Source organism: Glycine soja, chromosome 19 (genome assembly GCF_004193775.1).
Source record: "Glycine soja cultivar W05 chromosome 19, ASM419377v2, whole genome shotgun sequence".
Lineage (NCBI taxonomy): Eukaryota > Viridiplantae > Streptophyta > Magnoliopsida > Fabales > Fabaceae > Glycine > Glycine soja.
Genome location: NC_041020.1, coordinates 42866541 through 42938629, shown reverse-complemented (window position 1 = coordinate 42938629; position 72089 = coordinate 42866541). Strand labels below are relative to the sequence as shown.

The 72089-nt window shown below is 33.5% G+C and overlaps 4 protein-coding genes, 1 non-coding gene and 3 pseudogenes across 6 annotated transcripts in view; 6 read left to right on the top strand and 2 right to left on the bottom strand.

Moving 5' to 3' along the window:
• Positions 1-1811, bottom strand: part of LOC114400551 (WD repeat-containing protein 70) — a 3769-nt gene extending 1958 nt beyond the window's left edge. The window contains exons 1-3 of the mRNA XM_028363043.1: positions 1319-1811; positions 454-666; positions 161-361 (exon numbers count right to left, since the gene is read on the bottom strand). Coding sequence (XP_028218844.1) covers positions 161-361; positions 454-666; positions 1319-1810 — 906 coding nt within the window. The 5' untranslated portion in view covers position 1811. The remainder of the gene's footprint in view (positions 1-160; positions 362-453; positions 667-1318) is intronic.
• Positions 1812-5114: 3303 nt separating this feature from the next.
• On the top strand, positions 5115-13073 carry LOC114400550 (pleiotropic drug resistance protein 1-like). Its single transcript, XM_028363042.1, has 23 exons — positions 5115-5611; positions 5835-5955; positions 6046-6134; positions 6241-6325; positions 6424-6583; positions 6672-6748; positions 7113-7166; positions 7254-7344; positions 7451-7752; positions 7880-8161; positions 8264-8580; positions 8703-8863; positions 8947-9050; positions 9139-9295; positions 9386-9570; positions 9660-9992; positions 10444-10734; positions 10818-10901; positions 11003-11136; positions 11268-11495; positions 11594-11765; positions 11868-12122; positions 12651-13073. Exons 1-23 carry the CDS (start codon positions 5268-5270, stop codon positions 12915-12917), a joined length of 4293 nt encoding a protein of 1430 aa, XP_028218843.1. The 5' UTR covers positions 5115-5267; the 3' UTR covers positions 12918-13073.
• Positions 13074-15978: 2905 nt separating this feature from the next.
• Positions 15979-18450, top strand: LOC114400552 (annotated as a pseudogene).
• Positions 18451-26276: 7826 nt separating this feature from the next.
• Positions 26277-38823, top strand: LOC114400553 (annotated as a pseudogene).
• Positions 38824-39869: 1046 nt separating this feature from the next.
• On the top strand, positions 39870-46197 carry LOC114398851 (annotated as a pseudogene).
• Positions 46198-48350: 2153 nt separating this feature from the next.
• On the bottom strand, positions 48351-48422 carry TRNAQ-CUG. The gene has a single exon. It is a non-coding gene; the product is annotated as a tRNA-Gln (tRNA).
• A 6920-nt stretch (positions 48423-55342) lies between these two features.
• Positions 55343-64049, top strand: LOC114400564 (ABC transporter C family member 5-like). Its single transcript, XM_028363061.1, has 12 exons — positions 55343-55708; positions 55951-58224; positions 58341-58661; positions 58743-58829; positions 59776-60468; positions 60565-60729; positions 60963-61257; positions 61448-61662; positions 61886-62191; positions 62917-62980; positions 63101-63340; positions 63468-64049. The coding sequence occupies exons 2-12, from the start codon at positions 56110-56112 to the stop codon at positions 63578-63580; spliced, it is 4614 nt and encodes a 1537-aa protein (XP_028218862.1). The 5' UTR covers positions 55343-55708; positions 55951-56109; the 3' UTR covers positions 63581-64049.
• A 3928-nt stretch (positions 64050-67977) lies between these two features.
• Positions 67978-71135, top strand: LOC114400162 (xyloglucan galactosyltransferase MUR3). 2 transcript variants are annotated; one of them, XM_028362473.1, is made up of 2 exons: positions 67978-69912; positions 70999-71135. In XM_028362473.1, exon 1 carries the CDS (start codon positions 68213-68215, stop codon positions 69896-69898), a length of 1686 nt encoding a protein of 561 aa, XP_028218274.1. In that variant the 5' UTR covers positions 67978-68212; the 3' UTR covers positions 69899-69912; positions 70999-71135. The 2 variants fall into 2 exon arrangements, with proteins under 2 accessions (XP_028218274.1, XP_028218275.1); XM_028362474.1 differs by lacking the exon at positions 70999-71135 and adding an exon at positions 70243-70692.
• The last annotated feature ends 954 nt before the right edge of the window (positions 71136-72089 follow it).

Sequence of the window (72089 nt, the reverse complement as noted above, 5' to 3'; positions counted from 1 at the left end):
TAAAGTTTTATTTTAAGAAAATCCAAGTACCCCCAAATATCTGTTTGAAAGGCTCTTTATTTTCATATAAAGATTATAAATAAAAACAAAATCACAATGCATGGAACTAATCAAAAGAAAATATTTACCATGGAAGAAGACTAAGGTAAATTTTCCAAACCTGCTTCTGACTTTTGAAGTCATTGACATCCCATATGCGCAGTGAGCCATCCTCTGATGATGTTAAAATGGTCTCTTTAGTTTTTGGATGCCACTCTCCACATGTCAATCCAGATATGTGGCCCTTGGTATTCTTTAGATCACGAATATACATGTCTCCTTTCACAAACTCTCCCAAAGTAAGCCCATCACGATCATAAATCTGTGGGAATAGGACGAATGTTACAGTTAATGGAAAATCACTGGAGCACACACACAAAAAAAAAACTAGCAGATAATGATGCCACACACTACCTTTGCTTGAGCTGATCCAGTCACACACAAAAAGCGATCTGCAGTTGGACTCCAGCTTAAATTGCGAACTTGATGACCTTCAAATGGCTCCAGCTGTCGAAACGATTCCAAACGAGCATTCATTCCTTGAAAATCATACATTCGTACCATATAGTCATAGCTTCCAGAAAGCACTCTTGATCCCGTGTGGTCCACAGCAAGAGCTGACACAACCTGTTAATTGACCAAATGTTAATTGTTGATAAATTACTTCCTACCACGACTGATTTCCTTTCCCATCACATTCAGATTTTGAATACCTGCAGCAGCTGCTCATTAACATAGTCGGGGTCTGTCTTCTAGGGTTCTAGTCAAGGTTTTAAAATAACAATCCATGACAACAATTTTGGTCACATTGTCAAGGTTTTCGGAATCTCTGTGACCGCAATTGGGACCAATGAACCATATTGGCCACATATGTCCGCAATTTCCAGCAATATTGACGAATGCGACTAAACGCAACCACAAACTGCAATTTAAAACCTTGGCTCTAGTTTCTGTACTTACTCATTTGCAGCAACCCCAATCATTAAAAAAATAATTAATCGCAGCCCACAACTTATAGCAAAGTTAAAGTTATTCATGTTATCATAGTATGACATAAAAATAGTGTAAACCCTAGTATTCTCCCCTTTCTCATTTCAATATCATATTACTTAATTATTGACAAATCTCAGATAGCACTTCTACCTTATCTGAAAGCTTGGGAATTGGAAATGAAAATAGCTCTATTAGTTGTTCCCATGCCCTAGCAGGCACTGTTTATTGTTCTTTTTGTTCAATTCTGCAATTAAGAGAGAGAGAGAGAGAGGATGGAAGGGAATACCTTGGTGTGGCCCTTGAGTACAATCTCGTTGCTGAGGGGAATCCGGAAGCGGGTTCCTACCTCATCTTGATCCGAATCGTCTTCGGACTCCGACGCGATCGGCGGAGGCGGGGGCGGGCCAATCATCTCGGCGTCGTCGTCGTCTTCTTCTTCGTCGGCAGCTGTGGGCGGAGGCGGCGGCGGTCCCACCATTGGGCCGTCGTCGTGATCTGGCGGCGGCAGCGGAGGAGGAGGAGTAGGGGTTTTGGGAGGGCGGAGGGAATTGAGCCAATCCCTGGAAGAGGAGGAGACAGAAGGAAGGTCGTTGGCTGTTTTGGGATTGGAATTGGAACGACGTGTCGCATTGTGGATGGCTTCAAGAGGGGTTTGAGGCTTCGATTGCTTCCCGAATGAGAGAGGGAACTGAGCTCGAACACCGTCGTATATGTCACCTTCCTCCTCCATTCTTCTTTCTTTACACAAACTTCTACTACCTCTACCGCTACATTTCATTTTCATTATTATAGTCATGTGCACTGCCCATTCCTTCTGTTTTATTCGGACCTGGCCTTTTTTTTTTTGTTCTATTCAGTCCATTACCCCTGTCACTGTTCTTCGGGAATTGATATTGGTCCATCCAAATTTACTATTAGCCCCTACCAGAACTTCAAAAGATTAAAATACCCTTTCTCCTTTCTCCAATTATTGACACCCTTCCTTTCCCACCACCCTTTCTTCCTTCCTTCCTTCCTTCCTTCCTTTCTTTACTCTCCCCCCTTCCCTCCTTGCCACACAAAGCCTTCCTTACTCATGGTATTTTCTTTTTTGTGTTTGTCAACATAACAAAATTATGATGTCATTGTATGGTAGAATTTGTCTCATAATGAAATCACAATTTTATTTTGCTGCAAATTTGTCTCTCAATGAAATCATGATTTCATTGTGATGTAATTTCTATAAAAAAAATACACAATGGAATCACACTTCCATTTCACATTTTTTTTTGCACCTCCACTTCCATTGTTTAATGTGTTTTGCAACCACTTTGTATAGGGGAAACACACTTTCACTGCACTAGTGTGGATGCGCAAAAATCTACAATAAAAATATGATTTTAAAGTATGATTCCGTTGTGCATTGTGTAATGGAATTACATTTCTATTATAGAATGTTTTTCACACCCTTACTAATGCAGCAGAAGTGGGTTTTCACTATACAAAGTTAGAAATGTCATCTTTCAAAATTTGGAATGTTGGTAGGAGCCAATAGCTACGTTATTGGGGCTACTAATAATTCTTCAACTCGTATTTGAGAATCAAACCTACCATCCACAACATTTTGTATTATAAAAACAATTTAGTTTTTTGATGAATTGTTAGCTACTTTTATACTGTTAATTACATTAAATTTACCTTCAAAGTGTTTTTTTAAAATAATTGTTAAAAAGTAATTAATTAATAAGGAATTTTTGCCCTCTTCTGTTTTGTATAAGCAGATAGTTAGTATATTGCCATCCTGTTGGTACCAACATCTTAGCATTGTGGTGCTGTCTACGTCAAGAACTTCAACATTTAAAAAATATTTATTAATTTTACTGATGGTTAATATTTATTAAAAATCGGAACTTTAATGGCACTAATGATATTTATCAATTTTGCTGAGGTTTTTACTATCTAAAGGACTTGAGCAATTTTTGCTTAAGAGATTCAAGTCTGTTTCACTGGTACTAATGATATGTTGATAAGTGATTAATCTTTTAGGTATCTTTCTTAATTTACTAAATTAATTTGTTAGTATTATTTTGAAACCAAACCCAAAGTTAGGAACGACATCACCATCTTCTCTTTTGTTTATTTTTCTTCTCCTTTTGGTCCGGAAAATTAATGACAAAAGACACTAGCTATCGAATTTCAAGCAACTTCACAACACCAATAAGAAAGTTATAATGTTTTATTCTTCACATTTCCATATAATATTTCACACACAAATGGTAATTTGATGGGAGGGCGTATCTGTGTTTTAATTTTTTATTTTGAGAGTAAGGGAAGACGTAATCAATGAAATCACCAATCCCATTTGTTTAACGGAGAATTGATGGCAGCCACTGATAATTGATGGCAGCCACAGATAATTGAGGCTGTAAGCAGTAGGGACACCTTCGGCTAGTAGAGTGACGGGAACAAAATCATATGTGGTGATGTTTGCTTATTATTAATTTAGCAAGACTGAAAGAGAGAAAAACCTCATCATAATGTATAAGACCACATGCATGTATACGATGCACTATAAATTCTTTTGAATTACAAGTATTTACTATCTTGATTGTTTCTACCAAATCTTGTAAATACTAAATAATATGAATACAGTTATGTATTAGTATTTTTTTAATTATATTTTATAGACTTAAATATGTTTTCAAAAAGAAATTTCATTAGTTTTTCCCCTCGTAAACTTTAAAATGTTTAAAAATGCTGTTTTTGTCGATATTTAATGTGGTAATATAGGGTCCATTTGTTTAAGTTTATTTTATTAAAAGAATACTTTTTTGATAAAAAATAATTTTATATTTTTTTTTGTTGTGTTTGTCTAAATTAATTTAACAAAAAAGAAAATCAATTTTCTATTTTTTAAGAAGCAATTCCTAATTCTTTCTTAAAAATCACTTTTTTAAAAATATTTTTTTTTAAGAATAAACAAAGCTGACCTATAATTAAGTTACATCTAACCATGTCATGTTAGTTACCATTCCGTTGTAACAACTAACATGTGACTTGACATGTTTAAATACATGTTATCAGTTATGGATAACTAATGAAGTACTCTATCTAAAGTGCTCAAAGAAATAAAGTTCTTCCAAAGATTGGACACATACCCCACATAACATTCATTACGTATCATATTTTGATTATTTTCTTTCTTTCTGTCTTTTAGTTATACAATTTATTGTTCAGATAATATTTGTTATTTAAAAACATTGTCAAAAGAGACTCGTAAGCGATGATATCATCCTTGCTCATTTGTTTAAAGTTGTTTATCCCTCCAATGAATTATGAAGTAGTAAAGTGGAAATGAAGTGCCTATTTACAGGAATCATATAGTTGAGCACTTGAAAATGAAAATCCTCTCTGCCCACAATGAGTGGTAATTGTGGTTATCAAATCCCCGAATTAACTTTAACTCTTATGAGTTTATGAGTTCATCTGTTTTTTTTAGTTAATTCTTGAGTAAATTCTTTTTTTAATAGATTCTAGGCAAACTCTATAAACTCTACATAAATTTGGTAGACTCTCCAGATTATCACCGAGTCAACAAGTTAATAGTTAAAAAAATTAGACCAAAGTATAAGTCATTTTTTATTTGTTTTCTCTCAGTATAACATTCAATATATTTTTATTTAGTGTGCTATTCTCAAATACAAAATTCTCATTTTTAATAATATTATCAAACCTTTGCTCTAATAACATCAAACCTTGAAGAGAATGATCTACCACTACTATAACATCTGCAAGTTATTATCTAATAGTGATGTATTATTATTAGACTTGGTTAATTAAATATTTTAAACTTTATGATTTACTATTTTGCTTTATTATATTGTTGAAATATTTAATTAGTATGTTATTTATATATATTTTGTTATTATTTTTATATGAAGGAGATTTTTACGAGTTTACGAGTTAAGTCAGCAGTCGAATCTATAGAATTCTCACGAGTCTGTGTAAACTCTCGAATTTGATAACCTTGGTACCAACTTTGCTTGCTAAGCCGTCCATGTTGTCGGACACCATCTCTATGTATATGTATAAATATATCACATCATCATCTCTTGTATTACATTCAACTAAACACAGACTAAGGACCTTGTCCAGTTGCCATAAACTAAACTTTGAGATTTGCATTTCCTTTTTCTTTATTACTACTCTTTGATTCTTGAAGGCTAAAACATTTGAGTCTTGATTAATCCTTGGAAATGGAGGACGGGGGTAGTGTCAAAGCAGGTAGTACTACTAATACTATGAGTAGTTTCAGGATTGGGAGTAGATCAGTTTGGAGCAACAGTGGTGTGGAAATCTTTGCCAACTCTTTCCACCAGGAAGATGATGAAGAGGCTCTTAAATGGGCTGCCATTCAGAAACTTCCTACTTTCGCACGTTTGAGGACGGGATTGATGACTTCACCTGAAGGGGTTGCCAATGAGGTCAATGTTCATCAACTTGGGTTGCAAGAAAGGAGAGGTTTGCTTGAGAGGCTGGTCAGAGTTGCCGAAGAGGACAATGAGAAGTTCATGCTCAAGCTCAGGGACCGCATTGATAGGTGAGTGTGTGTCTCAGTGTCATTTTTCTTGATTTTAACTGAGCTGCATGCAACCGACTAGGGTCGGCCTAATGCTAGGAGTTTAGATAGTTTGCATCAAGTTTGAAGTTCAAATCTCATTGTCGCTATTATACATAGACAAAAAGAAAGGAAAAAAAAAGTAAGTTGAATGCCTTTAGAATGTACTATTGATGACTTGTTTTTTTGGATTGGATGGTGTCAGAGTTGGAATCACCATTCCTACAATAGAGGTCCGATTTGAGAACATGAACATTGGAGCAGAAGTTCATGTAGGTAGTAGAGCTTTGCCCACTTTCACTAACTACATGGTTAATAAAGTGGAGGTAAGTGTGCCAATACCAACCTTTCAAAGTGAATAGTATTAACCTCTTTGAAGGAGATTTTAGTATGTTTTTTTTTGTTGGTTTTTAAAGGGGCTATTGAACTTCCTTCATGTACTCCCAAGTAGAAAACAACGTATAAACATTCTCCAGAATGTTAGTGGAATCATAAGGCCTGCCAGGTAACAATTAACGCTGAAAATTTTCTATTAATTGATTGTTATATTTCATTTGGAAGACAACAAACAATCTTCAAAACAAACATGCCACTGTTTGCTTTTTCTCCAGAATGACATTGCTTTTGGGTCCTCCAAGTTCTGGGAAGACCACACTCCTGTTGGCTCTGGCTGGAAGACTTGATTCAAAATTAAAGGTTAAGACATATATTTAATTGTTAAATGATGTTATCATGCTTGGCTCGTAGTTTCCAGTTTTGGATTTGCAGCTAATAAGGTTTGACTTATTGATCAGTTCACTGGAAAGGTGACTTATAATGGTCATGGGATGAATGAGTTTGTACCCCAACGAACTGCTGCTTATGTCAGTCAAAATGATCTTCATATTGGAGAAATGACAGTTAGAGAAACCTTGGCCTTCTCCGCACGGGTCCAAGGAGTTGGAGCTCGTTATGGTTAGCCCACAGCATTGCAATTTGTATACCGTGCAAAAATTTCATATGCAAAATCAAGTTTTAACCAAAATTATTTTACATTCTGCAGATTTGCTAGCAGAGGTGTCCAGAAGAGAGAAAGAAGCAAATATTAAACCTGACCCAGATATAGATGTCTATATGAAGGTAAGACACAGATAATTGTCTACTAGGGATATGTTTGACCTATTTGGACTGCATCCCATAAAGTTACTTTCAATATGGATATGTTTGTCTCCTAGAATGATAAGCTTTCAAACTAACGAAAGAAAAATGATTGCTTTTCAATTGTAACAGCATATTTGTTGAAATTTGGGAATTCTATTTCTACCCATAAGCAATGGAATTTCCTTTTGGGAAGATGTATGCTATGAACAAATCTATTACATCTGCTTCACTTTATATTTTTATTATATTGAAGTTGAAGGCACCATCTATTTATCCTTATTTCTTAAAATTAAATGGAATGATTGATAATTAACGGGTTGAACTTGTGATTTGTAATGCTCAGGCTGTAGCAACTGAAGGCCAGAAAGCAAATTTTATCACAGATTATATTCTAAGGGTAAAAATTCCAGCACTCAAATGTTCTCTGATAATCTTAAAAGTTATTTTGTGTTAAATTCCAATTTGATTTGCTTTATATTTGCAGATTTTGGGATTGGAGGTTTGTGCTGATACTATTGTGGGAAATGCAATGTTAAGAGGTATATCTGGTGGACAAAGAAAACGTGTTACAACAGGTAAAACAAGCTTGATTTCAAATTTTGAAGTATATATATCATGTTTAATTAACTCAAGCAATCCATTGTGCAAAAATTCTTAGCAAATATATATCTATAAATACAGGGGAGATGCTGGTTGGACCAGCTAAAGCTGTATTCATGGATGAAATATCCACTGGTTTGGATAGTTCAACAACTTTTCAAGTTGTGAATTCACTCAAGCACTTTATCCACTCTCTCAAAGGAACTGCTGTCGTCTCACTCCTACAACCAGCACCAGAGACCTACAATCTTTTTGATGACATTATTCTACTCTCTGATGGCCAAATTGTGTATCAGGGTCCCCGCGAACATGTTCTTGAATTCTTTGCTTCTGTGGGTTTCAAATGTCCCGAGAGGAAAGGTGTTGCAGACTTTCTGCAAGAAGTAAGTGTGGATTTAACTTCTTTGTATCTGTTTACGTGGGAAAACTGAAAATAGACGTTAAATATTATAGGCTAATAGCAATTTATTTTTTTCTTACATGTACAAATTTATTATTATGTTAATAAAGGTGACGTCAAGGAAAGATCAGGAACAATATTGGGTACACAGAGATCAGCCTTACAGATTTGTCACAACCGAAGAGTTTGTAGAGGCATTTCAATCATTTCATGTTGGGAGAAGCCTTGCTGATGAACTTGCTACTCAATTTGACAAGTCTAAAAGCCACCCTGCAGCTTTGGCAACCAAAATGTATGGATTAGGAAAATGGGAACTGTTGAAGGCTTGCTTGTCAAGAGAATATTTACTCATGAAGCGTAATTCATTTGTCCACATCTTCCAACTTTGCCAAGTAGGTTTGAACTTTGTAACTTTTGATGTTAATGTGTCATGTATCATGGACATTATTTATGTAATCATATCCATTACTAATGCCTCTTACAACACCTTTTAGCTTGCTATAGTGGCCTTTATAGCCATGACCGTTTTCTTCCGGACTGAGATGCACCCAGATTCTGTGACCAGTGGTGGTATATATGCGGGTGCATTGTTCTATGGCCTTCTTGTAATTTTGTTGGATGGATTTGCTGACCTTACCATGACAGTTTCGAAGCTTCCTGTTTTTTACAAGCAAAGGGACTTTCTCTTCTTCCCTTCATGGGTATATGCTCTTCCTGCATGGATCCTAAAAATCCCCATGACTTTTGCGCAAGTGGGAATCTGGGTGTTCCTCACCTACTATGTTATTGGTTTTGATCCATATGTTGGAAGGTAAAAGAACTGTATTTTAAATAAATGCTCAATAAAGCTGTGTACTGATTTTTTCCCATCCCCTCATGTTGAAATACTAGTGACTAAAAAATGACATGTATGTATATCTCTACTTAACGCAGATTCTTCAGGCAATTCCTTCTTCTGTTATTTGTTAACCAGATGGCTTCTGCCTTATTCCGGTTTATTGGAGCACTTGGTAGGGAACTGACGGTTGCTTTCACAATTGGGTCATTTGTATTGGCCATCCTTATTGCCATGAGTGGTTTCATCCTGTCAAAAGGTACCATAATATTAATACAAAAGAAAAAAATCTTTCTTTCATTAAAATAACACTACTCTTTTGCCTTTGCTTTATGCTGATAGGCAATATGAAAAAATGGTGGTTATGGGGCTTTTGGTCATCACCTATGATGTATGGACTGAATGCCATGATAAACAATGAATTCCAAGGGAAGAGATGGAGACATGTAAGTTTTTTCATACTAATCTTTATTTTTATTTTTATGCTTGCCTTATATAAATAATCAAATGTATGGATATATTTTCTTATTAAAGGTTCTACCCAACTCAACTACACCGCTAGGAGTTCAAGTTCTAAAATCTCGTGGGTTCTTCACCCAGTCAAAGTGGTATTGGATAGGTGTTGGGGCACTGATTGGATATACGATAGTGTTCAATATTGCTTACATCCTTGCTCTCACTTATTTGAACCGTGAGTTTCTTCACCTTAAAAAAAAAATGTTTTGTAACCAAATGAGGGAGGCTAATATGTGTACTAATATTATTACAAATCGATTAGCAGCAATTGTGCAGCATCAAGCTGTTAAATCAGAGAAATCTCAAAGCAATGAGCAGGATGGTGGAAGCACTTCTGCTAGGTCTTCATCCAGAAGGAAAGAAGCTGACAGAAGAAGAGGAATGGCTCTTCCCTTTGAACCACATTCCATCACCTTCGATGATGTAACATATTCTGTTGACATGCCACAGGTAATGTAGATAAATAAAAATGAAAAAAGCCCTTGTATTAAACTTTCAGAGCATTATTAAGATTACTGAATCCTTGACTAAATTTTCAGGAAATGAAGAATCAGGGAGTTCTCGAGGATAGGTTGAACCTTTTGAAGGGTGTCAGTGGCACTTTTAGGCCTGGTGTTCTCACAGCTCTAATGGGTTCCACTGGTGCTGGCAAAACAACTCTGATGGATGTACTAGCTGGAAGAAAGACTGGGGGATATATTGGTGGGAACATCACAATTTCTGGCTATCCAAAGAAGCAAGAAACCTTTGCAAGAATTTCTGGATACTGTGAACAGAATGATATCCACTCTCCTTATGTTACAGTATATGAATCCTTGCTCTATTCAGCATGGCTTCGATTATCAGCAGAAATCAATTCTGAGACCAGGAAGGTCGGTATTGGAATCCCATGTTGAGTATAAATATCTTAGTTAAATTACTTATTACATTGATATACAATTTTCTTATACAGAATTAATGATTTGACTCCTCTAAAGTGATAAGTATACTTTAATAAATAAAGCAAGAAATTAACAGAATAGATTTTAACAATTTTGTAGTCATCTAACACTGTACAAGTAATTTATTGTCACAATGTCAACATTTAACTTTCCAATTAATAGTTATGAAGCTATATTTTAATACTTTGCCTTTTGAAATGCAACTGTCACTTTAGAGAAGTCAAATTTCAGAATTAGTTACCTGAATCCATGCACAATCTTCCTCTCATAGGGATTTCTTCCACACTTCATGAATATATTGTGTCAATTGGAATTTTATAAAAAAATATTTGAATGTTTTATCAGTTTACTAAGTTTTGAAATGATTAATGGTTTGTGGCAGATGTTCATTGAGGAAGTCATTGAACTTGTGGAGCTGAACCCTCTAAAGCATACAATTGTTGGATTGCCAGGTGTTAACGGACTATCTACAGAGCAGCGCAAAAGGTTGACTATTTCTGTTGAGCTAGTGGCTAATCCTTCTATCATATTCATGGATGAGCCAACTTCTGGGCTAGATGCAAGAGCTGCTGCTGTTGTTATGAGGGCTATTAGGAAAATAGTGGACACTGGAAGAACAGTTGTCTGCACCATCCATCAGCCTAGCATTGATATATTTGAATCTTTTGACGAGGTAAATAAGCAGAGTAACAAATTGTGACATCTTTATTCTCTTCAACTAACAAGTTTGTAATTTTTATTGTCAACTAAATGCAGCTTTTTCTAATGAAACGAGGAGGACAAGAGATATATGTGGGGCCACTTGGACATCATTCTTATCATTTAATCAGTTACTTTGAGGTAAAACTCTTATGAAAATTAGGATATATTGAAGTGCATCTTTTGCTTCAAATATCTGTCTTAGCAAAAATTTCACTGGTATGGACATTTTTATCATGAAGGGAATTAAAGGTGTCCGTACAATTGAGGATGGCTACAATCCAGCAACCTGGATGTTGGAAGTCACAACTTCAGCAAAAGAAATGGAATTGGGGATTGATTTCGCTGAGCTGTATAAAAATTCAGACTTATACAGGTATACTCAACTCTAAAACAGGAAAATAATATGCTAGAGCCTAGAAAGAACAAAGCTATAATTTTGTTAAAGAAGTTGTTCAAAGTATGAAAAGGTTGTTGAGGTAAACTGCTTTGTGGCATATATTTCAGGAGAAACAAGGAACTTATTGAAGAATTGAGTACTCCAGCCCCGGGTTCAAAGGACCTTTATTTTTCTTCAAAGTACTCTAGGTCCTTTATTACCCAATGCATGGCTTGCTTATGGAAACAACATTGGTCTTACTGGCGCAATAATGAATACACCGCCCTAAGATTTCTCTTTACAATTGCTGTTGCCTTGTTGTTTGGGAGCATATATTGGAACCTTGGCTCCAAAATGTGAGATCAACTCATCAAACTAAAACTAGGAAATTTTATTGCATCAAACTAATGTTTCTAGCTCTTTCTAAAATTGTATTTCCATATATATATTGCAGCAAAAAGCAACAAGATCTTTTCAATGCCATGGGATCCATGTATGCTGCTGTTCTTCTTCTTGGTATTAAGAATTCTAATTCAGCACAACCGTTGGTGGCAGTTGAAAGAACAGTGTTTTATAGGGAAAAAGCTGCTGGAATGTATTCAGCTTTGGCATATGCTTTTGCTCAGGCAAGTAATTAGTTATTTAGAGACTTGACTTCTTAACTTCCTCACATATATAAATAATTTCTTTCAGTGTCTAACTTTTCTGATCTTCACATTTTCTTGCAGGTTGTAGTCGAACTACCTCATGTTCTTCTACAAACTGTGGTCTATAGTGCTATAGTGTACGCAATGATTGGTTTTGAGTGGTCTGTCACTAAATTTTTCTGGTATCTCTTCTTCATGTACTTCACCTTCCTCTACTTTACCTATTATGGCATGATGTCTGCTGCCATGACCCCAAACCCATCCTTAGCGGTTATAATTTCTTCTGGATTCTATGAAGTATGGAATCTCTTCTCAGGGTTCATAATCCCACGACCAGTAAGTTTTAACTTCCTTTGATTTTTAGTGCAGTTTCTTACTTAATGCTAGCAACACACTTTCTAACATTTTTTTCAATATAATCTCTACCATTGTTTGAAATTTGTTGAAAATCACAAAATCATGAGTGAGGTGCACTAAATAAGGAGTGATATCCACACAATTTTGTAATTTTCAACCAATGGTAGAGAGTTTATGGAAAGAGGTGCGTTTATTGTTGTGTGTAACTATATCAGATATGACACTTCAATAACTTCTAGATGCATTTTTGTAACTTTTTTACTTTGATTTTTTTTTAATTTTAAATTCTTATAACAATTTGGATTGAAATGTCACAATAATTAGATAAACATTTTATTATGTTTATAATGTTCATATTCATTTGTAAAACATGAATTGCTCTAGTGATTTATCGAGCCTTATGATTTAAATTTTTTTTTATATCTATGTGTCTGTGTTGTATTGTATTTGTGTTTCATTTCGTTTCCTAAGACAAGATTATTTTCTTTTTCCTTCATGGGTGAGCAGAGGATGCCTGTCTGGTGGAGATGGTATTATTGGGCAAATCCAGTAGCTTGGACTTTGTATGGGCTGGTGACATCACAGTTTGGAGATATACAAGACCATATTGAGTTTAATGGTAGAAGTACGACAGTTGAAGACTTTTTGAGAAATTACTTTGGTTTTAAGCATGATTTTTTGGGAGTAGTTGCAGCTGTACTTATAGGATTTGCAGTAACTTTTGCATTGATCTTTGCCATTGCCATAAAGATGTTAAATTTCCAAAGACGTTAAGAATGACATTCAACTTTTGGTTAGGATATTCTGGTTAACATGCAATAATTTGTACAGGAAAAAAAGCATGGTTTTCTCACTTTTCTGTATTCTCTTATTTCTATTAAAAAGTGTATCATATAATATCACTTTTGAATACATTTGTAAATTAATCCATTGGAGAAATGCTATCAACATAATCTTTTGAAAAAAAATTCTATTATTGGATGAAATTTATTGAAAGTCAAATTTTTTGTAAGTCCCACAATTTATTTAATGAGTACCTCTCCTAAATAACATGATTATATGAACTCTGAAGTATAGATTCATATAATCATGGTATTTAATATAAGGTGTTTTGAGAACATTTGAGAATACAAAAAATATCTTTACAAGAGTTAATCTATCCTAATGCCAAACCATGGAATTGAAGTATTACATTAGACAGTAGCTCCTCAGCAGCAGCAAAATTTAGCAACTCTAGTGCTTCAATGGCTCTGGTGACAGCTCCTTTGCAAGCCCCGTGAAGAAAACCAGCTTCTGTGGTCTGGCCTTTGATGGCTTTTGCAACTATCCCAATGACGCTTATATGCATTTATGTTAATTTAATTCGTTTGATTAGTTCAATAACCAAAAAGTGACAGCCTCAGTAAACATGAAAACTTACATATGAAATCTCTCACCACCTTTATCCCACACATAATTGCCAACAGTACACTCAGCTTTGAAATCATATAAGCAAGCCAAAAAACTTAACTGACGAGGAACATTATTATTTAAGTGCACAAATTAGCAAGTGGCAGAACTGCGTTGTGCCTTCATCATGAAAGTCTAAGTGTGAGAATAGAGGTTCAACAAGTACATAACTCAATTTTTGCAAATTATGAAGATTAGTGTGAGACAAACTAGGCAGTAGGCACTTATAATATTTTACATTCTAGCCAGGCTTAATATATGCACTACCTTGTTCTCTTCATATAAATTCATCATAGTAATTAGAAGACACCTGAAAATGAAAGGCAAAGAATAACACAAATATTAAGAATTTGACAATTAGAAAGGAATATTAGATCCTAACCATGACCCTACTTATCGCCTGCAACATGCAGAGTTACATATGAACAATTATTTTCAATCACAATGCGGCATGCATTTGTGTTTGGACAACTTAAAACTGGGTTGTCACAAGGCCCTGTAAATGTTGTCCCATGAGGTCCCTGTGGCATTTATGGTAGGGAACTGGGGATCACTTGTTATCACAATAAAAAAAATCCCTCTTCTCTCTCTCTTCTTTTTCTTTCATTTTATTGATAACCTATATTGTTTTTTTTTTCTTTCTTTCTTATCAAACACGTTCTTAATAACATTGTGACCACTGTGTATTCACTCAGTGCAGCATGTCTTGGACACAGTAGACAGCAGGCACACTCTTCATAAGACACTTTTCATAAGAGTTTGACCACCGTGTACTCACTAACCGCAACAGGCCTTGGGATGCGAAACAAGTTAATTAGTGGACCACTGGACAGCTTCAGTTTGCCCAGATGGATTATATTTATACCCGTTCCAGTCGATTTCAGTTCCAATTTAATGACATCAAGTCATCAACACTGAGTTATGAACACATCCGATCCAATGAATAATCTCAACTGGCTATGAGCCTGGTAACACTCGATTTTAATAACAGTGTTTGCTATGTATTTATCATTGGTTGATTTAGTTAGTACACAATAAATGTATCATAATCTAAATTCTTTATCCAGAAAATCAGAATCTAAACTTAATAGAATTTGAAGATCGTTGTTTACTCAGTTAAGGGTATTATTAATTCTCCTGTATTTTTTCCTACTATCTTATAAAAATAACATTAAATGAAAAGTAAATGTATTTAATATCTTAAACATACAAAACATACTCAATATTTAATAAAAGAGAAATGAAAAGATTAGTAGGAGGATATAAAATTATTCTTATATAAAATAATTCTAAATCTTCGTACAACATTCTTTATTAATTCTCTTACTTTTTTTAATGAAAAATATTGAATATATTTTATATTTGTAAGATATTAAATATATATATATATATATATATATATGTTTGTAAAAAAAAGATATTAAATATATTTATTTTTAATTTTATATTTTCTTTATAAAGATTTGTTTTTTTAAAGAAAAAATTAATTTATATTTTGACTAAGGTACTCCTTTATTTACTTAAAGACCACATGTATCTTCGATCGAAAGTAATGAGTAAGATAAAATCATTATAAACTATAGAATTCTCCCTAAGTATTTAACGTACTTCATACTCAAAACTCTAACTTGAGAATGATAATCAAACTCAAATAATTTTACGCCAATTGATTCATATGTTTATAAGTACCTCTCTGATCCAAACATAGTCTGATACGTACACAAATTTTCATCATTCTCTCTACGTTCACCTCCCTCTTCTTTCAAACTTGGAGTGCCTTGAGAATGTGATATTTGAGATAAGATACACATATATAACACTAGCCATTCATTCAATTAGGTGCTACTGTTAGTGAGCTTGTATTAAAATTTAAATGGCATCCACATAGAAATGATTTGGTCACAGGAAAAAGAAATCACGGGAGCAGGCCCTCAGTGAGTTACAGAGCGGATTGGACAGCATCTTCATTCATAAGGAGTGGACGCAGCAGCTAAGAGAATAATGAGGAGGATCTCAAATGGGCTGTCATATATTGAGTGCTTGCCTACACTCAACCACATGAGAAAAGGGATGCTGAGTGTAGTGCTTTATAATGGAAAGGTTGTCCATTGCCAAGTTGATATCAGTAATCTTAGGCTGCTGGACAAGAGGCAGCTGTTGGACAATGTACTCAAATTTGTGGATGATGACAATGAGAAGTTTCTTCACAACAGTACATAGATGTATGTTTTGCATTAAAACCTCAACACTGAAACAGAAGCATTATTACCAGCAAATGCAATATAAGCATTTGGTTCGGCAATAATGATATCCCCCAACAAGCCAAAACTATTGGCCTGATTATGGAAGTAAATATCTTCAAAATCTTTCCAATGAAAGATAAGAATCTGCAAAATGAATTTCATGAGCAATCACTGAACAAGTGAGACTCTTCATTAGCTAACCATTTAATACACGTGTGAATGTGTAAGAGTGGAAAACACTGACACTATATTATATATCCCATCAATCTGTCTCATTGTGCATTCAGTCAAATAAGATATGTACTATTTGGTTGCATCTAGGAAGTGGAAATGGAGGGTGGTGAGGGCATTTTCAGAGCAGGAAGTAGGAGGGGTTTTGGGTTTGGTAGTTCATCACTTAGGAGGAAAAGTGATGCAGATCCAACCTTCTCCAACTCTTTCCACAGTGATGATGATGAAGAAGCTCTCAAATGGGGTGCGATTCAGAAGCTTCCCACGGTTTCACGTTTGCGGAAAGGCTTGTTGACTAACCCAGAAGGGGAGGCCAGTGAAATTGATATACACAAACTTTGGGTTGCAAGAAACGAGAGCTTTGCTTGAAAGACCATTGCAAATGCCGAAGTGGACAATGAGAAGTTCTTGTTAAAGCTCAGGAGTCGAACTGATAGGTGACAATTAATTCCACTATCAATTTTTTTTAAACTATTTTATTGTGCTTTTAAAAATGAACCGATGCATGGATTTTTTTCTTACTCATTGAATGGCAACAGGGTTGGAGTTGATATTCCTACAATTGAAGTTCGATTTGAGCACTTAAATGTTGAAGCGGATGTTCATCTAGGAGGCAGAGCTTTGCCCACCCTCACCAACTATATGGTTAATATAGTAGAGGTAAATATTATAGAGAGCTGTTATATATTATCATTAACAGAGAGTCTAAATGCTTATTTCCCCCTTTTTTTTGGCTTTTGTGAAGGGATTGTTGAAGTCTATCCTTAGAAGTGGAAGACAAAATATGAATATTCTCCATGATGTCAGTGGAATAATAAAGCCTTCCTGGTAATAATGCAGATATACTTTATGCATAATATATATCATTAAAAACAAGACTGCAGTAATTAGCTAACACCTTCGGAAAACAATAAAAAAATTTATATATTTTCTCCTTTCCAGGATGACATTGCTTTTTGGGTCTCCAAGTTCTGGAAAGACCACACTCCTCTTGGCCTTGGCTGGAAAACTTGATCCAAACCTAAAGGTTATTATATGTATAAAATTGTTTAACATTAAGATTTTAACATTTTTGCCTTATTTTTATCTGGTGGACCTTAGCCTAATATTCTTGATTAGTTCAATGGAAAGGTGACTTATAATGGTCATGAGATGAATGAATTTGTACCCCAGCGAACTGCTGCATATGTCGGTCAAAATGATATCCATATTGGAGAAAAATGACCATCAGAGAAACCTTAGCCTACTCAGCCAGATTACAAGGTGTTGACATGCATATGGTTCGTGTACGTGATTGCTATTTTGTTTTCTCATAGTTAAATCTCATACGATTACGAGGACAAAACTTGATATTTGAAATAAAAACATGTTGTATCATGCAGATATACTAACTGAGGTGTGTAGAAGAGAGAAGGAAGCAAATATTGTCCCTGATCTAGGTATTGATATCTATATGAAGGTATGATGGAAATCATTTTATAACTAGTTACAACATATTAATTTTTTGAAATTTGTGCCTACTCGGGTGACAATCATATGTGGAGTTTTGATCTAGGTGGCAACTTAGTTTAATTTGATGGCAAACAAGCCGTAATTTTTAAATTGAACTGTTCCATTTGATATGGATTTTGATATTGAAGTTGAGTGCATCATCTACTTCTTTTAGATTTACAAATAGAATGTTTAATAATTAATTAAGTGGCTGAACTATTGTGACTTGTCTCTCAGTCTGTAGCAACTGAAGGCCAGAATGCAAATCTGTTAACAGATTATATTTTAAGGGTAAAATTCATTCACTCAATTTTTCTCTGATCTTCATAAACTCATTATGAAATTGTGCTAATTTTATTTTTGTTCACTTTATATTTTCAGATTCTAGGACTGGAGATCTGTGCAGATATAGTTATGAGAAATGCAATGATAAGAGGTATCTCTGGTGGACAAAGGAAACGTGTTACAACAGGTAAAATAGGCTTGGCCTTAATCTCTAAATGCATCAAGTTTATTTTCCTCAACTAATTGGTCTATGTGAGAATTTTAACAATTATAAATTTATTAATGCAGGAGAAATGCTAGTTGGTCCTTCTAGAGTATTATTCATGGATGAAATATCTACTGGTTTGGATAGCTCAACAACATTTCAAATTGTCAAATCAATTAAGCAATATGTCCACCTTCTCAAAGGGACTGCTGTGATCTCGCTCTTGCAGCCACCACCAGAGACTTACAATCTTTGTGACGATGTAATTTTATTCTCTGATCCACATATTGTGTACCAAGGTCCCTGTGAACACGTGTGTTGATGGATCGGTAAGTATACCAATTCGTCTTAAACAGGAAAGTTAAAATAGGAGTTCGAATGTGGAATCTATCAAAGATTTTATTTGTACTTAGGTAGATAAATATTTTATTAATAAAAAAATTAAAGAAAATTGTCTTGGGAAGATTATGAGAAAAACAATAATTTAAATTGACAGAAAATTAAATCAAATAAGAGGAGAAATTAAACAAAAAATTTAATTAATTAATTAAAGACAGAAAAGATGAGAAAATTCAATATTATTGTAGGAGGAAAATAAAAAAAATGAGAATGTTGAAAACTTAACCTATCAAAGCTACTCTTCAATATAATATTAATGATTTTTCTCTATTTATAATTATTCCAATTTACACATGCATCGTATACTTTAATTTTGATCCCCGCATGAAAGAGTCTAATTTATTTATTTTTTCTCCCAAGTTCCTTTGCAGACTATAATAATAAATTGCATTAAAATTAGAGATGTATAATAGGCTAAACAAATATCATTTCTAGTGATGACTTTATTTAGATACTTTTTTCCCTAAAACTTACTATGCAAATGTGTGATCAAAGTTACCCCTAAAACTTACTATGAAAATGTGTGATCAAGCCACGAACAATAATATTAAATATATGAATATTTATAAATAGATTGGAAGAGAAATTACATTTAGAGCTTCTTCTCTAGTTTTGTTTTCTATAAGGAATAGCATTTTCTTTTAGAATTTTTGTGTGTCTTTTCCTTTTTCTCTTTTTTTCTTTTACAGGTACAGTTGAGACGACTTTTGAATTAGTTTGATTTTCTTAATTAGTCTATTTTTTTAATTAATCTTCTTTTTTTAATTAACTTATTTTTCTTTATTAGTATTATTTCCTTAATTAGTTCTTCTTTCTTGAATTATCTACTTTTTTGTTTTATTTTACTCATTAAACATCATAAATTATCCCTTTTAATATTCTCTCCACAAAAAAGTTAAATGTTATTAATTTAATAATTATTTGCTCAAAAAGAAAAAATTAGAAGAAAAAGATTATAAATTCTTATATAATTTAAGTTCAAAATATACTCATAATTAACCTCATCAACAATGACTTTCCGCTTTTCCTTTATCTTGTTTTCTCCCACGAGATTGAGAAAGCTAGAGGCCAGTTCCTCGGGCTTCTCGTGGCCATGTGCCTCCACGATCACTACTCTTGTTGCTGTGTGTTGCTTGGGAGCATGTATTGGAAACTTGGCACCAAAATGTAAAGATCAAACTGGACTCTAGGAAATTCTCTTTCACACTCGTCCTTCTATTTGTTCTTAAACATTAATTCACATCGACCAATTAATTGCAGTGACAGGGTGCAAGATCTCTTTAATTCAATGGGCTTTATGAATGTTAGTTGTTTGGTTATTGGTGTTAAGAATTGCAATTCAATGCAACCAGTGGTGAGTGTAGAGCGAACCGTCTTTTATAGGGAAAAGACTGCTGGAATGTATTCATCTTTGGCATATGCTGTTGCTCAGGCAAGCAATATCTTATTTATTTAAGCACTTGATTATTTTCATTAATGAAAATATTTTTCCTCATCAATCTTCATATTTTCATGCAGGCTCTAATTGAAATTCCTTAGAGTACGTTTGGATACAAAATTTTAACTGGGAAAAGTAATTTATTAGAGAATTTGAATTTTTGTAATTTAGAATTTATTGTTTGGATGTTTTTCATGAAGAATTTAAAATTTTGGAATTTTAAAACAGAATTTTAAACAACTAAAAATCTGGAATCTTAAAATATCGATCGGGTATGAACATACGTATAATTAGCACACCAATTATATCTTTTTTTTTCATTCATTTTTTTCATTCTCATAATTTTAAATTTTTTTATCCAAACACAAAATTTTGAAAATAAAAAAATTTCAATTGAAGTATTTGAAATTCTTAAAATTTAAAATTTCTCTATCCAAACACATTCTTAAGTTATTGTACACTGTGGAATACGCCATTATATAGTTTACTCTATCTATGGTTGGTTACGAGTAGAGTGTCACTAAGTTTGTTTGGTACCTCTTTTTTCATGTTCTTCACCCTCCTGTATTTTACCTACTATGGCCAAATGTTGACAGTCGTCACCCCAACCCTATCCATTTCCGCTTTACTCGTGAGTGCATCTGCTTTATTGTGTTCCACAATCGGTAAGTTAATTTTAGCTTCTTTTCATGTTAAGTAATCTATGCATGTTTCCTTTTTTTCTTTTTAAATAAGCATATAAGAATACATAATTTATGAGGTTTCTTTTCTTTTATTTTTTTACATGTACTAACAGAGGATCCCGATATGGTGGAGATGGTACTCTTGGGCAAATCCACTACCTTGGTCTCTGTATGGGTTGTTGGTTTCTCAGTTTGGAGATACAAAGGACAGTATTGACTTCAACGGAAGAAGCATTCACGTAGAAGACTTTTTGAGGAATTACTTTGGTTTTAAGCATGAGTTTTTGGGAGTGGTTGCAGCTATGGTTGTTGGATTCACAGGATCTTTTTGCATTGATTTTTGCTTTCTCCATCAAGATGTTTAAGAATGTCATTGTAAATTTTGATGTAGGTTCATATCGTTGCACATGAAATCATTGATGGATACAAAAGTGTATCAAAGGGAGGGGGGAGGGGAGAATTTTTTTTTTTTACACAATTACTTAAATATCAAATTCTAATAAATAATAAATTTAACAAAATATTTATTATTAATTTTATGTGTAAAACTAAAGAATTCTAAAAAAATATTGAGAGAGAAGGTGGGGGGGGGGGGGGGGGGGGAATCCAACAACGGAAGTTGACTGCTTATTTATCAAATTTGGACAAAATTGCAAAAATTTGAAAATATGTAGACAAAATACACAAAAAAAAATTAAGGTAGGCAAAATTCGCAAGATGGGGTACAAATTGTGTAATTAAGTATTTTTTTAAAAATTATTTAATATATGTAAATACTATATTAATATCATTAAATATTACATTAATGCTCAAGTTAAAGTCTATTTGACTAAAGATAGAAATTAAGAGATAAATTATTATTATTATTATTATTATATTCTTTAATTTGGTTAGTTTAAATTTTGGTTACGAAAAATAATAATTGAAAATGAGGATTTTTATATGTTGAGCAGTTAATCTTAATATAATTCATGTAAGTATATATATATAATATTTTATTTAATGTATATATACTAATATACTAAATATATTTGCAAGGGTATAAAATAAAGGTCAAAGTATATATACTAAATATATTCGTAATAATTATTTTTTATTTGATGATGATTTTTAGGGTATATATACAACTATTAATATTTTTTTTAACTATATGTACAAGTATTAATGTTTAATAACGTTGGTACGTGAGAAATGAGTTTAAATTACCAAAACAAGGCCATCAGTTAGTTTCTCGCCAGAAATTAATTGTGAACAAAGTCCAAATATACTTCATATCAACACCATGCTAATAAACAAGAAAATGTTGCATGAATGTTTAGAATATTTAAATGCGTAACATTTCATTTTTCGTAAAATAAATTAAAAATAATAAAATTTTAGAAAAATAATAAAATTTTTATAATTAAATAAATAAATAAAATAATTTTATTAATTAAAATAATAATTTTAGGATAAATAAAATGAGTATATGTTCTTAAAAAATAAAAAAAAAATTATTAATTTATTTGATAAAAAGTAAAATATAGTTCCTTTTTTTATAAAATAAATAAAAATAGAATAATTGATAAACAGAAATACCTTATATGTAAATAGAGATTTTTCAATTTTTATTCTTCATTTCTCTTAAATTCGTTTTCCATCTCCCTTTACAATTCATCCTTCCTTCCTCGAACTCAATATATATATATTGGTACATATATTGGTAACCATGTTCAGCTTTGCCAACAATTAGTCTCTGTTAGAGAAACTACTTGATTATCTTAAATGGTGTTCTCTCCTGTACGTTTTTTTTTTTCACAAGATTCGAAATTGAGATTTTACTTAAGATCATGTTCAGTACACTGGATGAAGAGATTGTTGGCAGGGGCAGATCTACATTGGGCTGAGGGTGTACACTTGCACTCCCTCATTTTTTAAAATTCATTAAATTTGTAAATAAAATCTTATATTTTTATATTTTATTTTATTTATATTGATATAATTGAACCCACTAATTTTATTTTTTATAAATTATACCCACTAATTCAGGGTCTTGGATCCGCCCCTAATTGTTGGTAACCCAATGTATATATCTCATTCAGCCAGAGGGAAGTAACTGAGTCGATACCACACAAAACATCAGCAAAACAAAGTGGGAGAAATTAGTTTTTTGTTTCGGCGAAACAGATACTACTTACTAGGTTTAGTAGGCGTTGCATTAAGGTTAAAACGTCTTTTGTTGTTTGGTTGCTGGAGGGTGGGAGTAGTTTCCGGATTGGTAGCTCATCCATTTGGAGGGTCAACAGTGACGCGGAAGTCTTCTGAAACTCTTTAATTTCCACCAAGAAGATGATGAAGAGGCTCTCAAATGGGCTGTCATTCAGAAACTTCCCACTGTTGCATGTTTGAGGAAAGCTTCAGCGAGATCGATGTGAAGAAACTTGGGTTGCAAGAAAGGAGAGCTTTACTTGAAAGACTGGTGGCCGGGAACTGTTGAAGAGGACAATGAAAAGTTTTTGCTCAAGCTCAGAAACCGACTCCCACTCTCATTTCTTCTTCTTGATTCTAATAGAGGTGTCTAATTTGATGGATGGTTTCTTCTCCTCCTCACTTTGTTCACCGGATTGGATGATATCAGAGTTGGAATCGATCTTCCTACTGTAGAGGTTCGGTTTGAGAACTTGAACGTGGAAATAGAAGTTCATGTAGGAACTAGAGCTTTGCCTACCTTCTCTAACTTCATGGTTAATATAGTGGAGTCCATGCTAACATACTTCCAGAATTGCCTTTTTGGAATTATATTAACATGATTACGGAAAGGTTATTCGGGAAGATACTATTTTTTATACTTCCGGAATAGGGCAAATTTATTGTAGGGGACCACTTTTAAAAAGTATTTATGGATTGAGGTCCCTTTTTAAAGAAATTGGAAGGGGGTTTGATTTGTGGTAGATGGCGGTTAGATAGCTGGTGCCGCCAGTAACTTTGACGGGATAAAATAAAAACAAAATTAATTTATATATTTTTTCCTAAACGGGACCGCAACCCGACAATGCAAATGGCTGGACATGCTGAAGAAGCATGCGGCTAATACAAATGGCGGTACATGCACAATGTTTTTATTATTGTTAAAGATACAAATCTATTAGCTAGCTGCAGATAATATAATTTAAGCACACAAAGACTCAAGTCTACACAGGAATGCTGATAAAAACACGTGCTTCGCTTCACGAGACTGCTTCAAAGTAGCAGCCACTCATTTTATTACTAGCAAATTTAATCAGATTTAGATTATATAAAATACTAATAGTAAAATAAGTAATAATATCTATTCCTGTTTATGTCTAGAAGAATTATTAATAAATCTTACTATTTGTTTAGATAGATAGGCCAAAATAAACAAGGAATAAATGAGAAAGTTTATCCCTAACATTGCATATTTAAGAGAGTTTTAACTTAAGAAGTTCACGTAATCAGTGTTTTAAAGGAAATAATTAAGAAATTAATGAATAAAAGTTTCGACTAAAAGTTATATTAAAATTTATTAAAAAAATAAGACAAGAATACGATAATAAATATTCTTCATTTAAATTGATTGACTTTTGACATTTAAAAAATCATATTAACTGTGTATTCAATTTTTAATAAAACATTAAAATTTTATTTTAAATTTTTAGTTTTGTCTCCTAATATATAATTATTATTATAATCTTTGAATATTTAATAACATATTTAAAGAAATTGAAAAAAAATAAAGATATTTTAGTAAAATAATATTATTAATTAATCATTTAGTTTATATAAAAAAAACCTTGACAAATGACGGTCTTTTGTTTACATGCAACAAAATTTGTAGTATATTAACAATGGAATCCTTTTTTTCGTGAGTGTGTGCTTAAATAATAGATTTGTATCGCCATTTGTATTGGCGGCATGCTTCTTCAGCATGTGTCCCGCCATTTGCATTGGCGGGTTGCGGTCCCACTTAAGTCATTGGCGGCATCAGCTAGGAAAAAATATATAAATTAATTTTGTTTTTATTTTGTCCCGCCAAAGCTACTGACGGCACCAGCTATCTCGCTGATGCCGCTGACGGCATCCACCACAAATCAAACACCCCCCTGCAATTTCTTTAAAAAGGGACCCCAATCCGTAAATACTTTTTAAAAATGGGCCCCTACAGTAAATTTGCCTCCAGAATAGTCTTGTATTAGGGTCTATTCAAGTAGTTTTTAGTTATAAGTTTAACAAAATTTAAAAGGCTTAAATATATAATTTTGGTCTTCTTATTTTGTTTAATGTGTAATTTTGATCCTTCAATTTTAAAATAATAATATTTGATTCTCATATTTTTTAAAATTCTCAATTTTTGTTCAATCTTAAATTTTGCCATGTTTTATTTTTGTCCAATTTGTAGACCTAACATATTTATTTTAAGTAACATTAAGAAATGATTTAATTAATTAAAATGTAAGAAATAAATGTAGGCAAAATTGAGGATCAAACCAAAAACGTGGAATTTTTAAAATAGTGAAATCAAATGTTTCTATTTTAAAATAGAGGGATCAAAATTGCATATTTGACAAAATATGAGAACCAAAATTGTATTTAAGCTAATTTAAAAAAAAAATCAATTTTTAGTTTTTAGAATTTAGTTTTAATTTTTTTTCTCTAATTTTTAGTTTTAAAATAAACTCATTTTAAAAGTTTTTTACCCTACTAACATTAGTTTAAGGGTGTGTTTATGTGGTGACTATAATGACAAAAACAATGATAGAACAATAGTGGAAATACCAGTAGTCCAACACAAGAAATGGAAAACCAGCAATTACTACTACAGGGAAGAGAATGTATGATATCTTTGCTTAAAAGAAACAGAGAAAATATGATGAGTATAGGCTGGTAAAAGGAATTGCAAAAGCTGGTTGAAAAAACAAATTTGTCACATATCACCAAATTGATAGAGTTAATTAGTGTGACAAACAAATAGAAAAATCAATTTGGTCTACATTAAAATAGATAGTTTAAGAAATTAAAGTGAAATTTTTTAAACTTAAAAAATCATACGAATAAAAAAAAACAAGATGATGGACCAAAAGTATATTTTGGTAAGAGAAAAAAAAACAAAAAAACCACAAGTATATACTAATAAGAAAGGTCAACTGAATTGGTGTTGTATCTAGACTCTAAGTATAAGATCATGTAGTCCTTGCTAATCTTGATGGCACATGTATATAACTACATTTTTTCAATATATAAAAAAAGTTGACTTTTTTCATGTAAAGATTAGTTAAGATCACAGGATAGAAATCTAGATCGAAATAAATATTATATTTCTCTTTGAACCCATATGTCACTTAAGTAGTATGTTTTCTATTTCTCCGTCAAATATTATACCTTAAATACCCACACTACTCTCCCTTTTTGGAATCCGGTCCCTCTGTAGCTGTTGAGTAGGATTTGGTGTGTGACCAAACTTTTCCCCATTCATTCAATATTTGGCTCGTGGGAAGTAATGAAGTAGGATTGTATCTTCACCGTGTGGACCTATCCCCCAGTTCTAAGGAACATCGCAAAACGTGCTAGCTATTTTGGCACTTCAAAACCCGCCCAACATATTTGACTCCGCTCAAATTCCATGTTCCTCCTTCCTCAATCTCAAACTCAATATATATCCCATTCAGCATAACAAACATGACAGAAAGTTTTTGTTTATGGGAATTAAACAGTTACTAGGTTTCAGAAGGAGTTGCATTAAGGTTGAAACTTCTTGTTTTGCTTCTATTTTTTCTTTCTTTTTTCTTTTTGGTCTGGTGGCATGGAGAGTGGGGGTAGTTTCAGGATTGGTAGTTCATCCATTTGGAGGGACAGTGACGCGAAGATCTTCTCAAACTCTTACCACCGAGAGAATGATGAAGAGGCTCTCAAATGGGCTACCATTCAGAAACTTCCAACCGTTGTGCGTTTGAGGAAAGGTTTGCTCACTTCACCCGAAGGGGAAGTAAATGAGATTGATGTACAGAAACTTGGGTTTCAGGAAAGGAGAACTTTACTTGATAGACTGGTGAGAACTGTTGAAGATGACAATGAGAAGTTTTTGCTCAAGCTCAAGGAACGTGTTGATAGGTGAGACTCCCACTCTCATTTCTTCTCTTCTTGATTCTAATAGAGGTGTCTTTGATGGATGGCCTATTTTTTTTCCCTTCAATTCGATGAGATATCAGAGTTGGAATTGATCTTCCTACTATAGAGGTTCGGTTTGAGAACTTGAACATTGCAGCTGAAGCTTGTGTCGGAACTAGACCTTTGCCTACCTTCACTAACTTCACGGTTAATATAGTGCAGGTGAGTATTGGTACAAACTTTTTTATATAGTAGAACATGCTACATGATCTTGCCGAAGGAGGTTCTAACTTGTCATTTCGGTTTCACTTTTTTTTTTTTTTTTGTTAAAGGGTCTGTTGAACTCTCTTCTTACACTTCCCAGTAGAAGACAACAGATAAATATTCTCCAGGATGTTAGTGGAATAATAAAGCCTGGCAGGTACCTATGCAAATGAAGTTCTATTTATTCATAGAGGTAATTAGCTAGCGCCTTCAAAACCAATATATAATGTTCCCATTTTCTTCTGTTCAGAATGGCATTGCTTTTGGGCCCTCCAAGTTCCGGGAAAACCACACTCTTGCTGGCCTTGGCTGCAAAACTTGACCCAAAATTGAAGGTTAGGACATTAATGAGAGAAAAAGAAACATACTCTGCAATTTCAAAATAAGTGGAAAGAACAAAAAGTAGACATAGCACAAGTTCTTACATTCAAACATAAAATTAAAACAACAATAAAAACCCAATGAGTATATAGCTCAGTTGACAATACATATTGAGTTTGTGGGAAAAGACATGGGTTCATTAGGAATATAAGAAAATCGTAATCAAAAATAGAAATTTTCTATGAAATTCATAACTCATAATCATAGTGGATGCAGACGAAGAACCACATCAATGCAAAATGAGAAACAAAATCCTCAACCTATATATTAGGTCCATTGTTATACATGCATCAGGATCTTTCCTCACCCGTATCTCAATCACACTATCTACAGATAAAACCTCATTATCTCTTGTTTGCATTATCATAATTTTGAAGAACCATGGAAAATCAAACAATAAAATAATTTTATAGTAATCTTCATTCTCAAGTTCTCTAGAAACCATATTGAAAGAGAGAACCTATCTTGAAAATTTACCTGTTTCTCCTAAAAAATGCTACTAGATATATTAATTAGTTACTCACAACTAAGAAGAATCAATTTGGTGTCATTCAATGCCTCAAGAAATAAATATTCTAACCTTTAGAAATCCATTATAAGCCTTAACAACAGCAGGTAATATAAATTTGCCAAACCCCCCAATTTACAACGCTTAAACTTTTAAAGGAACGCATGAAAACCTTGGGTTTAACTTGTACTACTTTAAACCAACACTCACCAACTATCTACACACCAAAAAAAGGAAATCTAAATATTGTTAAATAAGAAAATTCCCAAGAATTCTAATGCAATCAACATCATTATTATTATTGTTATTGTCATCATCATCATTTGTTTTTATTTAAATGATGAGTTTCATTCTCCCGCTTTAAAGGGTTTCTTCCTTGAAATTTATAGTAATTACCGACCTTGATCCTTGAACAAATGATGAAACTTCTCACACATAATCAACTTTGGTTCCTAGCAAAGACATCTCCTTATAACAAAGGTCCTCACCAAGCCACCTTCTCCAAAGTAACCTCCTTAAAGCATAAGGGCTTCACACGTCTACAACATTTTTGACCGTGGATAACTATAATACAACCTATCAGTTTTTGCTCCTTTCTCCTTTTGCCAGCGTGGTTGTTGACTACTTATTGTGTTTAGTCCTACAACATTTTTGCTTGGCCCTATAGCTATTTCCGTTCAGTCTTATAACTTGTGTTTCCTAACAAGAATAAATAATAATTAATGATATAATTTTGTAAAATCGTTCTATTCATTAAGTTATTTATTATTTTTCTTTATATTTGTGAAAAATCTTTAGTGTCACTGGGACACCCTCTACCTCGATACATATTTATATAATAAAATACATGAAAATACAGAATTACATAAAATGATTTTATTCAATAAATATAAAAGAGTTCATGTGGGTAAAAGGTTCACATTCGTTTTAATTATTAAATTAAAAATTTATCAGTTAAGGATATGAAAATATTTTCGGCTTAAAATAAAGTTATCCAAAACTTCAAAGAATGAACTAAAGACTCAACATGTGAAACAAAAATAATAAAAATTATGTGTTTAGAACTTCATACAATTAATACAAAAACTCATGTCCCAATATCACATCCTATCAGATCATTGTGTCATAGCGTCCTCTAGCATAAAGTTTTTTAAGGTCATCCACCTAACCACCTGCTGTCACAAACACAAGGTTTGAGATCATCACATGATCCAAATACAAACAACACACAATGAGTAAGTTATCACATTCCTAAACAAGTAGAGATAAATGAAAATACACACAGACACAAACACACACACACACACACACACACACACACACACACACACACACACACACACACACACACACACACACACACACACACACACACACACATAATATAAGTATAACAAACTCAACTTAATACACTTCGCATCATTTAACCACTCATTACGTAATATCAATTGCCCAAAAGATTTAATCATAAAATCACATTTCATGCATTCACACTAATTACGTGTTCAGAACAACACATCTCAAGTAAAACACAATATCTCACACTCACACAATTCATTACCCACTATCACGTAACAAATCATAATGATCATTACACAGGCATTATGCAACAAATATACTAAGACTCAATCTTATATGTGGTATTATGTCAGTGAAAAATCTCATTGAGCACCTAGGAGTACATGACAAGACAGATCACACACTCATCAATAAGTCAGGTCACTCTCACTAGGTAAAATCATAGAGAGAACAGTCAGAGTCATGTTGTTTTGTGAGAATGTTCTAATCATGTGGGATCAACACAAGCTTAAATGATAACTCAAATCGGGTGTATTTACTCCCAAGGCCTAGACTCCAACGAGTCCATCAAGACATCTCCCTTCTGATTTAGGTCCAACTCAAAAAATATTTTAACACGCAGACTCTATTTATGAACTATACAAAACACATGACTCTTTAATTATTCTCAAATACAATTTTAACTCGTCGTGCCTCAAAATAATTCAGCTCGTCGAGTTTCCATAGTGGAACCTGTTACAATACTCGTTGCACATTAACTTGTCGCCCTTAAAGGGTCTTATAGTCATGTGGTTGTACAGTTCATAATTCGCAACTCAATGCATATAACATCTCATTACACGTGTGATCTCGTAATTTAACACATACTTAACTTATCACTTACACACAGTTCATCACACTTTCATGATTCCAAGACATCGCATTATCATGCCTCATGCATTATATACATATCACACAATAATAATATCAATATGTTATATTTATATGACTAATCATCCCATTAAAACAGACATTTAAAATCGTATATGTGCTGCTGGAGTTTGAACTATATATGCAATACACACAACTACTCAATTGTTTTCAAAATCATTTTAACTCGTCACGCCTCAAAGTGATTCAACTAGTCGGGTTCCAATAGTGGATCTCATCCCCATACTCGTCGTGCATTAACTTATCACTCTTAAAGGGTCTTATAGTTGTGTGATTGTACAACTCATAGCTCACAACTCAATATATACAAAATCTCAATACACGTGTATCTTACAATTCAACACATACTCAATTTATCACATACACTTAATCTCAATCATAATGTTATAATCTCAACACAACATGTTATCACACCTCAAGAATCATATAAACATCACATAGTATTAATGTTTACATGGAACAAAACATGTATACATTAATTCAAACTGTATTATTTTCAATTAAAAAGAGTTAATAAATAATTAAACTAAAAATGCATTGAAAGTATTTATCGTTGAATCTTAATATATTAATTTCCTTTAATTTAATTTTTTATTTGAACTATTAATTCCTAATTTATTTTAACAATTCACACACACACACGTGTGTGTGTGTTATAATCATCAATATGTAATATGCTTATGAGATCTAAACATGATAAAGAACGTTATCAATAATTTAATTCTCACGCTAATATAATAAATCTTGTCCAAAACATAAACGAATTATACAAAAATGTTTCTCACAATACAGGGAGTAAAATTCCTTGAATAATTTCACATAATTATATCAAAATCAAAGGAATCAAAATCATAAGTTCAAAAACACAAAAACACCATGCACTCAATTTTATCAACCAATTTGCATTAGGACATCAATTGGGTCGTCAAAGATAACAATCTTGTGATTATAATCATTAAGGCAGATTTACAATACAATAAGCATCACAAAATAAGTCCTAATATGATCCTCTAAGGATCTTTACATATGTTCATTCTAACCCCAAATGTAATAAACTCATCTTTTACCTTTAAGCATGCTCATGTGTGTATTCCAGCAGCAATAGTGGTGTCTTTAGTGGTTCCATAAGATTTCTCAAACTTTTCCTCTAATTGTTTTATTAGGGTTTCCAAGCGTAAGAGAGAAAGAGAAGTGATTGGAGTCTTAATTTCACAGTCTCTGTGTGAGGGACATTTGTCTCTCTAACGAAATTATTTTGCAAATCTCAACGGTTGGAATGTTCCAAATTGAGTTCCGAAGGTGATGTTCAAATTTCAAGATGATCCAATGGTTAAGGAGTCCAGGATCGTAGTTTTATTGGAACAAATTTGGGTGTATGCAAAAAAAGAAAAGAATTTGAAAGAGGAATAAGAGAGAACGAATTTGAAAGGAAGAGACTAACATAGCAATATATCATATGTAAAATTCTATTATTTACTTATTTACTTATTTTTTTATTTTATAAAAATGAACTCTATTTTACTCTTTTAATAAATAAATAACCAATTAAAACATTCGTTTATTTTCTAAAATATTATTTTACTCTATTTATCTCCTAATATCATGAAACCCTTATTTTAATTAAAAAGACATATTCTCTCGGTTATTTAATTTCTAAAATTCTATTAATTTTAAATATTTTATTTATTTATTTTACAAAAAAATGGGATGTTACCGTCACTTATTTTGAAATTGAGAGAGTATTTTTTTATCCATGTTTTCGTATGAATATTCTCTATCAATCTTGGATCTGTAGCTAATATTTGTGTGGCTTCTTGATCAGTTCTCTGGAAAAGTGACTTATAATGGTCATGGAATGAATGAGTTTGTACCCCAAAGAACTGCAGCTTATGTCAATCAAAATGATCTTCACATTGCAGAATTGACAGCCAGAGAAACCTTGGCCTTCTCAGCAAGAGTTCAAGGAGTTGGAACTCGTTATGGTTAGTCTACAGGAATGAGCTTGTATCATATTCATGGGAATCATTACTAAATTCTATATTGAAAGTTTGAAACCTTGGGCTGACGTTTTAGATGAAATTTAAGTTTTGACTATGTATAATATTTTCCTCCTTCTACAGATTTGCTTGCAGAATTGTCAAGAAGAGAAAAAGAGGCAAATATCAAGCCTGATCCAGATATTGATATCTACATGAAGGTAACAAAGAGGCCATTGCTTGTCTGGGATGTGTTTTCCCCATTTGACTTGCATCCCTTAACTTTCCTTTTATTTGTTGAATGACTGATAGCTTTTCAAACCAAAGAGAGAAAAATGTGACAACCTATACAATTGTGATACTATACCTGTTCAATCTTGGAGATTCCTTTCTTCCACTTTTTGCTATTGGTTAGAAAATTTCTCACCCAAAATAAATTATGAAGACAAAATAGGTGATATATTAGTGTAAAAAAACAAAGCAGTGACCGTTAATTTCCATTACATCAGCAGTTAGTTATAGCTGCATGAACCATTTCTTTTCCATACCGATACAAATAACTAATAGTTAAGTGGTTGTCCTTTTAACTCATAATGCTCTCAGGCTGTAACAACTGGAGTGCAGAAGGCAAATTTGATAACAGATTATGTCCTAAGGGTATAATCTATTCTTTCTAACGCATTTCTGATCATCGTGAATTAATTATAATATTTTTCTTAAGTCTCTAGTTTCTTTGATATACATTTCCAGATTTTGGGACTGGAGGTCTGTGCTGATACTATTGTAGGAAATGCAATGTTAAGAGGAATCTCTGGTGGACAAAAGAAACGCCTAACAACAGGTAAAACAAAACTGATTTCAATCTTGAATTGTATCTCAATTACTCACCTTAATAAATTGATTATATATAATCACCTTTTTAATAGCTATAAACATTTAAATGTAGGAGAGATGCTAGTTGGACCAGTTAAAGCTCTATTCATGGATGAAATATCTACTGGTTTGGATAGCTCAACAACTTTCCAAATTGTGAATTCACTCAAGCAATATGTTCATATTCTGAAAGGAACTGCAGTCATCTCACTCCTCCAGCCAGCACCAGAGACTTACAATCTTTTTGATGACATTATAGTACTCTCTGATAGTCATATTGGGTACCAGGGTCCCCGCGAATACGTGCTGGAATTTTTTGAATCAATGGGTTTTAAATGTCCCGAGAGGAAGGGCGTGGCAGACTTTTTGCAAGAGGTAAGTGTCCTAGTGATTGATCTCAATAATTTTATCTGTCTGCACTGGTAAAAGAGAGTTATATATTTTATTTTGACCATTAATTATGTTATAGGTAACATCATGGAAGGATCAGGAGCAGTACTGGGCAGACAAAGATCAGCCTTATAGATTTGTCACATCCAAAGAGTTCTCAGAGGCACATAGATCATTTCATGTTGGAAGAAGCCTTGGTGAAGAACTTGCTACTGAATTTGACAAATCTAAGAGCCATCCGGCTGCTTTGACAACCAAAAGATATGGAGTGGGGAAATGGGAACTGCTAAAAGCTTGTTTATCAAGAGAATATTTACTTATGAAGCGCAATTCATTTTATTACACCTTCAAGCTTAGCAAAGTAGGTTTGGAAATTGGAATGTTTCATTTTATTATCATGTCATCTTATGCTATTATTGTCTTACTGATAGATTTCCCGTCTTTTAGCTTGCTGTAATGGCATTTATTACCATGACCATTTTCCTCCGGACCGAGATGCACAGAGACTCAGTGACTGATGGCGGCATATATGTGGGTGCAATGTTTTATGGCATTGTTACAGTTATGTTCAACGGACTGGCTGAAATTTCCGTGATCGTTTCAAGGCTTCCTGTTTTCTACAAGCAAAGGGATAATATATTTTTTCCTTCGTGGGCATATGCACTTCCAGAATGGATCCTAAAAATCCCCATGAGTTTTGCGGAAGTGGGTGTTTGGGTGTTCCTCACCTACTATGTCATTGGATTTGATCCATATATTGAAAGGTAAAAGAACTTTGTTTATACACATACTCATCAGCAAACTTGTTAATTTATTGATCTTTTATTGTCTCATTTTCTTTTTGAATCCTCTAAATAAATAATGCTATGTATTTTATGTCCGCCTAATGCAGATTTTTTAGGCAATACCTTGTTCTTGTACTATTAAACCAGATGACTTCTGCATTATTCCGATTTATCGCTGCACTTGGGAGGGAACCAACAGTGGCTACAACACTTGCATGGCTTACGCTGGCCATCCTTTATTCTATAAGTGGTTTTGTCCTATCAAAAGGTATCGAGAATACAAACAATCCCAGTCCTTCTCCCATTATGTTCTGGACTAACAATGCTCCTTCATTTATTCCCTTAATGCCCACAGACAAAATAAAAAAATGGTGGCTATGGGGATTCTGGATATCACCTATGATGTATGGACAGAATGCTATGGTAAATAATGAGTTCCTTGGAAAGAGATGGAGACATGTAAGTCACTAATCTAAATTCATATTCTTATGTCATCCTTATCATATAAATAATCTTATATTTGGATGTATTTCTTTTATTATAGATTTTACCTGACTCAACAGAGCCTCTTGGTGTTGAAGTTTTGAAATCTTGGGGATTCTTCACCCAGTCACACTGGTACTGGATCGGTGTTGGAGCTTTGATTGGATATACATTACTTTTCAACTTTGGCTACATCCTCGCTCTCATGTACTTGAGTCGTGAGTGTCTTCAACTTAAGTATATAGACTATAGAAAACAATCTAAGGTAAACCTATGTGTTAATATCTCAAAATTAATTGTGCAGCACCTGGGAAGCACCAGGCTGTTATATCAGAGGAAGCTCAAAGCAATGACCAGAATGGTGGTAGTGAAAAAGGAACTAATGTTCCGAGGCGCATAAAACATAGTTTTTCTTATCATTCAATTAGTAATTTCTAGATGAGAAATAGTCGATTTTCAATTCTCATTACCCATATGGATAACACTGGAACTACTTTACAGTGAGAAAATTCGGAAGTGCAAGTGGAAGCACATCTTCTCATACTTTACCTGCTAGAGGAATAGTTCTTCCTTTCCAGCCTCATTCTATCACCTTTGATGAAGTAACATATGATGTGGATATGCCACAGGTAATGTAGAAACAAAATAAATTAAGTAAATTGAAAACACATGCATATTAATTCAACTATAAAACAATTATTTTGAGTTAAAAATCATCAAATACTTTCAGGAAATGAGGAAGCGAGGTGTTGTTGAGGATAAATTGGTTATTCTGAAGGGTGTCAGTGGAGCTTTCAGGCCAGGTGTTCTTACTGCTCTAATGGGTATCACTGGTGCAGGCAAAACAACGCTGTTGGATGTACTTGCTGGTAGAAAAACTGGAGGATATGTTGGAGGGAACATCACAATCTCTGGGTATCAGAAGAAGCAAGAAACATTTCCAAGGATTTCTGGATACTGTGAGCAAAATGACATACACTCTCCTCATGTTACTGTGTATGAATCCTTGCTCTATTCAGCTTGGCTCCGTTTGTCCCCAGATATAAATACTGAAACCAAAAGGGTTGGTATCTGAATCATATGCCTTTTACTTTCATGTTTACTGCTTTTAGTTTAACATAGGCTTTTAACCAGTTTGAACACTTGAGATTGCAATGAAGTAACCATTTTAGTCATGATTCATCCATGTGCAATGTGGCTTCCTCAAATATTCTAGCACTTACCTTTTCTGGATAAGGTCCTGATGGGGAAAAGGAAGGGGTAAATGGGCCATCTCCATCAACGGGCCAAGAACAAACCACACTAGCGAACTCAATTATGCATGCCCATCTCTATAAAATGTGGGAATTTTTACTCACTTGTACTCCAACATCACAAAAACTAAAGCTATTTACCATTCATGATTGGAATTAAAATGTCATAGAATAACAGAGGAAAATAAACACTTGCATGTGTTGTATGTTGATTCATTAACAACCATTAGTTAGTTCTCTTAGTCTTTACCAACTTAGTTTTTTTTTCTCTGTTTTCTGTTATTCTGTTATAGCATGTAACAGTTAGGTAGTTTTAAGTTGGTTAGGTTAGTTAGGCTTGAGATAGTGCTTCTATTTCTTTTGTTGCATAGCCTAAATCTGTAGAGAGTTTTGTACCTAAAAAAATTCTGCAGAGATTGAATAAAAGTGGCTGCTGAAAGTTCTGTGCAGTTTTTGGTTCATCTTTTTCTGCATTTTGCTTATTCTTGTTCATACAAGAAACTCATTCTTTTGTGAAGTAAAATCTTATCTAGGCACAACAGCATGTTTTTTCAATGTTACAAAGTTTGAAATGGATTAATAGTTGCAGATGTTCATTGAGGAAGTCATGGAACTTGTGGAATTGAAACCACTAAGGCATGCATTAGTCGGATTGCCTGGTGTGAATGGTCTCTCAACAGAGCAACGCAAAAGATTGACTATTGCAGTTGAACTTGTTGCAAATCCTTCCATAATATTCATGGATGAGCCAACTTCTGGGCTAGATGCAAGAGCTGCTGCTATTGTCATGAGAACAGTTAGGAATACAGTAGACACTGGAAGAACAGTTGTTTGTACCATCCATCAGCCTAGCATAGATATATTTGAATCTTTTGATGAGGTGAAAAAAACAGATAATCAATCTAGCAATTTTAGTTTACTCTCCCATAGTCCCATTACCAAGTTTCTAAACTTTTTGTCACAATGAAAAATGCAGCTTTTGCTAATGAAGCAAGGAGGTCAACAGATATATGTGGGTCCACTTGGACAATATTCTTCCAATTTAATTAGTTACTTTGAGGTAGAGCATAGAAATGTTATGAAAAATAAGGAATACTGAATTAGTGAATTTATATTTTGCTTTAAATCACTATCTTCTTGTAAAAATTTAACTCATGTCACACTTTTATGCTTAAGGGAATCCAAGGTGTCAACAAGATTAAAGATGGCTATAATCCAGCAACATGGATGTTGGAAGTCACAACATCAGCAAAAGAAATTGAACTAGGGATTGATTTTGCTGATGTGTACAAAAATTCAGAGCATTACAGGTATATTCAGTTGTATAGTCTAATAAAACTATAGAACTTGAAAGTAATCTGCGAGAAAGCACCTAAGGTCTAAAAGTGCAATAAATCTTTTGTTGTTATTATTATTTACAGTATAGAAATAGAATGCTTTCTGATATATGGTTTTTGGCATTCTGTATCAGGAGAAACAAAGCACTTGTTAAAGAATTGAGTAGTCCAGCTCCTGGTTCTGTAGACCTTTATTTTCCTTCACAGTACTCAACTTCCTTCATCACCCAATGCATAGCATGCTTATGGAAACAACATTGGTCTTACTGGCACAATTCTCAGTACACCACTGTATCATTTCTTTACTCTACTACCGTAGCAATTTTGTTTGGGAGCATGTTTTGGAACCTTGGCTCCAAAATGTAAGATCAAACTAGGAACTTGGAAATGTTGTCTTCCTTCTCATTTGTTTTGTTGCTACTGTTTCATCTAACAGGATTTCACATCACTTTATGCAGTGAAAAACAGAAAGATCTCTTCAATGCCATGGGCTCCATGTATGCTTCTGTTCTCCTTATTGGCATTCAGAATGCTTATGCAGTGCAGCCATCGATTTCTGTTGAGAGAATAGTCTTTTATAGGGAAAGAGCAGCTGGAATGTATTCAGCTTTACCATATGCTTTGGCTCAGGCAAGTAACTCCACATTTTAAATACATGTCTTTTTTTGGGTTTTACTATATATATCCTCCTAAATCATAATCTTCCTAATCCTAACACTTCATAAAAAAAATGAAAAACAGATGCTCTTGATAAATTAAAAGCATAAAAAGTAATTGATGCTTTTCTTGATTAGTAATTTGGAAGATAATTATGAGGAATTGAAATTACTACTTTACTTCATTATGTGTAAATAACTAACCACGGCATTCTTTCGTTCTAATCTTTATTTTCTGTTGCAGGTTCTGATTGAACTCCCATATGTACTTGTAAAAGCTGTGGTCTGTAGCATTATAAGTTATGCCATGATTGGTTTTGAGTGGACTGTCACTAAATTTTTTTGGTACCTATTCTTCCTGTACTTCACCTTCCTGTACTTCACCTACTATGGCATGATATCAGTGGCAGTGACCCCAAACCTACACATTTCCTCTATGGTTTCCTCTGGATTCAATTCACTATGGAATATCTTCTCAGGATTCATAGTCCCACGGCCAGTAAGTTTTGCCTTCCTTTCATATTAAGGGCACTCTAGATTAATACTTCTAACCATATGGTTATGGTAAATTTATTTTGTTATACCTTTTTGGCATGCTCAAACAGAGAATCCCAGTATGGTGGAGGTGGTACAGTTGGGCAAATCCAATTTCTTGGAGTTTGTATGGATTGGTGGCTTCACAATATGGAGATATAAAGCAAAGCATTGAATCCACTGATGGGAGTAGTACGACAGTGGAGGACTTTGTAAGAAGTTACTTTGGTTTCAGGCACGATTTTCTGTGGGTGGTTGCAGCTGTGATTGTGGCCTTCCCCGTAGTCTTTGCATTGATGTTTGCTATATCAGTAAAGATGCTTAATTTCCAGCGGCGTTAATAACACATTCAAGTAATTTATATAGGATTGTTCATGTAACATTTTGAAAGAAAATATCCACATAGCTTTCTGTATTATTTTATTTATCAATTAAATGTATCATTTTTTTATCAGAAAAAACCAAATATATTAATTTGGAGTGCAAGGGTACCTCAACCCATATACAGAAGGCATATTTCCTACATAACTTTCAAAAGTACATTCGATTTCTTGATCATTCAAAGAAAGAAAATGAATATCCCTTCACCTTGGCATTTTACCGTGGCCAAGATTTGAATTTTATTAAATTCAACACATTCTCAGCATTTGCAGACTCATTTTTGAAGATGATATTATTTCTATGTAGCCATATAGACCAGACCACTGCAAACCACACAACCATCGAGTCTACTGTATTTTGCTCCCTATTAAACCACATGTATGGAAAGAAAAAAAAACTATATAAAAAGGAGTGTATTAAGAAAAGGATAAATGATTATTTTTAATTTAGTAATTTTGAAAACAAATTACTCCATTTTAGTAAATAAAAAAAGCCAATAATCAAATAGTGGAGGATTGATTGTGTGTGAATGTTTGATCCCAGATTTCATGAAATTCGAATCCATGAGCAAGCCATATCAATCTGGCTTTTTTTTTTTAACTTTAAATTCTTTTGTAAGCAGTCTCCCCTGTCAAGTGTATGGTCTAATTAAGAAGAGGTGAGAGCCTTTACCACTCACGCCAAGCTGAGTTGGTGCCACATCAATGGGCTCATAAAAAAAGTATGGTTCTGCAGTCCGTCCATAAAAAAGTAGCCTTTCCTGCATTAAAAATAATAATAATAAAAACTAGTATCTTTAATTTATGATACAAATTAAAAAATAAAAAATATTTATTAATAAGAAAGGCCAACTTAACTTTGATGCGTTTAGACTAGTGTTTCCTTCCAGGACCCATATGTCGCCTAGGTATATAATACTTATTTCATTCAATATTGGCTCGTTGGAAGTAATAAAATAGTATCGTATCTTCAGCATGTGGAGCAGATATCATGGTCGTGATTCGGCTACCATTTTCGACATATCCCCCAGTACTAAGGAAATCTGCAAAACGTGTGCAGCTACGTTGGCACTTCACAACCCGCCAGCCATATTTGACTCCACTCAAAATGCGTGTTCTTATTCCTTCCTCTATATCCCAACATATTCTATAGTATCCCCATTCAGCAAAACAAACTGAGAGAAAGTTTTTGTTTCTGGGAAACAGTTACTAGTTTGTAGCACGGGTTACATGCATTAAGGTTTTGAAACTTGTTTTAGTTTTATTTTACTGTATGGTGGCATGGAAGGTGGCAGTAGTTTCAGGATTGGTAGTTCATCGATTTGGAGGGGCAGTGACGCGAAGATCTTCTCAAACTCTCTCCACCAAGAGGATGATGAAGAGGCTCTCAAATGGGCTGCCATTTAGAAACTTCCTACTGTCGCATGATTGAGGAAAGGTTTGCTCACTTCACCTGAAGGGGAAGTCAATGTGATTGATGTACAGGAACTTGGGTTGCAAGAAAAGAGAGCTTTACTAGAAAGACTGGTGAAAACTGCTGAAGAGAACAATGAGAAGTTTTTGCTCAAGCTAAAGGGCAGAATTGATAGGTTAGAATTTCACTCTCGTTTCATCTTCTTGATTCTAATGAAGGTGTCTTTGATCGAAATGCTCTGATGGTTGGCTTCTTCTGATGATATCAGAGTTGGAATTGATCTTCCCACCATAGAGGTTTGGTTTGAGAACTTGAACATCGAAGCAGAAGCTCGTGTAGGAACTAGAGCTTTGCCTACCTTCACTAACTTCATGGTTAATATAGAGGAGGTGAGTAATTGGTACCAACTTCATTATATGGTTGAACTTGCTAAATGATCTTTGCGAAGGAGGTTCTAACTTGTCAATTCGGTTTCACTTTTTTGTTAAAGTGAAACCAAACGCTTGGAGGTGTAAATTGGTTTCACTTGTCAATTTGGTTGAACTCGGACTTTGACTGTACACGCAAGAGACGGAAAAACAAAAGCTTGGAGGTGTAAATTGTCGTTTGGTGCAGATTTTTGTATTACGTGTTTGGTCTACCAAAATTATTTTTGACGCAATATTATAGATTTTTCACCATTTAACATTATTTATTATTACCCTCATCAGTTAAATTATCCTAATCATGATTCCTTCTGGGAAAGTGTTTAAACTAATTTCACTCCTTATCCCTTAAAAGTTACACCAAATAATAAAATAAAAATACATAAATAAGACTAAATAATATTCTATCCTTAAACATGGATTACGTAGAAACTCCTCCAAGTTCTTAGGGTGTAACATCTCCAAATGATTAAAACCATATAGCATACATATGAATGGGTGATCAAATCATAAATAAGATAATAAACTCATAAAGGAAGTAATAATATTGAAATAATATTAAATGGATAGTAAATTCGTCAAAAGTGTTTGGTTGTCAATCCCCCAATAATGCGTAATTTAGTCTCTCTAGTCATGAGAGGCTCAAAAATGCAAGATGAACCAAAGAAAATGGAGGAAGAGCTCTAAGTGAGTGGGTTTCTTTTTCTATTCAAGCCCTACTGTCTACCTCTAATAGCACAGTGTTTCCTCTTTTTATTCTTCAAAACATTGCACAATCGAAGATGACTGTGACACAGTGTGCTAAGCAAAACATTGCACAATCGAAGATGACTGTGACACAGTGTGCTAAGCCTATGTACGCGCTATGATACAATTGGTCTCGAGTTTTGCTTCTCGTGCTTAAAGTGCACTGACGTGCTAAGTGTGTTGCTCTAATTCTTTAATATCTTTTAGATCTCTTGTTGTGTTAAACTCTACAGAAAAAAGAAAAAAAATCAAACAAAAACAGAAAAAATTATATAATTATTATATGATTTAAATATACAAATTAAGCATAATAATTATGATATATATATATATATATATATATATATATATATATATATATATATATATATATATATATATATATATATATATATATATATATATATATATATATATATATATCATAAACTTCCCAACACTTCATTTACTAATGTGACTGGATTTTAATTTGTACTAGACTTTGAACCACGCACCGGTTTTTCTAAATTATATACATACTATTTTATATTTATTTATTTGTGAAAATAAAAACAATAAATTTTAAATATTTTTTACTATGTTAAACATAATTATATTATTAATGAGAAAGTTGATTAATTATATTTTTAATTGAGTTAATTTTATCTTAAAAATTAAGTATATTAAAATTTATTGTAAGTTTTTGTTTATTCAAGTAATAATGGTGATACAATATCTTTTGAAAAATAAATTTACATAAATAAAATTATCCATATTATGGATTTTTAGTAGTGAAACAAATATATAAATATTAAAATTGAAAAACAATATTAAATATTATTATTTTAATGAACACATGTTTCATTTAAACTTATTAAAGTCCGTTGAATTTGACTATAATTTATTTTTTCTTCGAGTAATAATATTGTCGCAGTACTAATATGAATCATAGAAGTTAAAGAATAATAAATTATATATATATATATATATATATAATATTTATTTAAATTTGACTGTACATTTATGATAAAAAATTTAAATGCATAACAAACTTTGGCTACATCCTTGCTCTCACATACTTAAATCGTGAGTATCTTCGGTCTTCACCTTAAATGCATAACAAACTAGATAAGGTAGGCCTGTGTACTAATATCAAAATTGAATGTGCAGCACTTGAGAAACATCAGGCTGTTATATCAGAGAAACTTCAAAGCAATGAGCAAGTAAAACGTAACTTTTCTCATAACTCAAATAGAGGTAATTCATCTCATAACAATTGAAAATGAAGTAATGTCTATATCTACATGAGTAATAGTTTATTTTAAATTCACATGACATCTCTGAGCTAACATTGGAGCTACTTCATAATGAGAAATGACGAAAGTATAAGTGGAAGCACCTCTCCTGAGACAAATCATAACAGGACAAGAGGAATGGTTCTTCCTTTTGAACCTCATTTCATCACCTTTGATGATGTAACATATTCTGTTGACATGCCAGTGTATGTAGAAACAAAACAAATATATTGAAAAGGCTTCTAGTCAGCTTAAATAGAACTTTTGTGACAAATAAATTACTAAATACTTGCAGGAAATGAGGAACAGAGGTGTTGTTGAGGATAAATTGGTTCTTTTGAAGGGTGTCAGTGGAGCATTCAGGCCAGGTGTTCTCACTGCTCTAATGGGTGTCACAGGTGCAGGCAAAACAACTCTGATGGATGTACTTGCTGGTAGAAAAACTGGGGGATATATTGGGGGGAATATCACAATCTCTGGTTATCCAAAGAAGCAAGAAACATTTGCACGGATTTCTGGATACTGTGAGCAAAATGATATCCACTCTCCTCATGTTACTGTATATGAATCTTTGCTTTATTCAGCATGGCTTCGATTGTCCCCAGAAATCAATGCTCAATCCAGGAAGGTTAGTATCCGAATTTTCTTGACTTTTATGTTTATTATTTAGTTTATCATAGGGTGTTACTAGTTTGAACACTTGAGATTGCCATGAGTAGCCACTGTAGCTTATTTAAAATTTCCAGCACTTCCCTTCTCCAAGCTGAGCTGCTGTGACAAATGCATACATACAAGTGCAAGTAAATTTTCTCAGTTACTGAGTGTAAAAAGACCATAGCTAATATCATCAAATAACACAGCAAACAAAAGACAAGTGTTACATGAAAAAAAAAACAAGTTTGTTTAATCATCGTTACCAAGTTTAAGTGTTTAATGGTTGCAGATGTTCATCGAGGAAGTTATGGAACTTGTGGAACTGAAACCACTAAGGCATGCATTAGTTGGATTGCCTGGTATTAATGGTCTGTCAACCGAGCAAATCCTTCTATAATATTTATGGATGAGCCAACTTCTGGACTAGATGCAAGAGCTGCAGCTATTGTCATGAGAACAGTTAGGAACACAGTAGACACAGGAAGAACAGTTGTTTGTACCATCCATCAGCCTAGCATAGACATATTTGAATCTTTTGATGAGGTGAAAAAGAACAGAATCAGTGTAGCTATTTTAGTTTGCAAAATTCTGTTACTGAGCTTCTAACTTTTTTGTCACAACGAAATGCAGCTTTTGCTAATGAAGCAAGGAGGGCAAGAGATATATGTGGGGCCACTTGGACATCATTCTTCCCATTTAATTAGTTACTTTGAGGTAGAAAATAGAAATGCAATGAAAAATAAGGAATACTGAAATCATGTTTTGCTTAAATCATTATCTTCATTTAAGCATTTCACTCATTGCATACTTTTATCTTGAAGGGAATCAAAGGTGTCAATAGGATTAAAGATGGCTATAATCCGGCAACATGGATGTTGGAAGTCTCGACTTCAGCAAAAGAAATGGAATTGGGGGTTGATTTTGCTGAGGTGTACAAAAATTCAGAGTTATACAGGTATTTTCAGATGTGTGAAGTCTAACCAAACTACAGAACTCGGAAATAATCCACTAGATAGAACTTAAAATGCAAAAAATACAAGAAGATTTTTGTGATTTGTTTATAGAATGTTTGCTGATATTTGGTCATTGGCATGTTGTTTGAGGAGAAACAAAGCACTTATTAAAGAACTGAGTACTCCAGCTCCTGGTTCAAAAGACCTTTATTTTCCTTCACAGTACTCAACCTCCTTTCTCACTCAATGCATGGCTTGCTTATGGAAACAACATTGGTCTTACTGGCGCAATCCTCTATACACTGCTATAAGATTTCTTTACTCCACTGCTGTAGCCGCTGTACTTGGTAGCATGTTCTGGAACCTTGGCTCCAAAATGTAAGATCAAACAGAAACTTAGAAATGTTAAAGCTTCAAACTCTTATGATCCGTAACTAGCATTTGATCCAACAGTAAATTTTCACACAAATCTTTGCAGTGACAAACAACAAGATCTTTTTAATGCCATGGGCTCCATGTATGCCGCTGTTCTCCTTATTGGCATTAAGAATGCCAATGCAGTGCAGCCAGTGGTTGCTGTTGAGCGAACAGTCTTTTATAGAGAAAAAGCAGCCGGAATGTATTCAGCTTTACCATATGCTTTTGCTCAGGCAAGCAAATCCTCATTTTAAAAACTTATCTATTGAGTGTTGCTATATCCTCACAACTCATCATCGATGTTGGAAAGTCTCACATTGTCTGTCTCAATTCCTGGGATGTAGCTTATATATCTATTAGGCAATTTCTCATATTGCTAATTGGTTTTAAGATTGAATCTAACGATGTTAATAGTCTTTTTAGTACTTAATAACAAAAACATTGAATAAAAAATAGATGCATCTAATATCTTACTAAAAATAACCTGTGCATTCTTTCTAATATTATCTTCTTCTTTTACAGGTTCTAATTGAGCTCCCATATGTTCTAGTACAAGCTGTGGTATATGGCATTATAATTTATGACATGATCGGATTTGAGTGGACTATAACTAAAGTTTTCTGGTACCTATTCTTCATGTACTTCACCTTCCTGACCTTCACCTATTATGGCATGATGTCAGTAGCCGTAACCCCAAACCAACACATTTCCTCTATAGTTTCTTCTGCATTCTATGCAGTGTGGAATCTCTTCTCAGGATTCATAGTCCCTCGACCGGTAAGTTTAGGGTTCCTTTCAAATTTATGCATTGAGATTTGTACTTTCCAAGCATAGAAGAAGATCCTAATTAAGTTCAATTTATTTTATTTTTCCTTTGTCTGTAATAGCAGAGAATCCCAGTGTGGTGGAGATGGTACAGTTGGGCAAATCCTGTAGCTTGGAGTTTGTATGGATTGGTGGCTTCACAATATGGAGATATACAACAAAGCATGGAATCCAGTGACGGGAGAACGACAGTGGAAGGCTTTGTAAGAAGCTACTTTGGTTTCAAGCACGATTTTCTGGGAGTGGTTGCTGTTGGTTAATTTTGAAAATCGAGATAATCCTGGATAAATCTGAAGTCGTGTATAAACACTTTCAGATTGAATCAAATTTCGGGGTTCAACCAAAATTGTTCAATCGGATAAAATCAGAAGATTATAATTCAAGAGTTTTGTTTTTGGTCTTGTGAGTTTTTCACACGTTATACTTTCTGAACCAGGATGATTATTTATAATCAAATAACAGGTGGTTTTTGGCGGTTGATGGAAGTTATTTATTTTTAAAAAATTGCCGTTAATGGAAGTTTTAGTAACTTCCATGTAACTTCCAACCGTTGATGGAAGTTAGTAACTTCCATGTAACTTCCAACCTTTTGCCTAAACCGAACATCTCGTTATTACACTAAAACAAGTGTGCACTCTTATTTTAACATAATAAAGAGATCAATTACACTAAAATGTCCAACAGTTGCAGCTGTGATTGTTGCATTCCCAGTAGTCTTTGCATTGGTCTTTGCCATATCAGTGAAGATGTTCAATTTCCAACGGCGTTAAGAACGCGTTTCAAGTATTTTGTACAGGGTGTTTCATGTAACATGTGAGAAGATATCCACATAGCTTCTTTTTTTTATTCCTTTATTTACCAATTAAATTAAACTTATCGTAGTCGAAATCCACTAGGATCTGTCAACAGTAGTGGAGAAATTTAGGTAGTTTGCATAAGATCATAGATTTAAATCTCATTGGCGTCACTGTAAAAAAAAAGTATACATATTTGATAATATTAATATATGTAACGCTTGATATATTTACTAAATGCATGTTATTTCATTCTTTTTTGTTCTAATATTAAGCACTTATAAACTCTCAAATAGAGCAGTGGCTTTATCTTGCAAAATCTGCCATGCCATATTGACATGCCTCTTTGCTGTCAATGGTGCTCCTACTGCAAAACGTAGAATGTATTCCCCTGATAGAACCTGCACATTGGTTATCACAAGGGAAAGAAAATGAGTGAAAATGAATGAATAAGAAACAAAACTCTTGCGATAATTTATGCATACCGTGTTAGTCATGAAAACATTTCCTGTTGAATTTACTGAGTCAAGTAGATCACTCACGATTTAGCTTATTCCCATGATCTTCAGAATTTAGCTTATCTACCGCTGAAAACAAACTAAAGAGAACGTTATTATTGCATAATTTGTCGCAATTTTTCATGGCATGTACATAATTCTGTTTCTAATTTTTAAAAAAAAATAAAATAGGAAGGGTCAGGACCTATAACTAGTCTAAATTAAATGTTAAATGTCATTTTTCTCCTTTTATGTTTTAGTATTTTTTTTCTTTTAGTAGGATAAGTTTGAAAAGTCTCATTTATATTCTTTATTTTTGAAATATATCATTTTAAATTTTTCTTTCTACCTTTATTAGAAATATTAATATTTCATTAAATTTTGAATTTTAAATATTTTTCAACGTTTATTAGAAAAGACAATGAGTATACGTAGAAAAGACATTAGAGAAAGAAATTGTTTCAACATTTATATGTGGATATCCAATAAATTATTAAACATTAAACATAATTAAAAAAAACTGATTAGGAAAAGTCCCCTTAATTTGTCTCGTCATGAGATTCTTCATTCTTTTTCAACATTTACAAACCTTTAATACCAAAAATAAAGAAAAAAAGAAAGCTTCGTATAGTGAATGCAATGTGATCCTAAGGCGTTGGTTTGGTTCTGATCTCCAACAATTTGAAAAAACCAGGAAGGAGATTGCTTAGGTGCTTAATCGGAAGATTTTTTTTTTCTTTGATTTTATGTAGTTTTTTTAGTTGCCTTCTTCTTTTTACGTTCAAATTCATGGTACCTTAATCCCTTTCATTGTTTCTGACGATGGAATGCATGGCATGGGTTCGGAGTAGTGTCGAATGCACATTTGAAAGTGGGATGCCCTCAAATGTGTATATATATTTTGTCTCTTTAATCTTGTATATTTAAACTCTTATCTCTAAGTTTTTTCTCCAGATAATAATTATTAATTTTTATTTTTTAAAAATAGATTGTCCTCCTAGCTTAGCCACTAGTTCAGAGGAGTGCCAACTGTAAATTAATTCTTTGATGTTTGAATGGCTCGATAAAGTATGAACAATTATTTGAAGAATCGGGGTAGAGGACAAACTTTTTAGCTCCGCGTTGTGTTCAATATGTTGATGTTATTGAAGCTTCAAGTTTAAAAGAAAAAGGAAAAAAAAGAACTAGCTGCAAAACAAACTTGCATATGAGACCAACAAGTTGAATTTATTGTTGATGTGTTTAACTGTTTTCTCTTGGATTATCATGTTGTTGCTTCTTTTGTTTAACTAGTTTGCTTTAGAAGTTCATCACTCGAACTATCAGTTGTTACTTGTTAGGCTTATTTGTATTTTGGTTTCGAAGTTCATGAGTTAGGAAAAAAAAAGTTTCATATGAAAATCAGTTGATAGATTTTCAGTGATATAACAGAAAATTTTCATTTTTCAATGCAATTTCTCTGTGGGCAGTAATTAAATTTTAGTACTGGACTTGGCTCGTTTACATCCCCTACTAACTAATTGTAAAAAGTTAGTTGTACCAAGCATTTTATACAAGGCAATTTACATGCACATTGAGCAGAGCACACATGAATTAAAATGTAATTTTTCTTTTATTTCTATAAAAAAAAATAGGTCCCACCGAGATTTGAACTCGGGTTACTGGATTCAGAGTCCAATGTCCTAACCACTAGACCATGGGACCATTGGTTTAAAATGTAATTTTAACTGCTGAAATAGCGTCCTAGAGTGTGATCACTGCGGAAAGATGAATCATGAAAAATTTAAGTGTTTTGTGTGACACAAAGGAGAAATCAAAACATGGCATGAGCAGATAATAAGTAGAAGGGAAAGGTGCAAATAGCCTTTTTCTTCATAGGTCACATGTGAACAAGAATAATGATCAACATTAGTATATGATGTCCAGTAATGTATTAGCTTCAGTTCACAAAAATATATGGGTGATGTATAATGGAGCCTCCCACCGCATGATCCCATTGTATAACTTTCTCGAAGATGTATGTGATCTTAGAAAACCATTGCACATCACAGTCCCAACATTAAAAGATAAGATTTTTAATTTGATAGGGGGAGAAATTTTGAATTTTCTGTAAATCTTGGGTTGAGAATTTTAATTTTTCATATTGGTATCCATTTTTAAAAAAAAATTAAGATTTTTATCTTTTTTAACAATTTTTCCATGAAAATTTTCTCAAAAAGAAGATGAAAATTTTATTTTTCTGAATTTAATTTTTCTTTTACAACAATAAAAATATCATGTTACTCTTATTAATATAGTAAATAATTAAAATGAGTGATAAAAATATAATATAATTTTTCAATTTCTAAGAAACTTATCTAATATTTCTTTTGATTAATTAAACAGATTTTATTTGTTTTCAAAATTCATGATTCATAGGAATTATATTTCTCGGACATGAAAAACTTTCTCCTTACCAAACATCTTCCTTAGGGACATTTGATACAAGAGAATTGTTTAGTTGATTGAGAATCTTAAGTTGAAAATATTTGTTTCTTATGTTTGATTTTTTCTTCTAAAAAAAATAAAATTATCGAACAATAATGTTATTCGGTCCAAGGGAATTTCTTTTTACTATGTTTCTCACTAAAATATTGGCATAAAGAGGGAATCACTAAAATATTCCCATAAGGATGAATCTAACATTTTAACAATCAAGTTTTATTATAATAAAAATATGATGTTACTCTTGTTAAATTATTTAATGTGATAAATAATTAAATATTATGATAAAAAAATATTGTTATTATTTTAATCCCAAAAAACTTATATGAGAATATTTATGAGCAACCAAACAAATTTAATTATTCCTAAAAATCATAATTTGATGATTATCAAGAAAGGTGATTCCCAAACATTAAAAAAAAAAAAAATCCTTACATCAAATGTCCCTTAAAAATGGGTTTGTAACCTCATCATTAATAACCAATCAAATTTAAACATTTATCTTATTATGAATTCTATTAATTGATGTTATGATTATCACATTTAATGTGTCATCTTTTATTTCTCTTTCATATCATTTATGTATAAAATTTAAAATTTATAATTACTAGTTAAGATTATAGTAAAATACATAACTATATGTAATAAAATTATAATATATTAAAATCTAAATAACTATTTTTTAATTAATTATAAAAATCTATATTCTTTATTCACTTTAGATAAAAAGTTGTTATGAAAAAAAGTTTAGATAAATACTTTTCATTTATTTTAACTTTAGAAAATTAAGTTGAATTTTTTAATTAATTGAAATATATAAAAAATTAACTTTAGGTAAATAGTTCTGGTTTTACATTTAACTTTACAATCTTATTTTTGTTATGTATCAACATATATGCACTCACAAAAAATGTACCGACATATATCTTTAACATATCTTAACATACAAGACGATTTGAGACAAGATGGCACAACATTATTATTACTTGCTAAACAACTCTTGAAATTAATAGTCCTAACCGGATTACATTTCATATTTTTGAACTAAAAACAATATTCTACTACAAGTTTAGGTTACAAAATTATATATAACGGTGATTTTAATTTTTATAATTTTATTACGTATATTTATGTATTTTAGTTTAATTTTATTTACTAACTTTTAATTAGTAGTTATAAAGTTTTAATTTTAAAATAATGCATAAATCACTTGGGTTTAGTCTGCATAAATTTTGTTTATTACATAAATCATGAGAGAGAAATTAAAAACAATGCATTAAATGTGACAGTCAAGCATTAATGATAAAATTTAAAATAAAATAATTATTTAATTTTTTTATGTATAAAGATAGGATTGTTTGATCCCATATTTTCATTTGGGATCAATAGACAAATCTATGAGAATATCTAATGAGAATTTCTTAAGTGAGTTTTTTAAATTACTTTTTATAATTCTTATGATATTTTATGTGTCATGTCATTTTAAGAAATTTATATATAATTTAGTTTTAATAGTAAGAAACTTCAAGAAACTCACATTCTTATATTTTTTTTTATTTTCACTTTATTATGTGTCAAAAAACTATTATTTCTTATTATTAATAAATAATTTCTTGAAAAAATGCAAATTTTATTTTTAGGAAATTTTTCCTGTCACATAGATGTGTTGTTATGCATAAGAAACTCTTCTAAAAAAAACCCATTGGAGATGCTTTTAAAAGAAAAAACATATAAATTTGTTAAGTGTCTTCATTACTATGTCCTCTTCAAAAGTCTCACACTTTAGTAGCAAGAGCTCATGTTTAACATGGATATCTTACGAGAATCAAAGTTACTTTCTATAATAATAATTACCTATTTATACTTCATTCTTTTACATTTTTTTTCTTCCACTTTTTTAAAATTAATTAAATAAGTTTTAGTTTTTTATAATTACAAAATATTAACCAAATACGTTGATGAGAACATTATATCTAGATATAATATTTTTTGAAAATTTGATTCGTAAGAAAACAACATTATAGTTTGAAATAAGACAAATATGACAACAAAGATTAGGTCTAGTAGTGAAAGATGATAATTGTTTGAATCTTTGTTAAAATAATAATTTTAATTCTCGATCATTTCTTAAATAAGATTGTTTCTCAAAAAGATTAGTCTTGGTAAATGAGAGAAAATAACCAATGCAATATATAAAAAAAAAAACATTGTATTTACCATCCATTTATTTAATATTTTTTTTTTACTTTTGTTTTTAGTTATAACTTAATTTTCCTTTTCAGAATCAGAGGCTAGAAAAAAGTGTTACAGATGATTGAAAAGTTTAAGTGAGAAATCAATTACTGGAAACTAGAGAGACAATCAAACGATGTTTTTCAAGTTGAGGTAGATTTATTGTAAAAAATAAAATAAAATTGAGGTGCTCTTTTCTCACTTCTCAAAATTGCATGGAGGCACGTAAACGATGAATGCTCCTTTCTTGTTTCTTCTTCTTTCTTTCTTTTTTATTTTATTTTAATTTCTTTTCTCCTAATCGATGATGCAGAAATAATTGGCTTGCTGATAGTGCCACAATGCATCAACCAGCAATGTCATTGTCGATAAAAATGTACTTGAATTAATTCGAGCTGGCTCGCTTGATGTCCTTGTTAGTATGATCGATAAATTATTGACCTAATTTGATTTTACATGAACTGCAACTCATTTAAAATTAGTCTCTTACCTCGTAATTTTTATTTACATAATTTAAATTTTAAGATATTACATAAAAAAAATTATCTAATTAACTTGTATTCAACAATTAAATTAATTATTATTTGAATGATATTAATAATTAAAAATTACCAAAGTGGGTTGCATCAAAGAATAAATAGTATATTTTAACAAAAAAAAAATTATGGTGTAAATGATTTAATTTGATATGTATAATGAATTTGTTGATTCTTGTAATAATTGTCTTAGAATTTATATCAAAATTTATTTCTAATTAATAATATAAAATATTTTAGAATGAGATTCAGCCAAGTTATTTATTTATTTTTGGTACAATATAACATGTATTTTTTATTTATTTTTTTTACATTTTTGAGATGGGTTAATACTTCTGCATATTCAAAATTCAAAACTTATGTCCAGACCATTAAAAAGGTCATGTTAATTAATCCATATGTTTAGTTGTCGGCTAAGTTAGATTAAAAATCTTACTATTAAAATTTTGAAAAACTTATTGATTTTCTTTACCAGAAATTTTTAATTACTCTAAATTACATATTTCATTTTATAATTCTACTACCCCACCAGCCACCACCATAAGACCCAACGCTCCTTTCCAACCCCAAGTTTATGTCCCCAAAATCATATACGATCTTATCTTTTTTTTTTTAATTATTAATATATACAATCTTATCTGTTTAAGTATCTCAGTTTCGTTCTCAAAGTCAAGCCTTACAAGTCAAATTTCCGTGGCACCTGCTATATATGACATCTCTTCTTTATTTTAGGTTTTGGAATTTATAAATTAACTAGTATACCTTTTCAAAAGTAAAAATAAAATCCATGTAGAATATAAATATGGTTTTACAATAATTGTTATTTCTTTTTCTAAACTTTTGATTTAATACTTCGTTTATTTCATTTTTAGCTTCATTTATACTTGTCTGTCAAAAAAAGCTTTATGTATACTTTTTAACACTTCATATTTCCAAAATTTCAGATTATATGTAAGTAATTATATAGTAATCATAAGAAAATAAATTATTATAATTCATTAATTGTTAATTTAAAATTGTTTATAAATTTTATTATTTGAGATAAAAGAAAGACGTGTATAATTTTTTTAAATCTCAAGAGAGATGATGTATATGTAATTTTCTTAAATTTCACAAAAAAATATGTATATTTTTTTCAAAAGAAAAAAAGATAGTGTAATTTTCATAAACATCCAGGAGACATGTATAATTTATTTAAAAAAATTACTCCATATAGCAACATGTAATTTAACCAAAACAATTATTTAATACAGTACTATAAATGGACACTGTGACGTTTCCAAGTAAATCGTATAAATCGCACGTGTTGGGGGTAGGCTACCTGATGCCGAATTCCATGTTCGGGATAATTAGGTTGCATTTTTTTTATAGATAAAAGCTGAATTTATTGTTGCAAAGAAAATGCAGAAATTACATCATTTGCTATTTGTTGAAGCCAGAGCAGAAATGAAAAGCGTGATTTTTGTTTTGTTTTTCCATATAATGTACAAAAAAGTTATACGATATCACGTATTTGAAAATGATTTTTTGCAAACAAATATTTGTAAAGAGTATGAAGAATTTTAGAATATGAGAAAAAAGTCAAATTTATACTCAATATTCCAAATATGTTATCACCTATATTTGAATTCAATTATCCCATTTAGAAGGTTTCACTTCTATGCCACGTTTTATTTTCTTTCTCAAACTTTTCATTTTCTTACTGTACTTTTTCTTTTGGTTGAACTTCACAATCATATGCATTATTCAGCATGGGTCCATACGCTAAAGAAATCCTCATAAAAGTCAATAAAATTCTTACAGCCACACGCTTAATTTATGAATCCTCCAAGGATAAAGTTCACCCAACAAGTTTATTCATTCATTCTCATAACTAAAGTTTTCCGAGAAAAATAGTGTTCCAATTTTTATTTTATTTTTGTGTGCGCATTCAAGTTCTGGTCACATTTATTGTACAGGTACAAACACCTAAATCAGTTGATAAAAAGTGATGTAGCCAGTTCTATGAATCAATCAATGTTCACTAAAAAAAATCAAATGGTATCGTTAAGGACACTCGAGCTTTCTTAATCTTGATTTTAGCATCTCATGTGCTACTTTTGGATTTGTTTTATTTTATTTTTGTATAAGCCTAATTTAATTTATCGATATTTGACAAAAACGTGGTTCTGGATGCTCCTTTTTAAAGTTCAACCATGTTTGGATAGCCTCAAATCCTCATAAAACACATCATTATTGTTATGGTATCACTTGCACTCTCCACTCTCTGATTTGATTAATCTGAATTCCACTACCAAAAATATTTTTTCTCACCTAAACTTTAAGGTGTAAGCAAACAACGCCCTCTCTCTATTTCTTTGGGAATTGTAGGATCCGAAATCTCCACACACTACATATGCATAGCATTAGATTCTCTCCTTTGTTAAACCATTTGCATAATAGACAAGTCCATTGATTATCAAATACTACTACATTCATTTGTGGACACATAGTGAGATCCACATCATGATTCATGATCTCATCACTCATCACTCATCACATCAACCGTATACGCACACACATGGAACAAATATGTCCCTATTAACACCAAGCCAAAAAAAAATGTGCATCTAACATGCAATATTTTATATGCTAGCAAAAACTTTACGAAATGGAAAAATTCTCCACCTTCTCTCCTATTTACCATCAGCATCTCACCCATCACAAATGGGGACCTATAAATATATTTTTTTATAAGATCACAGATACAGTATTTTTTTTCCTCAAGAAATGTTTTAATCTCATATCTGCTGCATTATTAAACTTATTGCCTTTGAGCTGATAAATAAACCTTATTAACACCAAGCTAATAAAATGTGTATCAACTTGTAATATTCTATATGCTAGCAAAACCTTTTAAGAAATATAAATATTCTCCACCTTATTTCTTGTGTACCATCAACATCCCACACATCATAAATAGTATGAAATCACAAATTCACTGAATTCGTATGCTTATTGTATTTGCAGTATTATTTGATTTAGTTCGTGCAAGTATTCATAATCTTATTTTGAAAGAGATTTTGTTAGATTAAAAAAAGAGAATATTTATAAATTAGTCTTAATTCTTAAATAATACGAGACTTTCTAATAATGAAAAATAGACCAATCTTATTTTTTTCTTCAAATACTTAATACAAAAAGCACATAATGTTCTATAACTCAAACTCAAAATTAATTCCTTATTAAATTTAAATAATTTAATATTAATTAATTGATTCATGAAATTATAAAGCTATAAATAAATGAATGAAGCAAAGCATTAAGCACCCCTCAGTCACATCACACGCGGAGCTCATCTAAACTCAGTGGAAAACCATTCCAATTTTCATCTAGCCAAAAGAACCATCATCCATTTTTCTTACAGCTGCTACAAAACAAAAAGTTGCTCATTCTCACACGGAACTTTTATATGGTCACCACTCACCACCACCATTACCCAACAACAGGGCAGCAGAGTTAAAAAGGCAAAATAACAGAATATTAAAGAGAGCAGAGGAGAGAGATTCACTTCTCTCTCTCTCTCTCACTCACTCTCCGTAAGACCGTAACACGTTGTTGTACTTATTTTATAGCTGTCTCTCATCACCGCCACCCTTGTCGTTCTCTTCTCTGTATTGGCGTGCTGCTTTGTAAGAGCTTGAATCATCACCGTCATAAGTCATAACAAGCGAAGCGATTATTCTGAGAACAACCCAGGTGAGTTTATTTTGTTTTTCGGTGCCTTCTTCCTTCAGATTCTGTTTTTTCGATTCCTAGTCCCACCCAAAGTTTGTCCCTTTCTGTTTTTGGAAAGCATAAAACCGCTGAGAGGTGCTGCTACCTCTTATTCATTCTCGTGTTCTGTCCCTCTCTCTCTCTCTCTCTCTCTGTCTGTCTCTGTTTCTTCGGGTTCCGTGTTGACGAAATTTATCTTTGTTTGCGCAACAATGTGTCTGCAGAATCTACCTCCAGATGGTGAAATGCCCTTTTTTCATTCTTCCACGTTTCGATGACATCATAACAAGTTTAGCTTCTTCTCACTTATTATCATCTATATCATCATCACCATCACCGACTCACTATTCTGAATCCGCGTTTTGCTTCTCACAACAACAACAATGGCCGTCGATGAAATTGAAATATTGTCTTCGACGTTGTTTTCTTCTTCTTCTTCGGGATCGTTTGAGATCCTTTGGAGTGCGATCCTCGGATTGCCTTTGTTGGAACTGGTGGCAATCTGTGCCAACCTGACACTGTTTATTCTCTTTCTCGTCGTTGTTTCGGCGAGGAAGGTGCTTGTGTGTGTATGGGGAGGAGTTAGATTCGGTAAGGAGAACGGAACCGGCAATGCCAGCCCCGGTTGTGTTAGTGTTGATTTGGAAACACGTGACATTCGGATTGAAACGTGGTTCAAGTTGTCGGTGTTGTCTTGTTTCTATGTTCTGTTGGTGCAAGTTTTGGTCTTGGGGTTTGATGGGGTTGCTTTGATTAGAGGAAGGGATTTGGATTTGGATTTGGGTTTGGCTCTTCTTTCTGTGCCTCTTGTGCAGGGTTTAGCTTGGGTTGTGTTGAGCTTCTCGGCTTTGCAATGCAAATTCAAGGCGTGTGAGAGGTTTCCAGTTTTGCTTAGAGTTTGGTTATTTGTGGTGTTCGTTATTTGTTTGTGTGGTTTGTATGTTGATGGAAGGGGGGTTTGGATGGAAGGTTCCAAGCACCTGCGTTCTCATGTTGTGGCGAATTTCGCCGTCACTCCTGCTCTTGCCTTTTTGTGTATTGTGGCAATTAGGGGTGTTACTGGTATAAAGGTTTTTAGGAGTTCTGAGGAGCAACAGCCATTGCTTGTTGATGAGGATCCCGGGTGTCTCAAGGTTACTCCTTATAGTGATGCTGGACTTTTTAGCTTGGCCATTTTGTCTTGGTTGAATCCACTTCTTTCCATTGGGGCAAAAAGGCCGCTTGAGCTTAAGGACATTCCCCTTGTTGCGCCGAAAGACCGATCCAAGACAAATTATAAGGTTTTGAATTCTAATTGGGAGAGGTTGAAGGCTGAAAACCTATCCGGGCAGCCTTCGTTGGCTTGGGCACTTCTCAAATCCTTCTGGAAGGAGGCGGCTTGTAACGCTGTGTTTGCTGGTGTCACTACTCTTGTCTCGTATGTTGGTCCATATATGATAAGTTACTTTGTTGATTACTTGGTTGGCAAAGAGATTTTCCCACATGAGGGGTATGTCCTTGCAGGGGTATTCTTTGTGGCAAAGCTTGTGGAGACCTTTACTACTAGGCAGTGGTATCTTGGGGTGGATATCTTGGGTATGCATGTTAGGTCGGCTCTAACTGCAATGGTATATCGAAAGGGGCTAAGGATATCAAGCTTGGCCAAGCAAAGTCACACGAGCGGGGAGGTTGTTAACTACATGGCTATTGATGTTCAGAGGGTAGGGGACTACTCTTGGTATCTTCATGACATGTGGATGCTTCCTCTGCAGATTGTTCTTGCCCTTGCGATTTTGTATAAGAATGTTGGAATTGCTTCTATTGCAACACTGATTGCTACAATAATTTCCATCGCGGTCACTGTTCCTATTGCCAGGATCCAAGAAAATTATCAAGACAAATTAATGGCTGCTAAGGATGAAAGGATGAGAAAAACATCTGAGTGCCTGAGGAATATGAGGATTCTCAAACTTCAAGCTTGGGAGGATAGATATAGAGTGAAATTGGAGGAAATGCGAGGAGTAGAGTTCAAGTGGCTTCGGAAAGCTCTCTATTCTCAGGCTTTCATAACTTTCATATTCTGGAGCTCCCCTATATTTGTTTCAGCAGTCACTTTTGGTACTTCCATATTGTTGGGTGGTCAGCTGACTGCTGGTGGTGTACTTTCTGCTTTGGCTACTTTCAGGATCCTGCAAGAACCTTTGAGGAATTTTCCGGACTTGGTGTCAACAATGGCTCAGACAAAGGTTTCTCTTGACCGATTATCTGGTTTCCTGCTGGAGGAGGAATTGCAGGAAGATGCAACTATTGTCTTGCCACAAGGCATTACTAACATTGCTATAGAAATTAAGGGTGGTGTCTTCTGTTGGGACCCTTCTTCATCTTCTAGACCTACCCTATCAGGGATAAGTATGAAAGTTGAAAGAAGGATGCGTGTGGCTGTTTGTGGTATGGTTGGTTCAGGGAAATCAAGTTTTCTTTTGTGCATCCTTGGAGAGATTCCTAAAATTTCTGGTGAAGTATGTTGGTGCACTTAAGCTTTTAATTCCATCTTTTTCCTTTTAATCTTTCTATTGGCATTTTAATCTTTTTGAATTGTGACAGTTTTTATAAGATGCATTGGATTATTTTGCAGGTTAGAGTGTGTGGCTCTTCTGCATATGTCTCCCAATCAGCATGGATACAATCAGGAACTATAGAAGAAAATATCCTCTTTGGAAGCCCAATGGACAAAGCAAAGTACAAGAATGTTCTTCATGCTTGTTCACTGAAAAAGGACCTAGAACTTTTCTCACATGGTGATCTTACAATTATTGGGGATAGAGGTATAAACCTGAGTGGTGGCCAGAAGCAGCGGGTTCAGCTGGCTCGGGCACTCTACCAAGATGCTGATATTTATCTTCTTGATGATCCCTTCAGTGCAGTTGATGCTCACACTGGATCAGACTTGTTTAGGGTTAGTTTTCCTTAGGATAGATTTGATGTTACTGTTTAAATGAATTGTGGATTTGGCTTACCCTTTGACATGGAACTGCAGGAGTATATATTGACAGCACTTGCAGATAAAACAGTCATTTATGTGACCCATCAAGTTGAATTTCTTCCTGCTGCTGATTTGATATTGGTATGGCTGTACAGTTTTTCTTGCACGTTCATGCATTATGCAGTAAGAGGCTAAGTTAATGACTACACTTCATTTCACATTTAAATTTAACAATTGTGTATTCCCTGCATGATTCAGGGCTTCAGTTTTTAAGATGCCCTCCGGTATTTCAAAGTGAGGTTTCTCTCCTCATAGCCTGTTTGCATTTTAGTTCTCTTTTTTTGTATTACATAAAGTCGGGGGTTTTACATTCACTTGCTTCTTTATAGAAGGAATATTTAGCAAGTTATACATTTTGGTGTTTTTAACAAAAGAAAAGTCATAACTTACTAACGTATTTCTTCTAAAAAACATGTGTGTGTGTGTATATATATATGTATACATAGAGAGAGAGAGAATTCTATATTAAAAAAAGCTAGATTTTGACAATTATATAGAGCCTGGTGTTTACTATTTGACAGATACAATGAGGAAACATGTATAAAACAACACAGAGGAGTTAGTTTAAATATTGTTTATATGAAACTGAAGTTCTTATAAGGATTTCAACAAGAGATGTTGCCAATTGTAAAAATTATGATCAGGAGTAAAAATAGATAATTGTAGGTAATATTAAATTGATATATGCACAAGAAAGTTCATTAATAAAACTCTTTTCGATTCATCTTTAGGTTAATTGCATCCATTGCTGATACTTTTATTATTATTTTTCAATAACTTCTAATAAATCTGTATTTCTTACTACATTGATGTGTAGTCACTTTAATTGGCATTTGACCATATATTTTTAATTTATCTTTATGTATAATTATATTTAATTCTTCCAAGGACTAGGAAGAATCCTATTCAAATATTTCATGATATATGGAATTTCTGTTTGTTTTTCACTTGACAAAGTTTTAAGTACTAAAAGAATTTATGTGATGTAAAGATGATTTTCTCTAAATTTATTTTTCCATTCTTGAAGGTTCTCAAAGAAGGATGCATCATACAGTCAGGAAAGTATGACGATCTTTTACAAGCAGGAACAGATTTTAATACTCTGGTTTCAGCTCACAATGAAGCCATAGAGGCCATGGATATCCCTACTCACTCTGAAGATTCAGATGAAAATTTATCCCTGGAGGCATGTGTTATGACCAGTAAGAAATCCATTTGTTCTGCAAATGATATAGACAGTTTGGCAAAGGAAGTGCAAGAGGGATCATCTATTTCAGATCAAAAAGCAATTAAAGAGAAGAAGAAAGCAAAACGATCGAGAAAGAAACAGCTTGTTCAGGAAGAGGAGAGGATTAGAGGTAGAGTCAGCATGAAGGTGTATTTGTCATACATGGCAGCAGCATATAAAGGCTTATTGATTCCACTCATAATCATTGCACAAACATTATTTCAGTTCCTTCAGATTGCTAGCAATTGGTGGATGGCTTGGGCTAATCCTCAAACAGAAGGAGACCTGCCCAAAGTAACTCCCTCAGTTCTTCTTCTTGTTTATATGGCCCTTGCTTTTGGCAGCTCATGGTTTATATTTGTAAGGGCTGTTCTGGTGGCTACGTTTGGTCTTGCAGCTGCACAGAAGCTATTTTTGAAAATGCTTAGAAGTGTTTTCCATGCACCAATGTCTTTCTTTGACTCTACACCAGCTGGAAGGATTTTGAATCGGGTAAGTTCTCTTCTGTTTCCATCTTCTATTTTTTTTCTAACCTATCTCTACCTGTATGGTGTAGATAGTTATAATGTGTCCTCTGTATCGCACCAGGTATCAATTGATCAAAGTGTTGTGGATCTTGACATTCCTTTTAGACTTGGTGGGTTTGCTTCAACAACAATACAGCTTATTGGTATTGTTGGTGTAATGACAGAAGTTACGTGGCAAGTTTTGCTCTTAGTTGTCCCAATGGCTGTTGCTTGTTTGTGGATGCAGGTAATTAGAAATCATCCAGCTTAAAATCTTTCTAACTGTTTATCAAAAAGATTTGCATAAAAGACAAACTGTTTTGTTTTGCGGGAAAGTGAGAATTATATTCTGGAGGGAAAGAGAGGATACATTGACAAAGTACTAGTAATCTTCCAATTCATTGAATTATTTTTTAAATGTTTGTCTGTCACCCTCCCTATGTTTTGATTTGTTCTAACCATCAACCAATTCCATCGCAGAAATACTACATGGCTTCCTCAAGGGAACTGGTTCGAATTGTTAGCATCCAGAAGTCTCCAATTATACATCTTTTTGGTGAATCTATTGCTGGAGCATCCACCATCAGGGGTTTTGGACAAGAAAAAAGGTTCATGAAGCGAAACCTCTATCTTCTTGATTGCTTTGCACGACCATTCTTCTGCAGTCTTTCTGCAATTGAGTGGCTCTGCCTGCGGATGGAGTTACTGTCAACCTTTGTATTTGCTTTCTGTATGGTATTACTTGTGAGTTTTCCTCGTGGAAGTATCGACCCCAGTAAGTACTTTGTTCTGATAAGTTGTTTTGTCTTCTTAGTTTCACAAGTGGTATGCTTAATCCTGGAGGATCAAGTTATGTAGTTTTATTAGAAAATAGATTTACTTTCACAAGTGATGGTTGTACATGATGCTGAATGCAATAGTGGAACATTATTCTGTTGCTTATTGATGTTACTTTTTCTGTATAGGCATGGCTGGACTTGCTGTGACATATGGCCTGAATTTAAATGCACGTCTATCACGGTGGATACTCAGCTTTTGCAAACTTGAAAATAAAATTATATCTATTGAGAGAATTTATCAGTACAGCCAAATTCCTAGTGAAGCACCCACAGTTATTGAAGATTATCGCCCTCCATCCTCATGGCCTGAAAATGGGACAATTGAAATAATTGATTTGAAGGTACTAACCTCAGCTTCACATTTGTGCTTCTTTTCTTGTTTTTTAAGGCCATATATCGATTGTTTATATCTTGGTGGGATAATATGTTTCTTGGTGTACAAGATTTAGTATCGTATCCTAGCTGTTAGCCATGTTACATTATTGAAATATCTTTATTATGATTTTTGTACTGCAACTGTCTTTTACCCTTAATCTTCTTACCCCTACTCTGTCACTCTTGAAGATTCGTTACAAGGAGAATCTTCCTTTGGTGCTTTATGGAGTAACATGCACATTTCCTGGTGGAAAGAAGATTGGAATAGTAGGACGTACTGGCAGTGGAAAATCTACTTTAATTCAGGCGTTATTTCGATTGATTGAACCAACAAGTGGGAGTATCCTTATAGACAACATTAATATTTCAGAGATTGGCCTTCATGACCTTCGAAGCCATCTCAGTATCATACCACAAGATCCAACCTTATTTGAAGGTACCATTCGAGGCAATCTTGATCCTCTGGATGAGCACTCAGATAAAGAGATTTGGGAGGTTGGTATTTCTTCACAATTCCATGATTGTTTAATTACTCTGCTTGTATTATCTTTTAGAAAAATGCTTATACAGTTTACTTGTATTCAGGTTTTGGATGTCTATGTCTATAACAGCCAAATTATTGTTATTGAAATGGAAATATTGTTAATAAGGCAGGATTAAGGAACAATAGAGGGGTCAGGATATCTAAGCAAAGAGATCAAACAGAAAACAGATATTAATAAAGGGGAGAATGAGAACCTGAAGTCAATAATATAAAGAAAAAATCTCCTATACTTGGTTTAGAAGTAACCTATGCAGTAAACTTCCTCAAACATCCCCACCAAAAACAAACCAAGCAGAGCCTCCACTATTCTCATACTTAACAAACTTCCTCCAATATGTACCTTCCGCAAATAAAGGAAGAAAACTCACCACATATGCCAAAAGTAACCCTCCATCTGAGCTAAATTTGGTATTCAAAAGAAACCTGGTACTAATCAAAATTGGATACTGGATTACCTGTCCATGACTGACAAGTTATTTCAGTTTCTAATTTGAAAGATTGTTTGTTTACTCTGATGAATACCATTTTATAAACCCAATAAACCACTCTATATCTTCACTCCTAAGCTCTTACTCAGTATAAGAAAACAGACCAATAATCCTTGATTTTTGAAAATTATGACTATTTGAATAGAAGGTTGTGCATTGTGTGATTGTTGGGTTTTAATTTTTCTCAGGCACTTGATAAGTCTCAGCTTGGAGAGGTTATCCGTGAGAAAGGACAACAGCTTGATACGCCAGGTAGGTGGCCAAAAAGAAATGTGAAAATACACATTATCTTTCTTTCCCAACCCTGTAAATAGAAAATAGTGTTACTCACAAACAAGTAGCCATCTTAACAAATTGCTTTGAAACCTGCAGTTCTAGAAAATGGAGATAATTGGAGTGTAGGACAGCGACAACTTGTTGCTCTGGGCCGAGCTCTGCTGCAGCAGTCAAGAATACTTGTACTAGATGAAGCAACAGCATCAGTTGATACCGCCACAGATAATCTTATACAGAAGATTATCCGAAGTGAGTTCAAAGAATGCACTGTTTGCACCATTGCACATCGAATACCTACTGTCATTGACAGTGATCTAGTTCTTGTGCTCAGTGATGGTGCGTATAGAAACAGCATGTCTTGTTCTTTTGCCTGACTTCTATCTTTTTTTTTTCTTCTCCATTTATAAATTTGCATTATGGTTCACTAGTCTGTGCTGAAGCTATCTGTTTGATACTTTTGCAGGTCGAGTTGCAGAGTTCAACACTCCTTCAAGACTATTAGAGGATAAGTCATCCATGTTTCTGAAGCTGGTGACTGAGTACTCATCACGTTCAAGTGGCATACCAGACTTTTAGAACAAATGGAAGGTGTGAATGCTTTCATAGTGTGGTGGCTGGAGCTTAAGATAGTTCAAAAGTTGAATCAGGAAGTGATGCCACCCTTGCATGTCACTGCTGCATTCGGGGCATGCATAGAGACACGAGATGGAAACAAACAAAATAAAAGGGAGAGGTTTGTGCCTCCTCATGAATCAAGCATCCTACTGGGAGAAATTTGTTTGATTATTCCCCTTAAAGTTGAGAAATTCATGCAAGGTTAGCATGCTTTGTAACACAAAATAAGATGATCTGTGATTACAGGAAAGTAACGAAATAGTTTGTAGAATGAGGCACTAGGATTTTGCTTGGTTAGAAAAAGTGTAGAGTTTAAACTAGTTTTGTGTATTCCACAATTTTCTTGTAGTGAAAGTTTAGAATTAAGCCATTCAAAGCTCAGAATCCCCCCTCCCCCAAATAAAAGTTATATTAGTTGTCTTTCCTAAAATGTTAGTTAATTTTCTTAATTTTTATTCTATGAGTAATTAAATATGTTCACCATTCTTGGAATTTTTAAAACGTGGATGTTATGAATGTATAGGGGTCCAATGCTCAAGTTTTGGACCAATTTACATTATGATTCAAATCGTGGCCGAATTAGCCATAATTAACTTTATATTTTTATATTATTTAATATATTAAGCAATAAATTAATGTGAGATTATAAGAAATTACATTACATAACATTTTAAATTAGCATAAAAATTATTTTATATAGTTTGTAATAATTTATGCATTGCCTCGAACTTGTCATTTGGCTTTTATTGGACTAAAAATTAATTTTACTTAAAATAAATAAAATAAAAAGGTTAAGTGTGCTTCAAGTCATTCCAGGGGAACATTAGGTTCCTTCAGCAAGAGGAAACCTCCAGATCTAATCTTAACTTTAACAAAACTGAAAATATTAAAGCCATGTGATAGCAGAAATAATCATATTTGAATAAACCCCTTGCACACTAAATAGCAGGAAGAGGTGGCTCGTTCTCACACTCTTCAGTGATGACTCTGTCATGGACTCAAATTTCAAGCATGACTCGTTCGAATACATCAACTTGGACGGCAAAAACGTGGGTGCAACAATGCGCTTGCAGCATAGAAGCTCAAAGGGTGAGTCAAAAGATTGTTGTTGCATCAACATTTATGTAAACAACAACGTTCAGGGTGTCTCAAATTCAGTGTTGCATGGTAGTGAGGTAAGGATGAGAGACCCAGGAGTTAGTTTATACTTTGAAAACTTGAAGGTTGATAAAGGAACTCCCTCATCCAACAAGACACTTTGCTGGGGTAACAAACTTTGCATGTTGAAATTTTTGGCTCTTATGTTTCTCTTAGTGCTTCTATTCTCAACTAGAAGCATCATTATTGTGGTCTAATTAAACATGGTATGCTAAATTCATTGAGTTGTTGGATTTTTGGGGGGCATTATATGGCAATGCTAATTAACTATTTGTTCATGTTTTGACTTCGACTTATGGCTGTGTTGGTGCTTTCTTGTCTTTAATTTAAGTTGTCAAGGTCAACTTTTTAAGAATGTTGAAATCATGATTATATAATTAACAAACTCTGGGTACAGACAACATCATTTTCAACCTAAAGGAACTCTCGTTGGAGATCCAGAATTTGTTAATAGTAAGGCCTTACGTTGGATCAATAAAATTAGTTATTAGTATTATAATACATTTATTTGTTTTTCTTTTGATCACATTTCTATTTTAGTATTTTTCTTTTTATTTCTCTCATTATTTTTCTTTCTTTATCACTCTCTTCTTTCCATCTATACACAAAAAATGTCAACATTTTCCATAAAATTATTCCATACTTTTGTGCATTAAATGTTTGGTTTTGAAGATAGTGGTAGCCCACTCCAAGATGAAGATCGCTCATTGGCGCCTAACCGCAAGACAGTGTTCCATCACAGCGGATGGTAGTATTTCCTTTCAATATTAAATGCGCATAAATCAGGTTCTCACAACTATGTAAACTCGAAAAGACATCCACGTAATCTCAAGTGAGGTTTTCAATTTTCTTTCTCCAACCCCCAACACTAAAATTTAAAATAAAAAACCATTTCAATTTTCAACCCCATGAATATGGAAGATCATAAGAGCTCACACCACTTCACCAAGCTTATTCTTAACATGTAGTATTGCATTCAGCTGATTTTGGCTTGATTTTCTTTTTAAAGATAGCAAGATGTATGCATTCACGTGGTTTCTCTTGCTTTATACAGAACAAAGATTTAAATAAATACTTTTATGTTCAGATGTAGTATATCATTTTTAGCCTATAGTTCTTATAGTTTTAATAAGGTCATCCTCATCGATTGATTCCATTAAATGATGACTATTATGGGCGTAATTGAAGGCATAGTTTGTGACTATGTGTCACATTCATCGTCTTTTGGGGTAATGATGTGTGAACTTTAAGGGAGTGATTAGTGGAGTCAGGAGTGCCCTTAGTTTAATGTATCTAGCCAGTTGTTCCCTTTTCAGCGTCCTTTTGTGACACTGTGGCAGCTCACTGCTTCCGTCATATGGCTGCTTATGGATCATCCCTCGATAATCTTAAACCATTTTAATATTCCTGATATCACGTGTACTTATTTTTCCTTTTATGCTTTTTAATTAAAATCAAAAGTATTAAAACATGTATTTAAGAAATTGTGCTGTAAATAATATTCTACTCACTCCAAAAATAAGTGTTAATAGATTAAGAAAATTTAATAAATAAATAAAAAAATAATGTTAATTTTATAAAACCAACATTAAAAATAAGTATGTTAAATATGTTGGATTTAGGAAGAATAATCCGTTACGTTTTTAAACAAGTTAGACTTATTTGAGCAAAGTCATATCCATGTTAGTTTTTTCTTTAACAAAAAAAATATTTTTACAAAATAGAATTGTTAGTTTGGTTACTATAAATTTAAATCTTATAAAATTTCTCTTGTTTTGGTTTGTGGATAAATAAATAAAAAAAAATTAATTAGTCCATGAGTTACAATATCTTACAAAAATTTAAACTAGATTCTTAAACTTGTTTTTTTTTTCTAATTGGGTCCCTAAATTTTTTTAAAAATTTAATTAGCTCCCTTTTTTAATTTAATTGAGTTCTCCCATTAGATTGTCATTATGAAAAATTAACTATAAATACTTAATAAAAAAAATTAAAAATTCCTACAATTGATTCAATTATGCTTACAACACATTTTAAAAGTATTAGTTCATAATATGTAACACCTTGAATAAATCACATCACAATGAGAGAGATTTAAAAATTGTGCAGATATGAGACGTACAATTGAGGAAGATTTAAATGAACTAATTGTTATTACATATACCAACAAGATGCATTTACCTTTCACAGATTAAATCATTCTCAATTGTATAATTTCATACTTATACAACTTTTGGATCTATCTCATTATGGTGTAACTCGCACCATCAGGTATTACAGACCCACTAGTTTTCGCCTAATTCATCCTCAAACCATACCATATTGGAATAGATATTTGGTTTTATACCATTTGTAACATCCCTAATTGTTGACCCTTTAAATTTTTTTATAGATAATATTTTCTAAGATCTGGACAATCAGCTCTGATTGTTTCTAAGATTAATAATTATCCACACAAAATGTTTTTAATTAATTTTTTATGACAACAATTAAATAGGAGTGTCCAATTGAAAAAAATAAAAATTGAGAGATCTAATAAAAAGAAAAACAAAATTTATTCTATATTACAATAATAAATATCCTAGTGGGTAGATCCTACTTATTTTCCATTTCTCCATTACCATAGCACATCCTTTACCCTTGCAATGATCCAACAAACCTAAAAATTCGGTCTCTAACTAATTACACCTGCTCAAAAAAAAAAAAATACTAATTACACCTGTCACAGTGCTGCTACAAGAAGAGATACCGGAAGGTAACGGTATTGCGTGACCCCACCAACAAACAAAGCAATCATTAATTAATACTTTGAAATACTAATATTTCCCTTTTTTCGATTATAATTTTCAACGTAAAAGAAAAAGATTATTTTAAGATAATTATTTTTAAAAAAATTTAAATATAATATTACTTGTTATTTTTTAAATATTAACAATAGATAATGAAATTTATAAACGAGTCAAGATTAATTATATAAAATTACTATTTTATTTTATTTTTATTATCTTTTTTATCTGTATAAAATACCTATAAGATGATTATTATTTTGGATGAAGGGTAATAATCACAATCGAGGAGTAACTTAAACAAGTAGTTAATGGAGTGATTAATTACTACTCAAATCAATTGTAACATAACACAAGGGGTAAAGAGGTTATTGACGCACGTCCATAGTCGCCTGGGGCAAACCGACACGTGACAGCATCCGTGACCGACGCGCGACAGTTGCCAGCGCACGTTGCTAACGTGCACGGTGCACCTGATTGATTTGTTCTCTTCTTCTTCTCCGAACTCTGCACATTCATTACCTCTCCACTTATCTAATCTCGATTCCTCAACTCACCATCCGCGTTCATTTTCCCTCCCAACTCACTCGTCCCCTTTTCACTTTCATTCATTCATGACTCTCTCCTTTTCTATCGGAACCACCATCCAATGAGACGGCGCCCCGTGGCGGGTGTTCTCCCCGACCAAATGGAGAAAGCAAACACCAAAAACCCTAATTCCAGACTTTGCTTTCTCGCTTCCCTCTCCGTATTCTTCTGGTTCCTCCTCCTCTACTTCCACTTCGCCGTCCTCCGCCACCAACCCACCAACCCTAACCCCGTAGTCCCCATCACTCTCCAACCTCAACAACCTCGTAAAAACCTCGGCTTCCCCGAGAAAATTTCCCAACCGGAGAAACCCACTTTCCCCTTCGACCGTGCCCTCCGAACCGCCGACAACAAGAGCGACCCATGCGGGGGGCGCTACATCTACGTCCACGACCTCCCCTCGCGCTTCAACGAGGACATGTTAAAGCATTGCAGAAGCTTATCTCTTTGGACCAACATGTGCAAGTTCACCACCAATGCCGGCCTCGGTCCGCCGTTGGAGAACGTTAACGGTGTGTTCTCCGACACCGGCTGGTATGCCACCAACCAGTTCACCGTCGACGTCATCTTCAGCAACAGGATGAAGCAGTACCAATGCCTCACTCGAGATCCTTCCGTCGCCGCCGCATTCTTCGTCCCCTTCTACGCCGGCTTTGACATCGCCCGCTATCTATGGGGTTACAACATCTCAATGCGCGATGCTGCATCGCTTGACCTCGTGAATTGGCTCATGAATAGACCGGAGTGGAAGATCATGAATGGGAGAGACCATTTTCTTGTCGCCGGTAGGATCACATGGGATTTTCGAAGACTCACTGAAGAAGAATCGGATTGGGGGAACAAGCTTTTGTTTTTGCCCGCTGCGAAGAACATGTCGATGCTTGTGGTGGAGTCAAGTCCTTGGAATGCCAATGATTTCGGGATTCCGTATCCGACTTATTTTCATCCTGCCAAGGATGATGATGTGTTCACCTGGCAGGAGAGGATGAGGAGGCTGGAGAGGAAGTGGTTGTTTTCGTTTGCCGGAGCTCCGCGGCCGGATAACCCGAAATCGATAAGGGGCCAGATTATTGAGCAGTGTAGGAGATCCAAAGTTGGGAAGCTGTTGGAGTGTGATTTTGGGGAGAGTAAGTGTCATTCCCCTAGTAGTATAATGCAGATGTTTCAAGGGTCGCTTTTCTGTCTTCAGCCTCAAGGGGATTCGTATACCAGAAGATCTGCTTTTGATTCAATGCTGGCTGGGTGTATACCAGTGTTCTTCCATCCGGGTTCGGCGTACACCCAGTATACATGGCATCTTCCTAAGAATTATACCAAGTACTCGGTGTTCATTCCGGAGGATGATCTTAGGAAGAGGAATGTTAGTATAGAAGAGAGGCTTAGTCAGATTCCTGAGGAGGAAGTTAGGATCATGAGGGAGGAGGTCATTGGTTTGATCCCTAGATTGGTGTACGCAGATCCTCGATCCAAACTTGAGACTCTTGAGGATGCATTTGATGTTTCGGTGCAGGCTGTGATTGACAAGGTTACCAACTTGAGGAAGGACATTATGGAAGGTCGCACGGACGAGAACTTCATTGAGGAGAACAGTTGGAAGTACGCGTTGTTGGATGAGGGACAGCGCGAGGTTGGACCTCATGAATGGGATCCTTTCTTCTCCAAACCAAAGCCGGGTGGGGATTCCGATGATTTGTCAGCTGAGGCTGCGAAGAATTCTTGGAAAAATGAACAAAGAAATCAGTCGTGATTAGCAAAGGGGAGGTAAAAATTGCATCTGTAGGCTTCTTAGATGTGGTTTAATGCTGACTCAAATGGTTTCCCTGAATTAGGGAAGAATTACAGCTATAAAATAATTGCTCCGCTCTTGCTATATGAAAACTTACTGCAATGCATGTGATTGTGTTTGCTGAGCAGGCTTCCTCATTGAAGACCCCTAGCATGGAGAGATGTTCTCTGCTTTTTACAGTTTTGTTATATAGATTTTTTCTTCTTCTGATTTCTGCCTTGTTATTTGCGTTAGTGTTTCCTAGATGTATTTTCCTAAATTAATAATTTCTCTGATACTATATATTTTCCACTTGATTCATATAGGAAATATAAACAAAATTATGGTTAGCAATGAACTCAAGTGTTCACTTGAATGGCAATATCATTTTGCAGCTGCATCATCAGAGCTGCCTACCTGTGTTGGTGATCTTATTTGGAAAGTGGTTAACATTCAAAAGATAGATTGTTCTATTTTGATGATCTTGAAAACAAATTTCTTTCACTTGCTCTATATTCCCTTTTTTTGTGTATTTTTTGATAGCTAAATCATGCACACATATTGGCTGGTATTAATGTACTGTTACAGGCTTTAATATGTCGAATTGATTGCTTTGATCAGCCAGTTTTAACATGCAATTTACAAAAACTACTGGCTGTTTCTTCGTTAACCGTTGCTTGTTTGTATCATTCATGTTTCTGGTGTTTTCTTCTTTTACTAAAAAATTATGAAAAAAATAAAAATTGGGGGCACAATGAAATGTACCCTTTTATTCATTTGATTTCCTTTGTTGTGGTATCTATTTGGTCAGCAATATTGAACGATTGGAATGTACCAAAAAGAAGTGGCATAGATTTCTTACTGAAATTATCTTGGACAGTTGGACTTCATTTCTTTCTTTGACATTTTTTGGAATGACTGTGGGTGGGATTTCACACTGTGATGAATTCACTTGCATGGCGATGCACAACATTTGGCAGTATTAGTCTTATGTTTGTCCTGTCTTGTTAATTTTAGAAAACCCTTCCTGCTTGTCCGTGTCTGAGTATCCTTTTTCTCTTTGTTGTCTTCGTGCTGTGTAGTATTACCTTGCAATGGGAAAGGGTATGGCTGTACAATGTGGCAAGAAATGATAGAGGAATTATGTGTGGAAAGTGATTATAAAAGGATGCGCAAGTAAACTGTAACGCAAACAAAATCACAGTCAATCGTTGTTTGTAGACTAGTGTTGTGTGATCAATATTATCATTTAATTTCATGTCTATTTTGTTTTGTCTCTTCAATTTTGAAGCAAAGAAAATGAAATTCCATTTATTTTGCTCTTTTGTATCTCTCTAGAGTCATAAATAATCTGAGATGACACGAAACTATGAAAACTTGTGTCAAATTTTTCTGTCAAATGTAGAAGAGGACTTGTCAAATATTCTCTCGTACAAGTTACTGGATGGCAATTTAATCTCTTACTGGAAAGGGGATTCTTGTACGTAGCTTATTCGGAAACTATGAACTGTTCTTTCCTAATTCCCTAAGGTCACTAACAAATTATTGGCTTGGTAGGAGTGGTAGAAGAAATGAAGAAAGTTTATAAATTGGGCGAATTAAATTGACATAGGCAAGCTGACACTGAAAACGACGGGTATAACTTTTTTGTTCGTTTACTAATTACTGTAATTGGACCAAGCCAATAGGGAGGATACACACACATGCAGGTATAGACAAATAGTAGTTGAATGAAAGAAACATGCATGACTCGCTGTGTTTTTGAGTTGGACCTCTGGCTCTGGCATTGGCAACACAACATCGCAAGCGCTCATGTAATCCACGAGGGGCTGACGCCCATGTCTCTTAGTTGCAGTCACTCACTCCTGCATTAATACGATCTATCTCTTTGGTCTTTATTATTTACGCTTATTAATAATTTATTCCTATACTATAAATATATAAATTACCATTTTTAATGGGAGTGTTTTAGGATGCATTGAAGATGAAGAATGAAAAGTTTTGGTCACAAATAAGGAGGATATCAAAGAGAGATGGGAGAATTATTTTCATTAACTTTTCGATGATGGACAATGTTCAAGTACTAATATGGAAGGATTAGAAATCCAAGAAGGGGGAAAGACATTTGGATTATTACTGCAGAATTCGCATTGGAGAGGTTAAAGAACCCCTT

Excerpts from the sequence above, each read along its gene's own strand:
- LOC114400550 (XM_028363042.1), top strand. The coding sequence starts at position 5,268 with ATGGAGGACGGGGGTAGTGTCAAAGCAGGTAGTACTACTAATACTATG. Across the intron at positions 9,051-9,138 it reads AAGGGAAGAGATGGAGACAT|GTTCTACCCAACTCAACTAC; the intron begins GTAAGTTTTTTC and ends TTCTTATTAAAG. Across the intron at positions 11,137-11,267 it reads AAAAATTCAGACTTATACAG|GAGAAACAAGGAACTTATTG; the intron begins GTATACTCAACT and ends CATATATTTCAG.
- LOC114400564 (XM_028363061.1), top strand. The coding sequence starts at position 56,110 with ATGGCCGTCGATGAAATTGAAATATTGTCTTCGACGTTGTTTTCTTCT. Across the intron at positions 60,730-60,962 it reads TTGCTTGTTTGTGGATGCAG|AAATACTACATGGCTTCCTC; the intron begins GTAATTAGAAAT and ends ATTCCATCGCAG. Across the intron at positions 61,258-61,447 it reads TCGTGGAAGTATCGACCCCA|GCATGGCTGGACTTGCTGTG; the intron begins GTAAGTACTTTG and ends TTTTCTGTATAG.
- LOC114400162 (XM_028362473.1), top strand. The coding sequence starts at position 68,213 with ATGAGACGGCGCCCCGTGGCGGGTGTTCTCCCCGACCAAATGGAGAAA.